The sequence below is a fragment of the Salmo salar genome, chromosome ssa01, assembly GCF_905237065.1.
Source record: "Salmo salar chromosome ssa01, Ssal_v3.1, whole genome shotgun sequence".
Classification (NCBI taxonomy): Eukaryota; Metazoa; Chordata; class Actinopteri; order Salmoniformes; family Salmonidae; genus Salmo; species Salmo salar.
Genome location: NC_059442.1, coordinates 35,628,748 through 35,700,836, shown reverse-complemented (window position 1 = coordinate 35,700,836; position 72,089 = coordinate 35,628,748).

Below are 72,089 nucleotides of genomic sequence, written 5' to 3'. Positions count from 1 at the left end.
GTTAATATAAACGTGTGTTATTGTGGGTTCTCAGTGAATTTATGTAAATCACTAAACTTCTCTGCATTTTCTGCGGAGCATGAACATTCTCAGCAACAAAAGTGATCAAATTAAAAACTTACACCTGTATGTATTCTTATGATGATGTCATAACACTGCAACAATTCTGTGAGCAGGTGGCTATGGGTGTAGCTTTTTGTTTGCCAATTAAAGCCCATTCAAGGAAGTGGAAACAGACTAGAGATGAGACAACTGTTTGTGCTCTGTAGTGCTGATGGAGGCGTATAAAGAGCCACTCAGAGCTTTAATGCTACAAGAAAAGACAGGGCCTGTTTACACAGAGTTTACTGTCGTATCGAATCACAGACTTTTGTTTGTCCTTTCATCATCAATCTCACACCAAATCAAACCCAATCACTGGAAGGCATTCCTGGGTTTCAGTTAGAGAGACTAGGATTCCTCTGATAGACTTTCCTCACTTCAGATATTATACACTTTTTGTTTTTTACAGCTCTTTAGCTCATATGCTACTCTAAGAAAGTCTGTCTAACTGTCTTCGGGCTTAGCATGTGCATGCGGGGTGTGGTGTGCATGCCCATGTGTGTGTCAGTGAGTGTGTATGTATTTGTATGTTTACTCACGTCATCATGTGTGCTGAAGCGTAAGGAGTGAGTGAGAGGGATTATTGACATTAATCTCCCCAATGTAAAGCCTTCATCCTCCTCATTGAATGTATTGATATCTGAGGAGCTTGGTGTGGATGTATCACCAGAGGATCTGTAGCGATGCTATCGGGATGGGCGCGAAGCAGAAGAACACTAAATACCCTCACATGGTAAACTGTGGAATTATCAGACCAAAGTCAACGTTCTGAGGGCACAGGGGGGAAAGGAGATCAAGGTACATGCCCAGAACATTCGATTAGTCCAGAACATGTCTGCTAGATTGAAAGAAAACCCGCAAGCAATTCATTCTGATCAGAAAGTCCCTGCCCTTACAAAAATTATTTTTTTGCTGCAAACTTTCTGCAAGTTTGTGGCAAATTTGGTGCAAATTAAATAGTGTGCCACAAAATGTTGCCAGAAGTTTGCAAACATACCAGTTTCATTCTTTCATCACCACTGACTGACTGGCTAGCCGTTAGCTGGTTAACGTTAGCTATCATATTTTTGCACAATTCATTTGATAGGTAGCTAGCTAACTAATGATTTGAATAAACATTTATATTTTTAATATAAATGTCTTTGCATGTCAATATGCTAGTGTTACGGTTCAGTAGCATGTTAGACAGCTAAGGTAGCTAGCTAGTTAGCAACAATATGAGTTGATTTGACAGAGCAACACTTCACTTTTGCAGATGGATATGCTTCTCCTACCTGTGGTGTTAGAAGAAGCTATATCGGGAGGAAGATGCATCAACACCCTGGAAATACATTATGTTTGTAGTGCCCTCACTCATAACACTTTTTTGAGTGATAACTGAGTGTATCGTCTTCAAGATTGATAAGGTAAGTAAATCCATGTATTATTCCTATAAATGTACTCCATACATTCATTCTTTGTAACAATTAGATATTGAATTGCTTTAAAACTAGTAGCTAACTCAAAATAAAATTGTATTTGTCACATGCGCCGTATACAACAGGTGTAGACCTTAGTGAAATGCTTATTTACAAGCCCCAACCAACAATGCCATTTAAAATACCTACAAAAAAAAAGAATAAGAAATAAAAGTAACAAATAATTAAAGAGCAGCAGTAAAATAACAATTGCGAGGCTACATACAGGGGGTAACGGTACAGAGTCAATGTGCGGGAGCACCGGTTAGTAGAGGTAATTGAGGTAATATGTACATGTAGGTAGAGTTATTTAAGTGACTAATCATAGATATTAACAGAGAGCAGCAGCAGTGTAAAAGGGGGGAGGGGGCAATGCAAATAGTCTGGGTAGCCATTTGATTAGATGTTCAGGAGTCTTATAGCTTGGGGGTAGAAGCTGTTTAGAAGCCTCTTGGACCTAGACTTGGCGCTTCGGTACCGCTTGCCATGCGGTAGCAGAGAAAACAGTCTATGACTAGGGTGGCTGGAGTCTTTGACACTTTTTAAGGCCTTCCTCGGACACCGCCTGGTACAGAGGTCCTGGATAGCAGGAAGCTTGGCCCCAGTGATATACTGGGCCGTATGCGCTACCCTCTGTAGTGCCTTGTGGTCGGAGGCCGAGCAATTGCCATACCAGGCAGTGATGCAACCAGTCAGGAAGCACTCGATGGTGCAGCTGTAGAATTGAGCATGCGCTCCTGAGGGGCCCCCGTGTTGAGGATCAGTATGGCGGACGTGTTGTTACCTACCCTTACCACCTAGGAGCTGCCCATCAGGAAGTCCAGGATCCAGTTGCAGAGGGAGGTGTTTAGTCCCAGGGCCCTTAGCTTAGTGATGAGCTTTCAGGGCACTATGGTGTTGAACGCTGAGCTGTAGTCAATGAACAGCATTCTCACATAGGTGTTCCTTTTGTCCAGGTGGGAAAGGGCAGTGTGGAATGCAATAGAGATTGCATCATCTGTGGATCTGTTAGGGTGGTATGCAAATTGGAGTGGGATAATGGTGCTTTCAAAGCACTTCATGGCTACAGATGGTCGGTAGTCATTTAGGCAGGTTACCTTAGTGTTTTTGGGCACAGGGACTATGGTGGTCTGCTTGAAACATGCTGGTATTACATACTCAGACAGGGAGAGGTAGAAAATGTCAGTGAAGACACTTGGTAATCCGTCTTGCCCTGTGGCCTTGTGAATGTTGGCCTGGTGTCCCCCCCTCGGGACGGTTGAGCTAACGTAGGCTAATGTGATTAGCATGAGGTTACATAAGTATTCAGACCCTTTACTCAGTACTTTGTTGAAGCACTTTTGGCAGCAATTACAGACTCGAGTCTTCTTGGGTATGATGCTACAAGCTTGACACACCTGTATTTGGCGGCTAGTTAAAATAAATTGGTGATCCTATCTGACCTAAGACAGGGAATTTTTACTTGGTTTGAATGTCAGGAATTGTGAAAAACTGAGTTTAAATGTATTTGGCTAAGGTGTATGTAAACTTCCGACTTCAACTGTATATGCCAATTATGTGACGGTCCGACCGCATTCTGTCCCTTATCAACACTTTTGTAACTTTTGGTGCCAAAAAGAATGACATAAGAAAATAAATCAAGACGACTTGCTTGATTAAGCCTCCGCCATATATATCTCACTAGGTCAGTGTATTTATGCCTCCATATATCCACTAATTCAGGGTTTCCTTAAGTGCTTGAGGGTGATAGTTTGTAGTGTGATTTCCTTTACGATCCATAGAGGTATTTAAAACCGTATTATAATCTTCCACCATAATAATAGAGCCTAGTGTTGCTTGTAGAGTTGATAATATCTGATATATATTTTCAAAGAAGCTTGGATCATTATTATTTGGACCGTATATGTTAATAAGCCATATCTGTTTATGGTCCAATAACATATTTAAAATCGTCCATCTACTTTGAGTTTCTGTTTAGACAATTTGCACATTTGGATCAAAATGACTGTTAATTAATATCATCACCCCTTTTGAATTTTTGTCCATGGGAGAAATACATTTAGCCCCCAAGTACTTTTTCCACGAAACGAAATCTAAAATTGTTGAATGAGTTTCCTGTAAACGATATATATTATATTCCTTCTCTTTTAGCCAGGTAAATACTGATCGTCTTTTCTTATTATCTGCTAAGCCATTACAATTATAACTGGCAATACTTTCTTTCACCAATTACCATAATGAGACAAGTTTCAAGTCTATGTATCATAATATACACTGCTCAAAAAAATAAAGGGAACACTTAAACAACACAATGTAACTCCAAGTCAATCACACTTCTGTGAAATCAAACTGTCCACTTAGGAAGCAACACTGATTGACAATACATTTCACATGTTGTTGTGCAAATGGAATAGACAACAGGGGGAAATTATAGGCAATTAGCAAGACACCCCCAATAAAGGAGTGGTTCGGCAGGTGGTGACCACAGACCACTTCTCAGTTCTTATGCTTCCTGGCTGATGTTTTGGTCACTTTTGAATGCTGGCGGTGCTTTCACTCTAGTGGTAGCATGAGACGGAGTCTACAACCCACACAAGTGGCTCAGATAGTGCAGCTCATCCAGGATGGCACATCAATGCGAGCTGTGGCAAGAAGGTTTGCTGTGTCTGTCAGCGTAGTGTCCAGAGCATGGAGGCGCTACCAGGAGACAGGCCAGTACATCAGGAGACGTGGAGGAGGCCGTAGGAGGGCAACAACCCAGCAGCAGGACCGCTACCTCCGCCTTTGTGCAAGGAGGAGCAGGAGAAGCACTGCCAGAGCCCTGCAAAATGACCTCCAGCAGGCCACAAATGTGCATGTGTCTGCTCAAACGGTCAGAAACAGACTCCATGAGGGTGGTATGAGGGCCCGACGTCCACAGGTGGGGGTTGTGCTTACAGCCCAACACCGTGCAGGACGTTTGGCATTTGCCAGAGAACACCAAGATTGGCAAATTTGCCACTGGCGCCCTGTGCTCTTCACAGATGAAAGCAGGTTCCCACTGAGCACATGACAGACGTGACAGAGTCTGGAGACGCCGTGGAGAACGTTCTGCTGCCTGCAACATCCTCCAGCATGACCGGTTTGGCGGTGGGTCAGTCATGGTGTGGGGTGGCATTTCTTTGGGGGGCAGCACAGCCCTCCATGTGCTCGCCAGAGGTAGCCTGACTGCCATTAGGTACCGAGATGAGATCCTCAGACCCCTTGTGAGACCATATGCTGGTGCGGTTGGCCCTGGGTTCCTCCTAATGCAAGACAATGCTAGACCTCATGTGGCTGGAGTGTGTCAGCAGTTCCTGCAAGAGGAAGGCATTGATGCTATGGACTGGCCCCCCCATTCCACAGACCTGAATCCAATTGAGCACATCTGGGACATCATGTCTCGCTCCATCCACCAACGCCACGTTGCACCACAGACTGTCCAGGAGTTGGCGGATGCTTTAGTCCAGGTCTGGGAGGAGATCCCTCAGGAGACCATCCGCCACCTCATCAGGAGCATGCCCAGGCATTGTAGGGAGATCATACAGGCACGTGGAGGCCACACACACTACTGAGCCTCATTTTGACTTGTTTTAAGGACATTACATCAAAGTTGGATCAGCCTGTAGTGTGGTTTTCCACTTTAATTTTGAGTGTGACTCCAAATCCAGACCTCCATGGGTTGATAAATTGGATTTCCATTGATTATTTTTGTGTGATTTTGTTGTCAGCACATTCAACTATGTAAAGAAAAAAGTATTTAATAACATTATTTCTTTCATTCAGATCTAGGATGTGTTGTTTATGTGTTCCCTTTATTTTTTTGAGCAGTATATATTTGTAAACGTACCATTAAAAAGAAACATAATGATTGAGTGTCTATATAGCCGTACCATGATATTTGCATTGCTACTAAGTAAAGCTCCAATTGGTCCCCACTATTCCACCCGCTAAAACCCCTCCTCATCCCGAGTTGGGTTGTCATCCCTATGCCCGGCAGACCACCCCCCGGATCCCATGGCCCCGGAGAGACCGGGACCCATCCTTCGACAAGAGCACACAAAAAATGTAGTTCCCCATGACAGGACAATAAAAAATAAATGAGATGTATAATTTATTTTAAAATGCAGTTCCACTATGATAGGACAATAAATAAATAAGATGTATAATTCATTATAAAATGTATATCTCTCATCTGCACAAAATTGAAAGCTCTCTCACAACCCCTGCTCACAGACATTGGCTCTGGGATATGCAACCATTTCCTTTCTCACTCACTTAACGCCACACTTTCCAAAACACCAAAAAAAACATACCACACCTTCTATCACAATACATCCACACATATCCACATACTGTGCTTTTATCTCCACCATGTTAAAATAGTACTTTTGTGTTCCAAATAGTTATATTTCAAGATTGCTTTTCTATCAGTTTTTTTTGTATTATTACAATCCCTACCATGGCTAGTATTGTGTTTAATTATTTGCCTCCTCTATGACAACTTTGTAATTTTTAGAATAGCCATGGGTAAGTCTTTGTGTCTCTGAACATTTGGCTATCAATATACAGTTTATCGACTACGAGATCTACGCGTTTCCCTTTCAATCTATTCCCCTTGAAGATTGGATACAGAACTTTGCACCGTTCTGTAATTTCCTTCGGGAACTGATCATTCACGCCTATTTTCATGCCAGCAAGTCTTTTACCCAAGCTTTTAACCATTATTGTATCTTTAAAGAAAGCAAATTTGGCAACAATTGGGTGTTCATACCTCTGCCCTCTCTGTCCGAAACGGTGTACACATTCAAATTGAATTTTGTTGATAGCTTCGTGTGGGATCTGAAGCGGTGTGAGGAACTCTCTAACTACACATTCAGGAACTTCTCCTTTCTCTTGGATACCTGTTAGTACCATATTCTCTCTCATGGAGCTAGTCTGTATGTCAAGTAAGGCTTCTCAGAACGATGTTCTCCTTTTTAAGTTCATTAACTTCAGTTTCAATCTTATTGACTGTCCCATTTAGCTTGTTTGTTTCTTTCTCCAATGTCGCAGCTTTTTCATCACTTATCGAGGCTTGCCTTCAACTCTTATAACCTTACTGACTAGTTCAGTTTGTCAGTGCACCACACTATCACAAAGGGGAGTTAGAACGCTGATCTATCGGTAGTCTGAACTGTGGCACAAATTTACTTTTTTCGTAAATTAATGGAGGTGTTTCCAGTCCAAGAGTCTGGCACTTGAGTCATGCATCAGGCAACAACAAAAAAATTAGCTGGCGGTGGTCCTGGAGTTGAGAGAGAACTTGAGCAAATACAATGGGCGAATTACACTTGACATGTGGACTGATGATTTTCGAAAAATTGGCACGGTGGGCTTTTGGTTTCTCTCCCCCTAAAAACAGAAAGAAATAATTCTAAATAACAAACTGGCTTTATTTACCAGTGTGAAAGGGTGATCGCCCCTCTATATAAAGTGAGTTTCTGAAGCATGGATTCCTTCTTTGCTGATGTAAAGAAGAAACAGAATGAAAGAGTCCAGCGAGGATTTGTCAACATAAAGCTGATTGACTCACTCATTCATGGCTTTGGATCAAAATAAATAACATTCTTTCTGATAGTCTTTAATAAAAACATGTTGACTATTTTGACCAATTTAATCAGGATTATTCCGAGAGCCGATCGGTTACCCGACAAAATATCAATTTATTTAGCCTATTTGCTTAAGACTACAGACAGTAGCTATTATTCCTCTTTATCTCCACGCCATAAATTAATAACAGATATATTCTTCTCTGTAAGGTTTTACATTTCTAACTCAATATCACAGCTCAGATTTGCCCTAACGAAAAATGCATCAAGCCCTACAAATATATTCATTTATTATTAACCCAGCATTATAATTGTATAAAAGCCCCTTAGATATTAATTTTGAATCCTCCAATCCTCTAAATGTAATTAGATCTACAGGGACATTTTATTGATCTACTAGTATTTTCATTTAGAAGCAGCCTCTTAATGTCATTGCTCTCTAGGAGTAGTGGGGAGGCGAAGAAGTCAGGCGCAGGAGAACAAAAGTGCACTTGCAGAGCGTGTTTATTCCAGAGTCCAAAAACACCATGAACAGGCAAGAAACAAACCAGACAAAAATAGTCCACCCCCAAAAAGGGCCGGGACATAGTCCAGAGAGAAACGCAAGCCCACAATAGACAAAGAAAAAATACACGCAACTCCAAAACAGGTAACAACAAACAATCCCGCTCGAACCCAACCTAGACAAGCGAGACTAAATACCCCACTAATGACCCAACTCAAAACAGGTGAAACAAAAGACAGACAAAACCAAACGAAAAGGGAAAAAGGGATCGGTGGCAGCTAGTAGACCGGCGACGACCGCCGAGCGCTGCCCGAACAGGGAGAGGAGCCACCTTCGGTGGAAGTCGTGACACTTAATGAGTTCCGAAAGAAGTGTCATACCAATTATTATTGGATTATTCACCATTGCAACCACTTGTAAGTATAAAATTCAAAATGATGTGCGTTTATTTTTGTTGATCGAATTCAATAATTTATTTGTACCACTGTGATGCTGTGTTTTAGTTTACAGTAGTGATGGACAGCTGGAGGCATTTTGAAAACATGTTTTCAAACACTTGTTTTTCACAAGTGTAGCAGTGTGTGAACTCTACAACAACTCTCTCAACATTTCCATGATGGGCTATTAGCAGGACAATAGACTCTTCATACCTCCATTAACAAAATGGTAGTCTAATAGCTCGGCTAGGTGTGAAAAATCCCCCTCAATTTGCAATGTATTTGATGTTTAAGTACTCTAAAGTTTACAATTTCTAACTCAACACCTCACACAACTGCAAAATGTCATCAACAGCTTTATACTTTCGTTAATAAAATAATGATAAAAGACTGCTGTACTTCTCAGCTACATTTTAGTTGCACTTCCCCCTAGCTCCACGACTACGGGTAAAACCTTGCTGAGATGATCAACTTATATGTTGCATTGTGTTATCGTCAGTTTCTCATGCCAAAACGTCTTGATGGCCTTCACCAGTTCATCTTTGCTTGTAGGCTTGGAAGAGTTACGGATGAATGTTTCAGTTGATGCCAAACAAGTTCGATCGGGTTTAAATCAGGAGACCTACACGTAGAGATGAAAAAAATATTTGTAGATATACTGTAGGTGATGTGAGTCTCACTAGTGTTGAGTAATGTGCTGTTAAAAGTGTTGTAGGCCCACTTACTCTGCTGGCGTCTTGACCCAGTTTATGCCCTCATTTGCAATGCAAACCCGGGTGGCAGTGTCTGCATTTGGAGAAAAAAATATATGACATTAGCCTAACATGGAACCCAAACCGGCTGCGCGTGGGCGCAATCGTGCGCTATCGTGCATAAATGTATTTTGTCCCCCTACACCAAACGCGATCACAACACGCAGGTTAAAATATCAAAACAAACTGAACCAATGACATTAATTTGGGGACAGATCGAAAAGCATTAAACATGTATGGCAATTTAGCTAGTTAGCTTGTACTTGATGGTTAATTTGTCCTATTTAGCTAGCTTGCTGTTGCTAGCTAATTTGTCCTGGGATATAAACATTGAGTTGTTGTTTTACCTGAAATGCACAAGGACCTCTACTCCGACAATTAATCCACACATAAAACGGCCAACCGAATCATTTCTAGTCATCTCTCCTCCTTCCAGGCTTTTTCATCTTTGAACTTATATGGTGATCGGCATCTAAACTTTCTTAGTATTACCACGACAACCGGCAAAACAGTTCATCTTTCAATCACCCACGTGGGTATAACCAATGAGGAGATGGCACGTGGGTACCTGCTTCTATAAACCAATGAGGAGATGGGAGAGGCAGGACTTTCAGCGCGATCTGCGTCAGAAATAGAAAGGAGTTCTATTTTAGCCCTTGGCATCGCAGACGCTCGTTTGCGCACGCGAGCAGTGTGGGTGCAATAATTGAATAACATGGATTTCTAAATGTATTATGTGACGCTCGCGCACGCGACGTGTCCGGTCTGGTCAGCATGTAACAGCCAACATTAGGTAAAAAGAAAAAATATGTGAATAGGCCTAAACATAACAAAATGTTGCTATAATCCTACCTTGAAAGAAACGACGTGGTCCCAAAAACCCCTCTCTGACATAGGGTCCAGCATATCTCTTGATGATGTCATTGAATGGTTTGTCAGCTTTGATCCATGACTAGGCCTGCAGGATGCAAAGTTTTTTGTCAGGTGAATCAACGGGTCAAAACTACAGAACAGTACAAAACAAGAGAACACACACGGTTAATATTCAGAATAAAAAGTCTTCTGACTGATTAGAGTGATGTTGAGCCGTGATGCCAGCATATTCCTGATGGCCTTTGCTGATTGCTCATCTTCAACCATCAGTGAGTTTATGGTGTAATAATGGAGCTATGAGTTGGGAAGCAGGTGCAGGTGAACGTTTAATAAAACAACAAAACCAGGAACGAGATAATTCCATGTGGCTACACAAGAATAATACCACCTGGTGAGCGAACATAAGAGAGTGACATAAAGGGAAGGAAATGATGAAGGTAATGAAGTCCCGTTGTGAATCATAATGATTAACAGGTGCGCGTAATGATGAGTACCAGGTGTGTGTAATAATGAATCCCAGGACCGGTGGTTAGTATTCCGGCGACATCGTACGCTGGAGGGGAGGAGCAGGAGAAGATGTGACAGTAACCCCCCTCTGACGCGCGGCTCCTGCCGCAGGCCAGGGCCAGCTCGAAACCCAAAACACACTGGAAGGGGGTCAACCCAGTGTTGGGAGTGACGTAGGGAGTTCTGGGCATACTCTGCCCAGGGAAGGAATCGTTCCCACTACCCCTGCCGGTCCTCCTCAGGAACCTCCTCAGCTCCTGGTTCATCCTCTCCACCTGCCCCTTAGACTGAGGCCGATACCCAGATGGGAGGCTGACTGTGACCCCGAGCTTTTTCTAGAAGGCCCACCATATTCGTGATGTGAATTGGGGGCCACAGTCGGCGACAATGTCCTCCAGAAGGCAAGTAATGCTGGAAGACCTGCTGGAAGAGTGCCTCAGAGACCTGGAGAGCAGTAGGGAAACCAGGAAGAGGGATTCATCAACATGGCTTGGAAAATCTATCCACTACCACCAGAATGGTGGTGAAGCCATCAGAGGGGGGAAGATCGGTTACAAAGTCAATGGATAGATGTGACCAAGATCGCTGAGGCACAGGAAACGGCAGGAGCTTCCCTGCTGGAGCATTATAGTGGGGACTTGGTTTGAGCACATACGGAACAGGAGTTGACATACCGAGTGACATCCAGCACCAAGGTGTGCCATCAGTACTTCTCAGCAATGGAGCGGATGGTGCGAGAAATACCTGGATGTCCAGTGACGACAGCTGTGTGTGCCCAGGTCAGCAGCCAATCCCTTATCCCTGTGGGAAGGTAGATGCACTCTGGAGGACAATTCCGGGGTGCGGGCTCCATCTCTAGAGCCTGGCTGATGTCCACATCTACATCCCAAACCACTGGACCTACGACTCTGGAGGATGGGATTATGAGTGCCCTCTGGACAGGAACCTCTCCCGAATCGTATATGCGGGACAGGGCATCAGCTTTGATGTTCTTAGAACCTGGGCGATAGGTTAGTGTGAAGTCGAACCTGGTGAAGTGCCCACCTGGCTTGGCGTGGATTCAGTCTCCTCACTATCCGTATGTACTCTAGGTCCCTATGGTCGGTGAGGATGACGAATGGTTCCTTGGCGCCCTCCAACCAGTGTCTCCACTCCTCTAATGCCAACTTCACCGCCAGGATCTCCCGATCGCCGACATCATAATTCCTCTGTGGAGGATAGTTTCTTGGAAAAAAAGCACAAGGATGCAATTGCAATGGGTTATCCTGTATTTGTATTTATGGATCCCCATTAGCTACTGCCAGAGCAGCAGCTACTCTTCCTGGGGTCCAGCAAAATTAAGGCAGTTTATACAATTTAAAAAACATTACAATACACTGTGTGCCCTCAGGCCCCTACTCCACCAATACCACACATTTACAGTACTAAATCCATGTGTATGTATAGTACGTATGTTACTGTGTGTGTGTTTATGCACGTGTCTGTGCCAACGTTTGTGTTGCTTCACAGTCCCCACCATAAGGTATTTTCTAATGTGTTTTTTAAATCAAATTTGACTGCTTGCATCAGTTACTTGATATGGAATAGAGTTCCATGTAGTCATGGCTCTATGTAGTACTGTGTGTCTCCCATAGTCTGTTCTGGACTTGGTGACTGTGAAGAGACCTCGTGTGGCATGTCTTGTGGGGTATGCATGGGTGTCCGAGTTGTGTGCCAGTAGTTTAGACAGACAGCTTGGTGCATTCAACATGTCAATACCGCTCATAAATAAAAGTAGTGATGAAGTCAATCTCTCCTCCACTTTCAGCCAGGAGAAATTGACATGCATATTATTAATATTTGTTCTCTGTGTACATCCAAGGGCCAGCCTTGCTGCCCTGTTCTGAGCCAATTGCAATTTTCCTAAGTCCTTTTTTGTGGCACCTGACCACACGACTGAACAGTAGTCAAGGTGTGACAAAACTAGGGCTTGTAGGACCTGCCTTGTTGAGTGTTGTTAAGAAGGCAGAGCATCGCTTTATTATAGACAGACTTCTCCCCATCTTAGCTACTACTGCATCAATATGTTTTGACCATGACAGTTTACAATCTAGGGTTACTCCAAGCAGTTTAGTCATCTCAACTTGCTCAATTTCCACATTAGTTATTACAAGTTATAGCTGAGGTTTGGGGTTTAGTGAGTGTTTAGTTACAAATACAATGGTTTTAGTTTTAGAAATATTTAGGTCTAACTTATTCCTTGCCACCCACTCTGAAACTAACTGCAGCTCTTTGTTGAGTGTTGCAGTCATTTCAGGTCGCTATAGTAGCTGACATGTATAGTGTTGAGTCAGCCGCATAAAGACACTCTGGAATTACTCAAAGTCAGTGGCATGTTGTTTGTAAAAATTTAAAACAGCAAGGGGCATAAACAGCTACCCTGGGGAATTCCTGATTCTAACTGGATTATATTTGAGGGGTATCCATTAAAGAACACCCTCTGTGTTTTGTTAGACAAGTAACTCTTTATCCACATTATAGCAGGGGGTGTAAAGCCATAACACATACGTTTTTCCAGGAGCAGACTGATCGATAATGTCAAAAGCTGCAATGAAGTCTAACAAAACTGCCCCCAAGCCCACCTCAGATGCATCTACCTCAACCAGAAAAGGTAGCGTGGGATCTGGGTGTTTTAGCAAGGGGGTGGAAGTGAAACGCCCCTTGATGAGACAAAAGGCCTCAAGGTTATCCAGACGGATGGCCATTGCAATGAGTGCGTCCAGGGTGAGGTTGTCGCCCCGACAAGCCAGTTCCATCTGGACCTCCTCACGCAGACCTCTTCTAAATAGTGTGTGAAGTGCCAGCTCATTCCATCCACTGGAAGCTGCTACTGTCCGGAAGGTGAGTGCATACTCGGCAGCTGTCTGATTCCCCTGCTGTAGCTGAAGCAGATGCGGACCTCTCTCTCTGCCCTCCACGGGATGATCGAACACGCTTTTAAACAGAGCCATGAACCCCTCATAAGAATCTAGCTCCTCCTCTCCTCTTTCCCAGACGACCATAGCCCATTCCAATGCCCGCTTGGTCAACAGAGAAATAACCGTGGCAACCTCAGACCTCTCGGTGGTGGGGGCTCCCAACTGGTGTGAAAAATAGAAGGAGCACTGAAGGAGGAAGCCACGGCTTTTGGATGGTGTACCGTCATATTTCTCCGGGAAGGATAGATGGGCATCGCTGACCTGAGCGGGCTGCTGAATGGGCCGTTGCGCTGGCTCACTGGGTAGACTGACTCTAGAGTATCCTCCACTGCTGGGCTGCAACGTCTCTCGGGGGTGTTCGAGACGCTGCAGACTGCGGAAAACCTCTTCCATGGCCATTCCCAGTTGAGCCAGCTAGTCATGGTGTTGACGTAGAAGGTACCCTTGTTCGTCGACCATCTGAGAGATATCCGATTTTCCTGCTCCTTCCATAGTTTGAGTTGGTATTCTGTAATAATGGATCTGTGAGTAGGGAAGCAGGTGCAACGTTTAATAAAACAACAAAACCAGGAACGAGACAATTCCATGTGGCTACACGCCGGTACACAAGAATAATACCAACTGGTGAGTGAACGTAAGAGAGTGACATATAAAGGGGAGGAAATGATGAAGGTAATGAAGTCCAGGTGTGAATCAGGTGTGTGTAATGATGAATCCCAGGACCGGTGGTTAGTATTCCGGCAACGTCGTACGTGGGAGTGGAGGAGCAGCAGAACATGTTACAGATGGCTTGAATAGTCTCACTGGAAATGGAATACAATTGTAAAAATGTGCAGCAAACAGTAAAGAATAGCAGTAGATTTATTTAAGCATTATGTTTTGCATTATTAAGCCTACTTTAGAGTATTGTAGCCTACAGTGTTCATTTTCCTGGGCTTTCGCATTCGGCGTAACACAGGCACCTGACGATAGTGTTTGCAAATAGCACTGTCCATGACCATAACCCCCAAGTCTAACAGTATTTTACTGACATGTTTAAGGGCTTGTAAATATGCATTTCACTGCTGTTGTATTCGGTACATCTGACAAATAAAATTTGATTTGATTTTTGATTTGAGTGTGCACATCAATTTCAACTGAATCTTTTGTCTGATGTTTGGACTGTTTGGTTCATGAAACAATATAAATAAATTACAATAATCAGATTTTATGCAATCTTATTTAGTTAAATTATACATATTTAGCCAATCGGGCTTGCTCCAATGTGTTATTTAAAACATGTATATATTCTTGTACATTCTCTGATGTGATGTATGTTCTGAAATGCAGGCTAAATGAATAAATTATTTAAAACTCAACATTGTATCTTGATTGTGTGTGTAGGAAAGGGAGGGGGTGTAATGGTAGAGAAGGAAAAAATATGCAAGCAACATTTTTATTACTATAACACTGAAAATAACCCAAGGGTTGCATAAATTACCCAGCTGCTGGGTCAGTCCCCCAACCCAATGTGCTGGGTTTATGTCACAACCCAACATATTGGGTTGTTTTAACCCAGCAATATAGTCTTATTTACCCATCAGTTGGGTCAAGTGCTCAACCCAAGGCGCTGGGTTCAAAGCACAACCAAAACCCGCTGGGTTGAATTAACCCAATGCTTTGTTTTGCCAATATTGACCCAGCTCTAGGTTGTCAAAATTAACCAAATTGGGTTATTTTGAACACAGCATTTTTCGAGTAACAATAATTCATTTTTGAAAAATAATATGAATTGCCCTATTAGGCATAACTCAATTTCTACCTTCCTAAGATGACAAAATATAAATTTTTCTCAGGATCCTAATTTTGTTTTGTTTTATTGTTTCAGTGCATGCATTCAACAAGCTTTAGACAAAGGACTTCCACAGGGCCAAAGTTTACTCAAAAAGGCAATTGTTCTGAACTGGGTTTGATTTCATTTTTGTTGTTTTAATTATACACATTTTGTTAATTATCTTATAAACTTCCATTGGTTAATCTATTGCTCAGTTATCACTTGGCTCATGTAAATAATTATGTAATTGTCCCAATAAACAAGGTCAACATTCAAATACTTTTCACATTTCTCTCATGTAAATGTTGTAGCTACATAAAAAGACAAAACAATTTATTTGGGAAATATCCAGTTTATGCTATTTTACTCATTACCATGCTGATGACTTCAAGTTGTATTGGATTTATTTGTATCTGTTAAAGACATTGAATACACGTTTTTAAGTATATTCACTACAATTTTATTAAGTTATTTTTTTCTCTCTGTGAAGTAAGTTCATTTAAATGTATGTGATTTGGTTTATGTCGATACATTTCAATGTTGTTTAACACACAGTAACCAAAAACCTTATCTAATGTGCATATTCATAATGAGTTTGCACTCAAACAGAATGTTCGGCAAAAGTTTCCCAGAATTTTTTGTCCGAAGTTCACAAGTTCCAGCAAAGTTACCGTAACAGTTTGCTACAAAACTAAAATATTACCTTGCTGCAGATTTATGGCAAATTGGCCAAATGTATGCCACAACTGTTTGCCAGAATCCTGTTTTTTTTGGTAAGGGTGGAGGAAACAAGAATCAAGTTTCAACTCCGATTCCCGGCAGTACTGTGCTACTATTTAGATATTTTTTCAGTGAGAACTTGAAACTTCCTATGGGAGGTTATAAGTTTCAAATTCTTCAGAAGATTATTCCGAAGAATGGCAGCTGAGTATAAAATGTTTCTTTCCCCATACCACTTTTAAATCTAAAAGGAACAATGTCAGTTTCACTCCTAGTTGAATAGTTATGGTTATCCCTTACTAAGTTAAAGTAGTTACATAAGTATCTGGGGACCATACTGTGGACAATCTTATGAACAAGTGACAATTTTATCTGAGCGACTCTCTCCTCCACTTGAAGCCATCTAAGGCTTTCAAAGTGGGAATAGTCAACATGCGTAAGTGCTGGATGTTTAAGAATAATCCTGACTAATTTGTTCTGAGATGTCTGCAATTAATTTTGTATTATCTTGGGGGCACTATTGTACCAGGAAGAGCATGCATAGTCAAAGTGGCACTAAACAAGAGCCCCTGCCAATGTCCCCAATGCATTCTTATCCAGATATTTGGAGGTTCTAGCCAGGAACCTAATTTTATGGTTCACTTTGGCGATAACATTTTGTGCCAAGTTCTCCCTTGTCAGATGGTTATCTAGCACACATCCAAGGTACTTATAAGAGTATTTTGCTGCGACTACTATGTCACCTACTACCACCTTAAAATCAGGGGATTTCCTCAGTTTCACTTTGGACCCGAACAAGATGGACTCTGTTTTTCCAAGGTGAAGTGACAGCTTATTGTCATATAGCCATTTACTGACATTCAGAAGTTCAGCACTGAGGGCTTTCTCAACCACATGTTTGTCTTTGTGGGAAACCTCAGGGCAGGGGATTCCAGTACCTGGTTGACTGGGGGGGTTATGGCCCGGAGAAGAGTTGCTGGGTCTCTGCTAGGGACATCCTGGACCCAGGCCTCATCTCTGAGTGCCGGCACCCCGCTCAACCAGGTATGCATCCCTAGTATTGTCACGCCCTGATCTGTTTCACCTGTGCTTGTCTCCACCCTCCTCCAGGTGTCGCACATCTTCCCCATTATCCCCTGTGTATTTATACCTGTGTTTTCTGTCTGTCTGTTGCCAGTTCGTCTTGTTTGTTCAAGCCTACCAGCGTTTTTTGTCTCAGCTCCTGTTTTACCCTGGTCTCTTTTTCTCATCCTTCTGACCCTGTACCTGCCCGCCTGACCACTGCCTGTCACTGATCCTGCCTGCCGTCCTGTACCTTTGCTCCATCTCTGGATTACCTACCTCTGCCTGACCTGACCCTGCCTGCCATCCTGTATTTTGGCTTCTGCTCTGGATTATCGACCCCTGCCTGCCTTGACCTGTCATTTGCCTGCCCCTGTGGTTACAATAACATTGTTACTTCACATAGTCTACACTTGGGTCTTACCTTGATTCCTGATAATCCTAGCACATGTACCAAGAAGGAAGTTGAAGTTGAAGAAATTGAATTTCATGGTGAAATATATACATTGTATATCCCACCAGGGGCGTATCTGTTTTTTTTTTGTTGATCAAATCCAGAGAGGAACTATTATTTTAGCAAGTGACCTAAATCATACATTCGATAAGAATGGTAGACGTAGTAATACAAAAAGCACATTTAGGAGGCTTCCAAAGAGGTTGAAATTTTATCTCTACAAATAATTTGGAGATTACTATTCCCAATTACAAAAGACTATTCCTTTTTTTCCTCAAAGTAAGAAAAGCTACTCAAGAATTGGCTATTTTTTTCCTCGAACAATTTACTCAACAATTCTGGATTCTAAAATTAATGATATAGACCAGTCTCTGGTATCAGGCTTAATTACACCTATAGAAAATACAGTTAGTGACAGAATTTGGAGAATAAACAGGGTGCATTTATTAAATACGTTAAAAAAAATGATTAATGACAATTTTAAAAGCTTCTATGAAAATGTATATAAATCAGAATTAAACAATAGTTATTAGACTACTTATTAGGCTAAATAACCCTGAAGCAATTATCAGTAGACACATTTTTTTATTAAAAACAGATCACCCAATAAGATATATTAGGTACTGTTTAAGCATTCGCACAGAGAAAAACACCAGGAATGGATGGCTTTCCCATAGAATTCTATTCAACATTTTGGGACAAAGTAGTGCCCCTATTTACACAAATGACAACACACATCACTCAATTCAGTACTTCCCAGTTCAATGTATCAAACAGTTATTTCAGTTATATTAAAACCAGGACAAACTGGAGAGTCCCCCACTGATGATAGACCCATAAGTTTAAGAAACTGTGACAAAATAATAACAAAGCTTAAAAGTAATAGAATGGCAAAAGTATTAGCATACTTGATACATATCCATGAAATAGTGTTTATAAAAAAATAGACACAAACAAATACAACATGTTTCAGTTGAATACAATACACAAAAGATGACATACAGATGTACCAATAATGGTGGTTGATGCCGAAAAGGCTTCCGCTGTCTTGAATTGCCTTTTCTATTCAAATCTTTGGAAACAACATTTTTCCGGCTAAAATAAAAAATGTAATAAAAATATTATAAATGTCCTAAAGCAAAAATATAAATGTCCTAAAGCAAAAATTATGTTAATACATTATCTGATGAAATTGCTTTAGAAAGGGGCACCACACAGGGTTGTCCCATTTCCCCCCTCCTGTTTGCACTCGCAATTGAACCGCTTGCAAATAAAATTGACATGACCCAAACGTAACAGGTATCAGTAAACATAAACTAAACTCATTTGCAGATGATCTCCTGGTATACCTGACCAATTTTGAAAACTCAATGCCCCCTTTGTTAAAAATATTTTCAGAATACTCAAAAATCTGAGGATATAAAATTAACTTGGGAAAAAACGAAATAATGGCAATAGGAAAAATTATAACTCACAATCTACAGCAATCTTTAAGTGGACCATAAAAAATATAAAATACTTAGGATGTTTAATAAGTAACAACAAACAACACATATATAAAGATAACTTTATTCCATTACTTAACAATATGAAAGCCAATTTAATTTAATTGAATAATCTTCCCATAAATCTTACAGGTAGAATAAACCTCTTCCGAATGGCATGGCTCCCAAAGTTTTGGTATTTTTTTCCGGTAATACCAATTACCCCACCAAAGACATTCTTTAAAAAAGTATACTTGGCCATAAGACTTTATATGGGCAAGTAAAATTCATAGAATAAAAATGAAAGTTTTACGTCCTAAGTCTAAGGGTGGTTTTAACCTTCCAGACATGGAATTGTATCAACTCCATACTCAGGGCTTTTACTTGTGATATATAGTTAAATGCACTAAAGAGGAACAATCAGTACATTTTAAAGATGTGCATGCTCATCCCCAGAATCTTTCCACATGTTTATTTTCAAAAGATAAGTCTAAGAACATCAATACATTCATAGTTAAGAACACTATAACAATATTGTCTTAGGACGGTAAGTTGGTGGTTGGAGACATCCCTCTAGTGGTGTGGGGGCTGTGCTTTGGCAAAGTGGGTGGGGTTATATCCTGCCTGTTTGGCCCTGTCCGGGGGTATCATCGGATGGGGCCACAGTGTCTTCTGATCCCTCCTGTCTCAGCCTCCAGTATTTATGCTGTAGTAGTTTATGTGTCGGGGGGCTAGGGTAAGTCTGTTACATCTGGAGTATTTCTCTTGTCTTATCCGGTGTCCTGTGTGTATTTAAATATGCTCTCTCTAATTCTCTCTTTCTCTCTTTCTGTCTTTCTCTCGGAGGACCTGAGCCCTAGGACCATGCCTCAGGACTACCTGGTATGATGACTCCTTGCTGTCCCCAGTCCACCTGGCCGTGCTGCTGCTCCAGTTTCAACTGTTCTGCCTGCGGCTATGGAACCCTGACCTGTTCACCGGACGTGGTTGTTGCACCCTCGACAACTACTATGATTATTATTATTTGACCATGCTGGTCATTTATGAACATTTTAACATTTTAACATTTTGACCATGTTCTGTTATAATATCCACCCTGCACAGCCAGAAGAGGACTGGCCACCCCTCATAGCCTGGTTCCTCTCTAGGTTTCTTCCTAGGTTTTTGGCCTTTCTAGGGAGTTTTTCCTAGGGAGTTTTTCCTAGCCACCGTGCTTCTTTCACATGCTTTGCTTGCTGTTTGGGGTTTTAGGCTGGGTTTCTGTACAGCACTTTGAGAATATCAGCTGATGTACGAAGGGCTATATAAAAATAAATTTGATTTGATTTGATTTGATATGGTAGAACATGAAATGTATTCTACAAGAACCAATATCACGCCTTAAAAACACAACCTTACGGAACAATCCTTGGATATCTTTTCAGTATTCATCGATAAATTGGTCCACATGGCATAGAAAAGGTAAATGACTTGGTAATAGGAAATACATTTATTTCCATGACATCTTTAAAAATAAACATTGGATTGACCAATGTAGATATTTTCAAATACATCCAACTTAAAAGTTTTATATATCACAGAATTTCACTTAGAATTTTTTGGGACAATAGAGCAATCTTGAGGGAATCCTATTTGAGTCAGAAAATGATATTTATATGATAGGTAAGCTATACAAAACCTTGCAAAGAGCCTATCCAACTGACAATCTCTTAGAAAAAAATAGAAACTATTGGAACCAAGAATTAAAAATAACTGATATTGGCACAAGATGGAGGGAATGTTGGAACATAACTGACGATATTACAGTTAACACAAATATATGCTTAATCCAGTATAAACTAATGTATAGAATTTATTATACAAGAGACAAAATTTACAAATTCTACAGCACAACGGCAGAGTCATGCCTGAAGTGTAAAATTACTAATAACTAATAATAATTCTTGCCTTCTGGGAATGTAATAAAATCCAAAAGTAATGGGCGGAGTTGGAAAGATGGCTGTCAGAAGTATTACAATGTAAATGTACTTTTAATTTGTCTGTCTGCATGTTTCAAGACATGGCATTTGAGGGTGCAGTGAAATAGTCGATGGGTTGGACAATACTGTTCTCAGCAATCATCTTAAAATTGATTGATAAAAGCAGGCTTAAAGCTATATCAGGCCATACTCATAATCCAAATGTCAAGATTCTGGGTCAGACGAGTCAAGGCGAGACTTTCATGTTCGCTGATGATATATCAGGAACAATAAGAACCCTGGCTGCATGGCAAAGAGTCAGATAGCAATTCAACATATTTAGACGATTAGATCATCTGAAAACAGCAAGGCATGTTTATTTATTGTGTAAGTATTAGTTTGTATCTACAGCTGCACCATCGAGAGCATACTGACTGGTTGCATCACCAGCTGGTATGGCAACTGCTCAGCCTCCGACCGCAAGGCACTACAGGGGGTAGTGCGTACGGCCCAGTACATCACAGGGCTAAGCTTCCTGCCATCCAGGACCTCTATACCAGGCGGTGTAAGAGGAAGGCCAAAAAAATTGCCAAGGACACCAGCCACCCGAGTCATAGACTGTTTTCTCTGCTACCGCACGGTAACGGTGCGCCAAGTCTAGGTCAAAAAGGCTTCTTAACAGCTTCTACCCCCAAGCCATAAGACTCTTGAACAGTTAATCAAATGGCATAACCCCTCCCCCTCATATTTACGCTGCTGCTACTCTGTTTCTTTTCCATGCACAGTCATTTTACCTCTACCTACATATATAGTTGACGTTGAAAGTTTACATACACCTTAGCCAAATACATTTAAACTTGGTTTTTCACAATTCCTGATGTTTAATCCTAGTAAAAATTCCCTGTCTTAGGTCAGTTAGCATCACCAATTTATTTTAAGAATGTGAAATGTCAGAATAATAGTAGAGAGAATTATATCTTTCTGCTTTTATTTCTTTCATCACATTCCCAGTGGGTCAGAAGTTTACATACACTCAATTAGTATTTGGTAGCATTGCCTTTAAATTGTTTAACTTGGGTCAAACGGTTCGGGTAGCCTTCCACAAGCTTCCCACAATAAATTGGGTGAATTTTGGCCCATTCCTCCTGACAGATCTGGTGTAACTGAATCAGGTTTGTAGTCTTCCTTGCTCGCACACGCTTTTTCAGTTCTGCCCACAAATGTTCTATAGGATTGAGGTCAGGGCTTTGTGATGGCCACTCCAATACCTTGACTCTGTTGTCCTTAAGCCATTTTGCCACAACTTTGGAAGTATGCTTGGGGTCATTGTCCATTTGGAAGACCCATTTGCGACCAAGCTTTAACTTCCTGACTGATGTCTTGAGATGTTGCTTCAATATATCCACATAATTTTCCAACCTCATGATGCCATCTATTTTGTGAAGTGCACCAGTCTCTCCTGCAGCATAGCACCCCCGCAACATGATGCTGCCACCCCTGTGCTTCATGGTTGGGATGGTGTTCTTCGGCTTGCGAGCGTCCACCTTTTTCCTCCAAACATAACAATCGTCATTATGGCCAAATAGTTATATTTTTGTTTCATCAGACCAGAGGACATTTCTCCAAAAAGTACGATCTTTGTCCCCATGTGCAATTGCAAACCGTAATCTGGCTTTTTTATGGCGGTTTTGGAGCAGTGTCTTCTTCCTTGCTAAGCGGCCTTTGAGGTTATGTCGATTATAGTACTCGTTTTACTGTGGATATAGATACTTTTTTACCTGTTTCCTCCAGCATCTTCACAAGGTCCTTTGCTGTTGTTCTGGGATTGATTTGCACTTTTCGCACCAAAGTACGTTCATCTCTAGGAGACAGAACGCGTCTCCTTCCTGAGCGGTATGACGGCTGTGTGGTCCCATGGTGTTTATACTTGCGTACTATTGTTTGTACAGATTAACGTGGTACCTTCAGGCATATGGAAATTGCTCCCATGGATGAACCAGACTTTTTTTCTGAGGTCTTGCCTGATTTCTTTTGATTTTCCCATAATGTCAAGCAAAGAGGCACTGAGATTGAAGGTAGGCCTTGAAATACATCCACAGGTACACCTCCAATCGTCTCAAATGATGTCAATTAGCCTATCAGAAGCTTCTAAAGCCATGACATCATTTTCTGGAATTTTCCAAGCTGTTTAAAGGCACAGTCAACTTAGTGTATTTAAACTTTTGACTCACTGGAATTGTGATACAGTGAATTATAAGTGAAATAATCTGTCTGTAAACAATTGTTGGAAAAATGACGTGTCATGCACAAAGTAGATGATCTAACCGACTTCCCAAAACTATAGTTTGTTAACAAGAAATTTGTGCAGTGGTTGAAAAGCGAGTTTTAATGACTCCAACCTCAGTGTATGTAAACTTCCGTCTTCAACTGTACATATTACCTCATTTACCTCGACTAACCAGCCCGCACATTGACTCTATACCGGAACCCCCTGTATATAGCCTCGCTATTGTTATTTGATTGTTGCATTTAATTATTTGTTATATTTCTTATTTTTTTCTTAAAACTGCATTGTTGGTTAAGGGCTTGTAAGTAAGCATTTCACTGTACCTGTTGTATTCGGCACATGTGACAAATAAAATGTGATTTGATTTGATTAACCGCTCGTCAAAGTATTTATCATTGCTGGGGTTTACCATGAAATGGGGTACAAAGACAGAAGATATGAAACAGAAGATATACATTTTAAGAGAATGTTTAACATTCCCTATTATGCCCCTTAAAATTATGCCCCTTAAAAAACAGTATTATAAACAGTGGGGTCAGTAATGATTGACACCCTTGATAAAGATGAGCAATAATGACTGCATAAAATAATTTAAATATTGAGCTATATAAAATGCAAAAAAAGAAATAGAAGGGAAATTATATTATTTTATACATATCAAGACTCCAGATATGACCCAGATGCAGGCACAGGAGGCAGATGGGTCGGTTCTCAGAATATTTACTATAACAGGGCCAGGCAAAAGGGCAGGTCGAGGGCAGACAGAGGTTCATAATCCAAGGCAGAGTCAAAAGGGGACAGAACAGCAGGCAGGGTCAGGGCAGGCAGAAAGGTCGGAACCGGGCAGACTAAAAAACTAGAATTTGAGAACTGATAACATACGGAAAACACACTGGGATGACATGACGAGACAAGACGGACTGGTAGCAGACAAACAGAAAACGCAGGTATAAATGCACAGGGGATAATGGGGGAAAATAGGTGACACTTAGGGTGGAGACAGGCACAAGCCAGTTGAAACAGATCAGGGTGTGACAATACAAATAAAATTGCTCAGAGAAAGAGATTTTGTTTAACTTCTCAAAAATGTAAGGGTTAAAATTATTGAGACCCCTAAAGATTCTTAGAAATAAAGTAATAAAAAATGCAGTATTTGGTCCCATATTCTTATCACACAATGACTACATCAAGTTTGTGACTCTAAAAACTTGTTGGATGCATTTGCAGTTAGTCTTGGTTGTGTTTCAGATTATTTTATGCCCAATAGAAATGAATGGTAAATAATGTATTGCATTGTTTTGGAGTAATTTGTATTGTAAATAACAATATAATATGTTTCTAAACACTTTTACATTAAAGTGAATGCTACCATAAGTACGGATAATCCTGAACTAATTGTGAATAATGATGAGGGAGAAAGTCACAGAGGGTCAAAGATCATACCCACAAGTCATGCTAACCTTTCACCTTTACCAATAACGAGAGGTTAGCATGTCTTGGGGGTATGATCTTTGACCTTCTGTAACTTTCTCACTCATCATTGTTCACGAATCATTCAGGATTATTGTCCATAATCATCGTAGCATCCACATTAGACATATTACATTGTTACAGTGAGAGAAAAAAGTATTTCATCCCCTGCTGATTTTGTACATTTGCCCACTGACAAAGAAATGATCAGTCTATAATTTTAATGGTAAGTTTATTTGAACAGTGAGAGACAGAATAACAACAAAAATGTCCAGAAAAACGCATGTCAAAAATGTTATAAATTGATTTGCATTTTAATGAGGGAAATAAGTATTTGACCCCCTCTCAATCAGAAAGATTTCTGGCTCCCAGGTGTCTTTTATACAAGTAACAAGCTGAGATTAGGAGCACACTCTTAAAGGGAGTGCTCCTAACCACAGCTTGTTACCTGTATAAAAGACACCGGTCCACAGAAGCAATCAATCAATCAGATTCCAAACTCTCCACCATGGCATAGACCAAAGAGCTCTCCAAGGATGTCAGGGACAAGATTGTAGACCTACATAAGGCTGGAATGGGCTACAAGACCATCGCCAAGCAGCTTGGTGAGAAGGTGACAACAGTTGGTGCGATTATTCGCAAATGGAAGAAACACAAAAGAACTGTCAATCTCCCTCGGCCTGGGGCTCCATGCAAGATCTCACCTCGTGGAGTTGCAATGATCATGAGAACTGTGAGGAATCAGCCCAGAACTACACGGGAGGATCTTGTCAATGATCTGAAGGCAGCTGGGACCATAGTCACCAAGAAAGCAATTGGTAACACACTACGCTGTGAAGGACTGAAATCGTGCAGCACCCGCAAGGTCCCCCTGCTCAAGAAAGCACATATACATGCCCGTCTGAAGTTTGCCAATGAACATCTGAATGATTCAGAGGACAACTGGGTGAAAGTGTTGTGGTCAGATGAGACCAAAATGAAGCTCTTTGGCATCAACTCAACTCGCCGTGTTTGGAGGAGGAGGAATGCTGCCTATGACCCCAAGAACACCATCCCCACCGTCAAACATGGAGGTGGAAACATTATGCTTTGGGGGTGTTTTTCTGCTAAGGGGACAGGACAACTTCACCGCATCAAAGGGACGATGGACGGAGCCATGTACCGTCAAATCCTGGGTGAGAACCTCCTTCCCTCAGTCAGGGCACTGAAAATGGGTCGTGGATGGGTATTCCAGCATGACAATGACCCAAAACACACGGCCAAGGCAACAAAGGAGTGGCTCAAGAAGAAGCCCATTAAGGTCCTGGAGTGGCCTAGCCAGTCTCCAGACCTTAATCCCATAGAAAATCTGTGGAGGGAGCTGAAGGTTCGAGTTGCCAAACGTCAGTCTCAAAACCTTAATGACTTGGAGAAGATCTGCAAAGAGGAGTGGGACAAAATCCCTCCTGAGATGTGTGCAAACCTGGTGGCCAACTACAAGAAACGTCTGACCTCTGTGATTGCCAACAAGGGTTTTGCCACCAAGTACTAAGTAATGTTTTGCAGAGGGGTCAAATACTTATTTCCCTACTTATTTTGACATGCGTTTTTCTGGATTTTTTGTTGTTGTTATTCTGTCTCTCACTGTTCAAATAAACCTACCATCAAAATGATAGACTGATAATTTCTTTGTCAGTGGGCAAACGTACAAAATCAGCAGGGGATCAAATACTTTTTTCCCTCACTGTATTTACAATAAAAGTGAATCCAAAATTACACAATACGGTATTTACCATTCATTGAATAAGAAATAATGACATACTCCTTAATATGTGCTCCTTCTAATATTTCAGATTAAACTCTGCAACTACTCAGCACAGCAGCATCTCTAGAACATGGGGAGAGTAAAAACACTTTCATGTGCTGCAGCAGGAAGTCATTTCCTGCAGCACACAATAGAACTCTCTAGGCCTCAAAATAAATCACTTGAAGTGAACTCCACAAAAACTTTTTATATATATATATATATATAGGTCTGTTTTCTTCCCTCCGGATTTGCCGCATTATTAAGTAAGCACTTATCCCTGCATTCACGTCCAGATAAGAATAGGCGTTGCACAGCCATTCACTCTGTTTACAGCTCTGCACAGGCGGAGGATCCAGGGGGAAGAAAGCCGCTCTAGACAGTAGACACCATGCCAAAGGGAGCTCTGCCGATTTGGCTGTGCTGCTGCGTTTCCAACCACATGGAGGTTTGAAGTGGACATCATTTTAATCATTAATGAGCATATGTCCTTATTGACTAAGTGTTTTGAAGAATTTGAAGAATATTTTTGTGCGAAAGACCAGGGGGATTCTTATTACATCCAATGAGCACACTGTTATTATTGGGATATCTGATGGGTTGTTTGTTAATGTCTCAACTCATCAGCAGTGGTCAGAGGGCAAATTTAGAGCAGGTCACACCAAGATAACCTATGACAGCGCAATAGATTGAACAATAGCCCAAACAGAGATGCTGGTTAGCGATTTTGCTTTCATATTGTTTACTATACCCGCGTTGCAATCTGCTTGGAGATTTACACAGCTTTTCAACCTCAAGCTGTACCCACCTCATTCCCATTCTCTGGGCAACTCATTGTGTGCAGGCAGCTTTGCAGCTTTGTATTGTGTGGTTTATTGTTCGCTGACAGTAATTGGGTTTTGGTCAGTCTATCTGGAGGTTGTCGTCATCACAGTATACTGAGGAAATTACTGGTAAATCAATCCAGAATGTCACTCAGCACCTGCATGCGTGAAGGGAGGCAGATGACATGGTCCCTGCTTTTATCCCATGGTTCACAGTGATTGAAAGAATCAACATTGTGTGTGTCCTGAACTGCCCTGGCTTAATCTTAAAAGGATCAAATCCCTTTGGCTAACCCCTGGATTACTCTTGGATTCAGACTTTGTTGTTCTTGTCACAGTGATGATGAAACTGCTGTAGTACATTGGTGTTCGTGAACTGAAGTCTCTTTATTTCTTGTTTGTAAGTCCCTTTTATTCTTCCAGTTTAATCAATATACTGTATTACTGTGACAGTGTTTGAAGATGGCTGTCCTTACCTCATTGCTCCCTGCCTTTTCACATTTCCCTGCTTTTCACTTCTCTCTTCACTACCTCATACCTCTCAAGGGGAATTAAGCTTGAACAACAATACTATTGTGCGTTGATGCTATCGATGGATGTTAAATCAATGGAACTGATTCTTGTTGGTGTTTGTTGTGTTGTGATTATTTGAAGTTGCCACCTAGTACCCAGTGTTGTTGCTGTACCTGAACAACAAATAACACTTTTTACCAGTCCATTTGATATGACAGATTTTTCAAGAGATGTGCTCAAACATCTCTACTTTCTTTGTCCATCAGAACATACAGTAATATCATATTTACACATATGTTTGCATGAATGTGACATTTGTTGGTAAATACGTAACTGTGGAGCCCATGTGTGAACAAATATGCATACATCTACATTACAAAAGTATAAGATTGGTTTGATTGTTTTGGAATTATTAATTTAATGTTGGCTTGATTTCAAAAATAATTCTAAAGAATGTGTTTAAAAAAAATGCCAGCTTGACGTGAGAAGGTTATTTTCTGCACTTTTCTGCATATGATTCTTCTTTTCAACTCCAAATCCACCACTGGTGTTCATGGCCAAAGAGCTCTATTTTCATGTCATCCAACAAATGTAAACACCTGGAGTTTGGTAAACGGGATTGGCACTTGGATTGGAGCCAGTTCCATGGTCAGATGACATACTGGAGGGTTGTAAACAAAAAAAAGAGTATGGAGAAACCTCCCATAGCATTAATCGAAGCCAGTTCAGAAGGGAACCCCGAGAGTGGTGGCGTCAGCTGATCGCATCAGCAGATATTGCAGCAATTGGATTCACACTCTACTTACATGCGGTATATTTAAGGTGACCAGTTCTACACATGCTTCCCTGATGCCAGATGTCACGCCCACGCTTGCGCTTTTGTCTCTTCCTGCCATTGCGTTGCTGTGGTAACTACCTGTTACTCGCGATCCTTGCTATTTTCGGATATCCAATCTCCACCCCTGCCTCCACCTGTCTGTGTTCTGTGTTCTTATTTTATCATCTTTACATGACGCTTCGCTCTGGCAGTGAGCTACCCTGAAGGAGCAGAGCCTAAGGCCAAGACTATGCATTGTAATATCTTCTAAATAGGTAAACGTACACGTGGTGTTTCCTTTCTGAACTGTATTTCCACTATTTTAAGTGCTTGGTGCTATAACCCAAACAATTCACGCTGATGGAAGTTAAACCAAAATGGAAGCAGAGTGCCCATTTATCAGAGCAGTTATCTTTTCATTTCAGATCTATTCTGAAAGAGAAGAGAGGCGGGATAAATTCAAAATATGTTCAGGGATGTAGCTAGCTAGTATCCCATTGGAAGTATTTCATTGGGGACCCAGTGAAGACACTAATAGCTGGCTGCTGTGTTGCAATTCTTTCCTTAATGCCTCTCAGTCAAAGTGAAGGTCCAAGCTGCAGGGAAAGCCATTATTCATGCAGCTAAATATCCAGTGAAAAATATAGTCCCTCTGTTACTATTTACATATCACTGACTTGACTATACCGTCTGTATATGAGGCCCTGGTGGAGCCATTCATACATATCACTTACTTGACTATACTGTCTGTATATGAGGCCATGGTGGAGCGATACATACATATCACTTACTTGACTATACTGTCTGTAAATGAGGCCATGGTGGAGCCATACATACAGTTGAAGATTGAAGTTTACATACTCTTAGGTTGGAGTCATTAAAACTCATTTTTCAACCATTCCAAATTTCTTGTTAACAAACTATAGTTTTGGCAAGTCGGTTAGGACATTTACTTTGTGCATGACACAAGTAATTTTTCCAACAATTGTTGACAGACAGATTATTTCACTTATAATTCACTGTATCACAATTCCAGTAGGACCGAAGTTTACATACACCAAGTTGACTGTACCTTTAAACAGCTTGGAAAATTACAGAAAATGATGTCATGGCTTTAGAAGCTTCTGATAGGCTAATTGACGTCATTTCAGTCAATTGGAGGTGTACCTGTGGATGTATTTCAAGGACTACCTTCAAACACAGTGCCCCTTTGCTTGACATCATGGGAAAATCAAAAGAAATCAGACAAGACCTCCACAAGTCTGGTTCATCCTTGGGAGCAATTTCCATATGCCTGAAGGTACCACGTTCATCTGTACAAACAATAGTACGCAAGAATAAACAGCCGTCATACCGCCAAGGAAGGAGACGCGTTCTGTCTCCTAGAGATTAACATACTATGGTGCGAAAAGTGCAAATCAATCCAAGAACAACAGCAAAGGACCTTGTGAAGATGCAGGAGCAAACAGGTACAAAAGTATCTATATCCACCATAAACAAGTCCTATATCGACATAACCTCAAAGGCCGCTCAGCAAGGAAGAAGCCACTGCTCCAAAACCGTCTTTAAAAAGCCAGACTGCGGTTTGCAACTGCACATGGGGAAAAATATCGTACCTTTTGGAGAAATGTCCTCTGGTCTGATGAAACAGAAATAGAACTGTTTGGCCATAATGACCATCGTTATGTTTGGAGGAAAAAGGTGGACGCTTGCAAGCCGAAGAACACCATCCCAACCGTGAAGCACGGGGGTTGCAGCAACATGTTGTGGGGGTTCTTTGCTGCAGGAGGGACTGGTGCACTTCACAAAATAGATGGCATCATGAGGTTGGAAAATTATGTGGATATATTAAAGCAACATCTCAAGACATCAGCAAGGAAGTTAAAGCTTGGTCGCAAATGGGTCTTCCAAATGGACAATGACCTCAAGCATACTTCCAAAGTTGTGGCAAAATGGCTTAAGTACAACAAAGTCAAGGTATTGGCGTGGCCATCACAAAGCCTTGACCTCAATCCTTGTGGAAGGCTACCCGAAATATTTGACCCAAGTTAAAACCTGTTAGGGCTAGGGGGCAGCATTTGCACGTCTGGATAAAAAAAATGTACCCGATTTAATCTGGTTACTAATCCTACCCAGTAACTAGAATATGCATATACTTATTATATATGGATAGAAAACACTCTAAAGTTTCTAAAACTGTTTGAATGGTGTCTGTGAGTATAACAGAACTCATTTGGCAGGCAAAACCCTGAGACATTTTCTGACAGGAAGTGGATACCTGATGTGTTGTATTGACTTTAAACCTATCCCATTGAAAAACACAGGGGCTGAGGAATATTTTGGCACTTCCTATTGCTTCCACTAGATGTCACCAGCCTTTACAAAGTGTTTTGAGTCTTCTGGAGGGAGATCTGACCGAACAAGAGCCATGGAACGATGATGTCCCATTAGACACCTGGCGCGCGAGTTCATGTTGGGTACCCTCGTTCCAATACGTTATAAAAGAGTATGCATTCGTCCACCTTGAATATTATTCATGTTCTGGTTTAAAAAGGCCCTAATGATTTATGCTATACAACGTTTGACATGTTTGAACGAACGTAAATATATTTTTTCCCCTCGTTCATGACGAGAAGTCCGGCTGGCTTAGATCATGTGCTAACAAGACGGAGATTTTTGGACATAAATGATGAGCTTTTTTGAACAAAACTACATTCGTTATGGACCTGTGATACCTGGAAGTGACATCTGATGAAGAGAATCAAAGGTAATGGATTATTTACATAGTATTTTCGATTTTAGATCTCCCCAACATGACGTCTAGTCTGTATCGCAACGCGTATTTTTCTGGGCGCAGTGCTCAGATTATTGCAAAGTGTGATTTCCCAGTAAGGTTATTTTTAAATCTGGCAAGTTGATTGCGTTCAAGAGATGTAAATCTATAATTCTTTAAATGACAATATAATATTTTACCAATGTTTTCTAATTTTAATTATTTAATTTGTGACGCTGACTTGACTGCCGGTTATTGGAGGGAAACGATTTCCTCAACATCAATGCCATAGTAAAACGCTGTTTTTGGATATAAATATGAACTTGATAGAACTAAAAATGCATGCATTGTCTAACATAATGTCCTAGGAGTGTCATCTGATGGAGATTGTAAAAGGTTAGTGCATCATTTTAGCTGGTTTTATGGTTTTGGTGACCCTGTCTTTGACTTGACAAAACATTACACACAACTCTTGTAAATGTACTGTCCTAACATACTCTAAATTTATGCTTTCGCCGTAAAACCTTTTTGAAATCGTAAAACGTGGTTAGATTAAGGAGATGTTTATCTTTCAAATGGTGTAAAATAGTTGTATTTTTGAAAAATTTGAATTTTGACATTTATTTGGATTCAAATTTGCCGCTCTTGAAATGCACCTGCTGTTGATGGAGTGCACCACGGGTGGCACGCTAGCGTCCCACCTAGCCCATAGAGGTTAAACAATTTAAAAGCAATGCTACCAAATAATAATTGAGTGTATGTACAGTGGTGGAAAAAGGTATTTGATCCCCTGCTGATTTTGTACATTTGCCCACTTACAAAGAAATGATCAAATCAATTTATAACATTTTTGACATGCGTTTTTCTGGATATTTTTGTTGTTATTCTGTCTCTCACTGTTCAAATAAACCTACCATTAAAATTATAGACTGATAATTTCTTTGTCAGTGGGCAAACGTACAAAATCAGCAGAGGATCAAATACTTTTTTCCCACACTGTAAACTTCTGACCCACTGGGAATGTGATGAAAGAAATAAAACGTCCACGTCTTTGGCGCCCGGGCAACAGTGGGTTAACTGCCTTGCTCAGGGGCAGAACAACAGATTTTTACCTTGTCAGTTCGGGGATTCGATCCAGCAACGCTCTAACCACTGTTTATCCTACAGCTATTGGAAGCAGTAATCATGAGCCTATAAACCAGAGTTACACTGGTAGCACTTAGGCGTTGTGCAATAGTAGGAAGACCCCTTTATGCAGCTCACCCTGCATTATCAGCTCCAATGTAAATAACATGAGTAAGTCTACCTCTGATAAGCTTCCCAGTAAAGCATTAAAAACAATCAAGCAACCCAGAAGTGCTAAAAATAGCCCATATTAACAAATGTAGCCTAAGAAACAAGGTCCATGAAGTCAATAACTTGCTTTTAACAGATGACATTCATATTCTGACTATCTCTGAAACTCACTTAGATAATACCTTTGATGATACAGTGGTAGCAATATATGGTTATAACATCTACCCAAAAGACAGAAATGCCAACGGAGGCGGTGTTGCGATCTACATTCAGCACGACATTCCTGTAAAGCTTAGAGACGATCTAATGTTAAATACTGTTGAAGTAATATGGCTACAGGTATCTTTTAAAAATATTTTCCTCAACCTCAACTTCTAAATACTCTCCTGCAACCCGCCTCACCCAATGTGGAGTGGATCTGTTTTTTGTAAAGTATTTCTTTTACTTCGGATCTGGAATCCCTCAACAGTCAGCAAACCACTGCTAGCGGTCATCAGCTAACCTTTAGCTCGGAAATCTCTCGCCAGTTCGTACAACGTGACTCAAACCAGAGCATAACGGACCTATTTTTTTCTCTCCATATCCCCGGATTCCTACCGCAAACTATGAACATTTTCATCTGGAACTTCGCAGATAGCTAACCGCAATCCCGGGTGACTACTCCTGGCTAGCTTTTCCATCCTGGAGTAAGCACCAATTAGCCTGAAGCTAGCCCAGCTAGGGCTACTGGGCTACCACCGAAGCCCACTCCTGGGCTACAATATCCGGACCCCTTCTACTGCCGGTACGGGGCACAGAAACCCGCCGATCCTCTACGACTGGAATACTGACATAATCTGCCAGAGGATTCCAACAGGCCCCTCAGGCGCGACGTCTGCTGAAGGCCCATTCTGCTAACCGCGGCCTGCTAGCTACCTAGAGCTACTTGGCACCCTACTAATCCACGACTGGTCTATCAACGTCACCGCATGAAAAGGCAAAAACAGACTTACCTCCATCGCGACGTCCCCCAAAGGCCCCACTGCTAACTTGCTAGCCCCTGTCTGCTAACTGCTAGCTTGCTAGCCCTGGTCTTCTAACTGCTAGCTTGTTAGCCCCGGCCTACTAACTGGTAGCTTGTTAGCACCGGCCTGCTAACTGTCTGAATCGCTGTGTCCCCAGCCAGCCCAACCACTCACTGGACCCATATGTACACTTGGCTACGCATGCCTCTCTCTAATATCAATATGCCTCGTCCATTACTGTCCCGGTTAGTGATTACTGTCTTATTTCACTGTAGAGCCTCTAGCCCTGCTCAATATGCCTTAACCAACCATGTTGTTCCACCTCCTATATATTCGATGACATCACCGGTTTAAATATCTCTAGAGACGATATCTCTCTCATCATTACTCAATTCCTAGGTTTACCTCCAATGTACTCACATCCTACCTTACCTTTGTCTGTACACTATGCCTTGAGTCTATGCTATCGTGCCCAGAAACCTGCTCCTTTAACTCTCTGTTCTGAACGTGCTAGACGGTCAGTTCGTATAGCCTTTAGCCGTACCCTTATCCAACTTCTCCTCTGTTCCTCTGGTGATGTAGAAGTTAATCCAGGTCCTGCAGTGCCTAGCTCCACTCCCACACCCCAGGTGCTCTCATTTGTTGACTTCTGTAACCGTAAAAGCCTTGGTTTCATGCATGTCAACATTAGAAGCCTACTCCCTAAGTTTGTTTTACTCACTGCTTTAGCACACTCTGCCAACCCGGATGTCTTAGCCGTGTCTGAATCCTGGCTTAGGAAAACCACCAAAAACCCTAAAATCTCCATCCCTAACTATAACATTTTCCACCAAGATAGAACTGCCAAAGGGGGTGGTGTTGCAATCTGATGCAAAGATAGCCTGCAGAGCTCTGTATTACTATCCAGGTCTGTACACAAACAATTCGAGCTTCTACTTCTAAAAATTCACCTTTGCAGAAACAAGTCTCTCAATGTTGCTGCTTGCTATAGACCACCCTCTGGCCCCAGCTGTGCCCTCGACACCATATGTGAATTGATTGCCCCCCATCTATCTTCTGAGCTCTTGCTACTAGGTGACCTAAACTGGTACATGCTTAACACCCCGGCCATCCTACAATCTAAGCTTGATGCCCTCAATCTCACACAAATGATCAATGAACCTACCAGGTACAACCCCAAATCCGTAAACACGGGCACCCTCATAGATATCATCCTAACTAACTCACCCTCCAAATACACCTCTGCTGTTTTCAATCAAGATCTCAGCGATCACTGCCTCATTGCTTGCATCCGTAATGGGTCTGCGACCAAACGACCACCCCTCATCACTGTCAACCGCTCCCTAAAACACTTCTGCGAGCAGGCCTTTCTAATCGACCTGGCTGGGGTATCCTGGAATGACATTGACCTCATCCCGTCAGTAGAGGATGCCTAGTTATTCTTTAAAAGTGCCTTCCTCACCACCTTAAATAAGCATGCCCCATTCAAAAAATGTTGAACTAGGAATAGATATAGTCCTTGGTTCACTCCAGACCTGTCTGCCCTTGACCAGCACAAAAACATCCTGTGGCGTTCTGCATTAGCATCAAATAGCCCCCGTGATATGCAACTTTTCAGGGAAGTTAGGAACAATTAAACACAGGCAGTTAGGAAAGCTAAGGCTAGCTTTTTCAAACAGAAATTTGCATCCTGTAGTACAAACTCAAAAAAGTTCTGGGACACTGTAAAGTCCATGGAGAATAAGAGTACCTCCTCCCAGCTGCCCGCTGCTCTGAGCCTCGGAAACACTGTTACCACCGATAAGTCCACTATAATTGAGAATTTCAATAAGCATTTCTCTACGGCTGGCCATGCTTTCCACCTGGCTATCCTTACCCCGGCACCCTCCACAGCAACCAGCCCAAGCCCCCACCATTTCTCCTTCACCCAAATCCAGATAGCTGATGTTCTGAAAGAGCTGCAAAATCTGGACCCCTACAAATCAGCCGGGCAAGACAATCTGGACCCTCTCTTTCTAAATTGATCTGCCGAAATTGTTGCAACCGCTATTACTAGCCTGTTGCACCTCTCTTTTGTATCGTCTGAGATTCCCTAAGATTGGAAAGCTTCCGCGGTCATCCCCCTCTTCAAAGGGGGTGACACTCTAGACCCAAACTGCTACAGACCTATATATATCCTACCCTGTCTTTCTAAGGTCTTCGAAAGCCAAGTTAACAAACAGATTACCGACCATTTCGAATCCCACCGTACCTTCTCCGCTGTGCAATCTGGTTTCAGAGCTGGTCATAGGTGCACCTCAGCCAAACTCAATGTCTCAACGACATCATAACCACCATCGATAAGAGACATTACTGTGCAGCCGTATTCATCGACCTGGCCAAGGCTTTCGACTCTGTCAATCACCACATTCTTATTGGCAGACTCGACAACCTTGGTTTTCCAAATGATTGCCTCGCCTGGTTTACCAACTACGTCTCTGATAGAGTTCAGTGTGTCAAATCGGAGGGCCTGTTGTCCGGACCTCTGGCCTTCTCTATGGGGGTGCCACAGGGTTCAATCCTCGGACCGACTCTCTTCTCTGAAAACATCAATGATGTCGCTCTTGCTGCTGGTGATTCTCTGATCGGCCTCTACGCAGACGACACCATTCTGTATACCTCTGACCCTTCTTTGGACACTGTGTTAAATAACCTCCAGACGAGCTTCAATTCCATACAACTCTCCTTCCGTGGCCTCCAACTGCTTTTAAATGCAAGTAAAACTAAATGCATGCTATTCAATCGATCACTGCCCGCACCCGCATGCCCGTCCAGCATCACTACTCTGGACGGCTCTGACTTAGAATACGTGGACAACTACAAATACCTAGGTGTCTGGTTAGACTGTAAACTCTCCTTCCAGACTCACAATAAGCATCTCCAATCCAAAATTAAATCTATAATCGGCTTCCTATATCTCAACAAAGCATCCTTCACTCATGCTGCCAAACATACCCTTGTAAAACTGACCATCCTACCGATCCTCGACTTCGGCGATGTCATCTATAAAATAGCCTCCAACACTCTTCTCAACAAATTGGATGCAGTCTATCACAGTGCAATCCGTTTTGTCACCAAAGCCCCATACACTACCCACCACTGCGACCTGTACGCTCTTGTTGGTTGGCCCTCGCTTCATACTCGTCGCCAAACCCACTGGCTACAGGTTATCTACAAGTCTCTGCTAGGTAAAGCCCCACCTTATCTCAGCTCACTGGTCACCATAGCAGCACCCACTCGTAGCACGCGCTCAAGCAAGTATATCTCACTGGTCACCCCCAAAGCCAATTCCTCCTTTGGTCGCCTATCCTTCCAGTTCTCTGCTGCCAATGACTGGAACGAACTGCAAAAATCACTGAAGCTGGAGACTCATATCTCCCTCACTAGCTTTAACCTCTTGGGGCTAGGTGGGACGCTAGCGTGCCACCCGTGGTGCACTCCATCAACAGCAGGTGCATTTCAAGAGCGGCAAATTTGAATCCAAATAAATGTCAAAATTCAAATTTTTCAAAAATACAACTATTTTACACCATTTGAAAGATAAACATCTCCTTAATCTAACCACGTTTTACGATTTCAAAAAGGTTTTACGGCGAAAGCATAAATTTAGAGTATGTTAGGACAGTACATTTACAAGAGTTGTGTGTAATGTTTTGTCAAGTCAAAGACAGGGTCACCAAAACCATAAAACCAGCTAAAATGATGCACTAACCTTTTACAATCTCCATCAGATGACACTCCTAGGACATTATGTTAGACAATGCATGCATTTTTAGTTCTATCAAGTTCATATTTATATCCAAAAACAGCGTTTTACTATGGCATTGATGTTGAGGAAATCGTTTCCCTCCAATAACCGGCAGTCAAGTCAGCGTAACAAATTAAATAATTAAAATTAGAAAACATTGGTAAAATATTATATTGTCATTTAAAGAATTATAGATTTACATCTCTTGAACGCAATCAACTTGCCAGATTTAAAAATAACCTTACTGGGAAATCACACTTTGCAATAATCTGAGCACTGCGCCCAGAAAAATACGCGTTGCGATACAGACTAGACGTCATGTTGGGGAGATCTAAAATCGAAAATACTATGTAAATAATCCATTACCTTTGATTCTCTTCATCAGATGTCACTTCCAGGTATCACAGGTCCATAACGAATGTAGTTTTGTTCAAAAAAGCTCATCATTTATGTCCAAAAATCTCCGTCTCGTTAGCACATGATGTAAGCCAGCCGGACTTCTCGTCATGAACGAGGGGAAAAAATATATTTCCGTTCGTTCAAACATGTCAAACGTTGTATAGCATAAATCATTAGGGCCTTTTTAACCAGAACATGAATAATATTCAAGGTGGACGAATGCATACTCTTTTATAACGTATTGGAACGAGGGTACCCAACATGAACTCGCGCGCCAGGTGTCTAATGGGACATCATCGTTCCATGGCTCTTGTTCGGTCAGATCTCCCTCCAGAAGACTCAAAACACTTTGTAAAGGCTGGTGACATCTAGTGGAAGCAATAGGAAGTGCCAAAATATTCCTAAACCCCTGTGTTTTTCAATGGGATAGGTTTAAAGTCAATACAACACATCAGGTATCCACTTCCTGTCAGAAAATGTCTCAGGGTTTTGCCTGCCAAATGAGTTCTGTTATACTCACAGACACCATTCAAACAGTTTTGGAAACTTTAGAGTGTTTTCTATCCATATATAATAAGTATATGCATATTCTAGTTACTGGGTAGGATTAGTAACCAGATTAAATCGGGTACATTTTTTTTATCCAGACGTGCAAATGCTGCCCCCTAGACCCAACAGGTTAAGCACCAGCTGTCAGAGCAGCTCACAGATCACTGCACATAGCCCATCTGTAACAGCCCATCTACCTACCTCAGCCCATACTGTATTTATTTATTTATTTTGCTCCTTTGCACCCCAGTATCTCTACTTGCACATTCATCTTCTGCACATCTACCATTCCAGTGTTTAATTGCTATATTGTAATTACTTCACCACTCCCTTATCTTACCTCATTTGCACGCACTGTATATAGACTTTTTATTTTCTTTTTTTCAACTGTATTATTGACTGTGTTTTTTTTTTTCTTCCATGTGTAACTCTGTGTTATTGTATGTGTCGAATTGCTATGCTTTATCTTGGCCAGGTCGCCGTGGCAAATGAGAACTTGTTCTCAACTAGCCTACCTGGTGAAATAAAATAATAAAAAAATAAAAAGGTTAATCTGCCTCACCTAAAGCCCATTCTATTGGGAAGCTGCTATAGACCACCAAGTGCTAACAGTCAGTATCTGCATAATATGTGTGAAATGCTTGATAATGTATGTGATATCAACAGAGAAGTATATTTCTGGGTGATTTAAATATTGACTATCATCAAGCTGCCCACTCAGGAAAAAACGTCAAACTGTAACCAGTGCCTGCAACCTGGGTCAGGTTGTCAGTCAACCTACCAGAGTAGTTACAAACAGCACAGGAATTAAATCATCAACATGTATTGATCACATCTTAACGAATGCTGTGGATATTTGCTTTAAAGCAGTATCCAAATCCATAGGATGTAGTGATCACAATTTAATCGCCATATCTAGGAAAGCCAAAGTTCCAAAGGCTGGGCCTAATATAGTGTATAAGAGGTCATACAATACATTTTGTAGTGCTTCATATCTTGATGATGTAAAGAATATTTGCTGGTCTGTGGTGTGTAATGAGGAGCAACCAAACGCTGCACTTTATGAAACTACTTATTCCAGATAGCAAAAGCTCAGGTTGCTCAGGCCGGCGGAGATACAATCTTCGGCAAAATCATTCGCAAGGAGATTCCTGCACCCATTAAGAACATTACTGTAAAAACAGTTAAATCTCCTTGGATTGATGAGGAACTGAAAAATTGTATGGTTGAGAGGGATGAGGCAAAAGGTATGGCAATTAAGTCTGGCAGCCCAACTGATTGGCAAACGTACTGCAAATTCAGTAATGATGTGACTAAACTAAAGAAACTACACTATGAAACAAAGATAAATTATATAAAGAATGATAGCAAAAAGCTTTGGGGCACCTTAAATTACATTTTGGGGAAAAAGCCAACTCGGCTCCTTCATTTATTGAATCAGATGGCTCATTCATCACAAAGCCCACTGATATTGCAAACTACTTTAATGACTTTTTCATTGGCAAGATAAGCAAACTTAGGGATGACATGCCAGCAACAAACGCTGACACTACACATCCAAGTATATCGGACCAAATTATGAAAGACAAGAATTGTACTTTTGAATTCTAGAAAGTCAGTGTGGAAGAGGTGAAAAAATGATTGTTGTCTATCAACAATGACAAGCCACTGGGGTCTGACAATCTGGATGGATTTTTTTGCCACATCTTCAATTTAAGCATACTAGAGAGCGTGTGCCCTCAGGCCTGGAGGGAAGCTAAAGTCATTCCGCTACCCAAGAATAGTATAGCCCCCTTTACTGGCTCAAATAGCTGACCAATCAGCCTGTTACCAACCCTTAGTAAACTTCTGGAAAAAATGGTGTTTGACCAGATACAATGCTATTTCACAGTAAACAAATTGACAACAGAACTTACACACAGCACAGCACTTACACAGATGACTGATGATTGGCTGAGAGAAATTGTTGATCAAATGATTGTGGGGGCTGTCTTGTTAGACTTCAGTGCAGCTTTTGACATTATCGATCATAGTCTGCTGCTGGAAGAAAAATGGTGTTATGGCTTTACACCTCCTGCTATAATGTGGATAAAGAGTTACTTGTCTAATAGAATGCAGAGGTTGTTCATTAATGGAAGCCTCTCAAATATAATCCAGTTAGAATCAGGAATTCCCCAGGGTAGGTGTTTAGGCCCCTTGCTTTTAAAAATGTTACTAACGACATGCCACTGACTTTGAGTAAAGCCAGAGTGTCTGTGTATGCGGATGACTCAACACTATACACGTCACCTAATACAGCAACTGAAATGACTGCAACACTCAACAAAGAGCTGCAGTTAGTTTCAGAGTGGGTGGCAAGGAATAAGTTAGCCCTAAATATTTCTTAACCTCTCTAGGGTAGGTGGCACCAAATCGTCCCACCTACGTAACAGCCAGTGTAATCCCGTGGCGCGTTATTCAAAAACCTCAAAAATGCTAAAACTTCAATTTTTCAAACATATGACTATTTTACACCATTTTAAAGACAAGACTCTCGTTAATCTAACCACACTGTCCGATTTCAAAAAGGCTTTACAACGAAAGCAAAACATTAGATTATGTCAGCAGAGTACCCAGCCAGAAATAATCAGACACCCATTTTTCAAGCTAGCATATAATGTCACATAAACCCAAACCACAGCTAAATGCAGCACTAACCTTTGATGATCATCAGATGACAACCCTAGGACATTATGTTATACAATACATGCATGTTTTGTTCAATCAAGTTCATATTTATATAAAAAACCAGCTTTTTACATTAGCATGTGACTAGCATGTGACTAGCATTCCCACCGAACACTGCCGGTGAATTTACTAAATTACTCACGATAAACGTTCACAAAAAGCATAACAATTATTTTAAGAATTATAGATACAGAACTCCTCTATGCACTCGATATGTCCGATTTTAAAATAGCTTTTCGGTGAAAGCACATTTTGCAGTATTCTCAGTAGATAGCCCGGCATCACAGGGCTAGCTATTTAGACACCCAGCAAGTTTAGCACTCACCAAAGTCAGATTTACTATAAGAAAAATGTTATTACCTTTGCTGTCTTCGTCAGAATGCACTCCCAGGACTTCTACTTCAATAACAAATGTTGGTTTGGTTCAAAATAATCCATAGTTATATCCAAACAGCGGCGTTTTGTTCGTGCGTTCAAGACACTATCCGAAAGGGTAAATAAGGGTGACAAAAAAATTCTAAATATTCCATTACCATACTTCGAAGCATGTCAACCGCTGTTTAACCTGTTAGGGCTAGGGGGCAGCATTTGCACGTCTGGATAAAAAAAATGTACCCGATTTAATCTGGTTACTAATCCTACCCAGTAACTAGAATATGCATATACTTATTATATATGGATAGAAAACACCCTAAAGTTTCTAAAACTGTTTGAATGGTGTCTGTGAGTATAACAGAACTCAAAGCCAATAATTATATGCATATTCTAGTTACTGGGCAGGAGTAGTAACCAGATTAAATCGGGTACGTTTTTTATCCGGCCATGTCAATACTGCCCCCTAGCCCTAACAGGTTAAACTAAAACCATTGTATTTGGAATAAAACAATCACTAAACCCTAAACCTCAGCTAAATCTTGTAATAAATAAAGTGGAAATTGAGCAAGTTGAGATGACTAAACTGCTTGGAGTAACCCTAGATTGTAAACTGTCATGGTCAAAACATTTTAATGCAGTAGTAGCTAAGATGCTGAGAAGTCTGTCTTTAATAAAGCGATGCTCGGCCTTCTTAACAACACTGTCAACAAGGCAGGTCCTACAGGCCCTAGTTTTGTCACACCTTGACTACTGTTTAGTCGTGTGGTCAGGTGCCACAAAAAGGACTTAGGAAAATTGCAATTGGCTCAGAACAGGGCAGCATGGCTGGCCCTTGGATGTACACAGAGAGCTAATATTAATAATATGCATATCAATCTCTCCTGGCTGAAAGTGGAGGAGAGATTGACTTCATCACTACTTTTATTTATGAGAGGTATTGACATGTTGAATGCACCAAGCTGTCTGTCTAAACTACTGGCACAGAACTCGGACACCCATGCATACCCCACAAGACATGCCACACGAGGTCTCTTCACAGTCCACAAGTCCAGAACAGACTATAGGAGGCACACAGTACTACATAGAGCCATGACTACATGGAACTCTATTCCATATCAAGTAACTGACGCAAGCAGTAAAATTAGATTTAAAAACATTAAAAAACACTTTATGGAACAGCGGGGACTGTGAAGCAACACAAACATTGGCACAGACACATGCATACACACACACACGATAACATACGCACTATACATACACATGGATTTAGTACTGTAGATAGTTGAAGTCTGAAGTTTACATACACCTTAGCCAAATACATTTAAACTCACAATACCTGACATTTAATCCTAGTAAAAATTCCCTGTCTTAGGTCAGTTAGGATCACCACTTTATTTTAAGAATGTGAAATGTTAGAAAAATAGTAGAGCGAATGATTCATTTCAGCTTTTATTTCTTTCATCACATTCCCAGTGGGCCAGAAGTTTACATACACTCAATTAGTACTTGGTAGCATTGCCTTTAAATTATTGAACTTGGGTCAAACATTTCGGGTACCCTTCCACAAGCTTCCCACAATAAGTTGGGTGAATTTTGGCCCATTCCTCCTGACAGAGCTGGTGTAACTGAGTCAGGTTTGTAGGCCTCCTTGTTCACACAAGCATTTTCAGTTCTGCCCACAAATTTTCTATGGAATTGAGGTCATAGCTTTGTGATGGCCACTAGTATGCCAACCCTGTGCTTCATGGTTGGGATGGTGTTCTTCGGCTTGCAAGCATCCCTCTTTTTCCTCCAAACATAACAATCGTCATTATGGCCATATAGTTCTATTTTTGTTTCATCAGACAAGAGGACATTTCTCCAAAAAGTGCGATCTTTGTCGCCATGTGCAGTTGCAAACTGTAGCCTGGCTTTTTTATGGCAGTTTTGGAGCAGTGGCTTCTTCCTTGCTGAGCGGCCTTTGAAGTTATGTCGATATAGTACTCGTTTTACTGTGGATATAGACACTTTTGTACATGTTTCCTCCGCATCTTCACAAGGTCCTTTGCTGTTGTTCTGGGATCGATTTGCACTTTTCGCACCAAAGTACGCTCATCTCTAGGAGACAGAACGCATCTCCTTCCTGAGCAGTATGATGGCTGAGTGGTCCCATGGTGTTTATACTTGCATACTATTGTTTGTACAGATGAACGTGGTGCATTCAGGCATTTGGAAATTGCTCCCAAGGATGAACCAGACTTGTGGAGGTCTACAATTGTTTTTCTGAGGTCTTGGCTGATTTATTTTGATTTTCCCATGATGTCAAGCAAAGAGGCACTGAGTTTGAAGGTTGGCCTTGAAATACATCCACAGGTACACCTCCAATTGACTCAAAGTATGTCCATTTTTCTATCAGAAGCTTCTAAAGCCATGACATTTTCTGGAATTTTCCAAGCTGTTTAATGGCACAGTCAACTTAGTGTATGTACACTTCTGACTCACTGGAATTGTGATACAGTGAATTATAAGTGAAATAATCTGTCTGTAAACAATTGTTGGAAAAAATGACTTGTGTCATGCACAAAGTAGATGTCCTAACCGACTTCCCAAAACTATAGTTTGTTAACAAGAAATTTGTGGAGTGGTTGAAAAACGAGTTTTAATGACGCCAACCTAAGAGTATATAAACTTCCGACTTCAACTGTATGTGGTAGTTGTGGAGTAGGGGCCTGAGGACATACAGTGTGTTGTGATATCTGTCAATGTATTGTAATATTTTTTAAATTGTATAAACTGCCTTAAATTTGCTGGACCCCAGGAAGAGTAGGTGCTGCTTTGGCAGCAGCTATTGGGGATCCATAATAAATACAAATACCACGAGGCTACCTGCCCACCCCATCTTCCTAATATTGAGTTGAACACATCAGAACAGGGTGAGTGTGACATCATTATTGTGAGTTAAAACAAAGGCAAATAAACATGATGGTCAACATAAATTCCAATGTAACCATTTTGACTGAACCTGGATGTATGTTTCAAGGATTAAGTAGCTTGATGACAAGAAATGTGTTTCAGATAGTCCTTGGATGTCATTAAAGTTGTGTTTGTGTGTTCATTGCTACATGGATGATTGCATTAACATTTTAGTCATTTAGCAGATACTCTTACAGGAGCAATTAGGGTTAAGTGCCTTGCTCAAGGGCACATTGACAGATGTTTCCCCTAGTTGGCTCAGAGATTCAAACCAGCAACCTTTTGGTTACCGGCCTAACACTCTTAACCGCTAGGCTGCCTGCTGCAACTATATCTATCTCTCAAAGTACCTGGAATCTCTCAGGTATGTGTTGCTCTTGCAATTCAATTCCAGAGAGAGGGAATTCACTTTTTGGGTTAAGCCATTGTATCAAATCAGTGGATAAAAACTATTATCACTCTTTTGAACATGGTTAGGGTACAATAACTTATTCTACCCTGCTATTGTTTGTTACGTCCGATTTCCTGTTGTTATTGAGATCTGTGACTACTAAAGGGGCGGAGATAGATAGTTGGTAGAGCAGGCTATTGTATGAGCTCCAACCTGTCATTAACTGTTGGAATTATGCGTCTTCTCTTTACTGTTGAAATGGATGTCCTCAAGCTTCTAAATAGAGCTTTTGCATGTAAAAGTATGTTTAAAAGCCTTCATTTACATTTTTAACAGCTCTTATGAAAAGCATCCATATATCCGGGAGTAATTCATTCCTGGCATGAAGAAGTCAGTAACGCTGCCAAAAGGTAACTGCCAAAATAAAGGAAACACCAACATAAAGTGTCATAATAGGGTGTTGGGCCACCACGAGCCGCCAGAACAGCAATGCACCTTGGTATAGATTCTACACCATTCTTCCATGAGAAATTCCAGCTGTCTCAGGCGCCGCTCCAGAATCTCCCATAAGTGTTCAATTGAGTTGAGATCTGGTGACTGAGACACACACACACACACACACACACACACACACACACTTTAAACCCTCCTATGCTCCTTTAAGACCCCTCTTTTAAAGTCAAGTCACTGAGATCTCTTCCTCTAGCCATGGAAGGCAAAATAATGAGGAACTGGGCATTTTTAAACATGACCTTAAGCATGATGGGATGCTAATTGCTTAATTAACACAGGGACCACACCTGTGTGGAAGCACCTGCTTTCAATATACTTTCTAATTTTGGCAATTACCTGTACTTCTGGGTTCCAATACTGGGGAAATTAAATGAGAAGAAGGTGCAATAGTGCCACCTGGGCGTGTTTTGCAGTACTGCTTCATGCAGATCTGTGACTACTTCATGCTGTACTGCAAAATGATTTATGATTTATGCAATACCCTTACTATTTATGCAATATCCGCTGAGGAATCAATATTTACTGAGAGAGAGAGAGCACTACAGGCCTATCTGGACACTGTCTCGGTTCGATGACCTTGTCTGTGATAAGATAGTTAGTCTGACCCCAATACCACTGTAGCATGCTGTACATGCCTACTCTAATATTCCTACACAATGTATCCCTTTGACTTCAAGTGTACTCTCCATGAGCAAATCTCAACTTACAACCCCTTACTAGTTTACTATCAGGGTTTGGATAGACAGACACAGTTCAGTTATGTGTTATTAATATATGATAGACCTACACAGCCTGAACTGCACACAGAACAACCACAACCCAGTTCAGTTCAGTGTTGTTCATCTATAGTAGACAACATGAACTGCACACTGAACCACAAGCCTCTAGGGTCAAGTCCTATTTCTCTAAGAGGCAGCAACATCATTGCTTTCTGTCAACATGTCAGCAGCATGGCGTGCTTGGCGTAGAGTATGTGACAACGATGCTAGATAGAGGTGATGTCATATGCCTGATGCCAGCAGCCGCCAGCAGAGATTGCATACATGTTTAGTATGTGTACAGTTGAAGTCGGAAGTTTACATACACCTTAGCCAAATACATTTAAAAACAGTTTTTCACAATTCCTGACATTTAATCCATGTAAAAATCCCCTGTCTTAGGTCAGTTAGGATCACCAATTTATTTTAGGAATGTGAAATGTTAGAAAAATAGTAGACCGAATGATTCATTTCAGCTTTTATTTCTTTCGTCACATTCCCAGTGGGCCAGAAGTTTGCATACACTCAATTAGTACTTGGTAGCATTGCCTTTAAATTGTTGAACTTGGGTCAAACATTTCGGGTACCCTTCCACAAGCTTCCCACAATAAGTTGGGTGAATTTTGGCCCATTCCTCCGGACAAAGCTGGTGTAACTGAATCAGGTTTGTAGGCTTCCTTGCTCGCACACACTTTTTCAGTTCTGCCCACAAATATTCTATGGAATTGATGTCAGGGCTTTGTGATGGCCACTCCAAAACCTTGACTTTGTTGTACTTAAGCCATTTTGCCACAGCTTGGGAAGTATGCTTGGGGTCATTGTCCACTTGGAAGAACCATTTGTGACCAAGCTTTAACTTCCTTTAACTGATGTCTTGAGATGTTTCTTCAATATATCCACATAATTTTCCTACCTCATGATGCCATCTATTTTGTGAAGTGCACCAGTCCCTCCTGCAGCAAAGAACCCACACAACATGATGCTGCAACTCCCGTGCTTCACGGTTGGGATGGTGTTCTTCGGCTTGCAAGCATCCCCCTTTTTCCTCCAAACATAGCAATGGTCATTATGGCCAAACAGTTCTATTTCTGTTTCATCAGACCAGAGGACATTTCTCCAAAAAGTACGATCTTTGTCCCCATGTGCAGTTGCAAACCGTAGTTTGGCTTTTTTTATGGCGGTTTTGGAGCAGTGGCTTCTTCCTTGCTGAGCGGCCTTTCAGGTTACGTCGATATAGTACTCGTTTTACTGTGGATATAGATACTTTTGTATCTGTTTCCTCCAGCATCTTCACAAGGTCCTTTGCTGTTGTTCTTGGATTGATTAGCATTTTTCGCACCAAAGTATGTTCATCTCTAGGAGACAGAACGCGTCTCCTTCCTGAACGGTATGATGGCTACGTGGTCCCATGGTGTTTATACTTGCGTACTATTGTTTGTACAGATGAACGTGGTACCTACAGGCATTTAGAAAATGCTCCCAAGGATGAACCAGACTTGTGGAGGTCAACAATTGTTTTCTGAGGTCTTTGCTGATTTCTTTTGATTTTCCCATGATGTCAAGCAAAGAGGCACTGAGTTTGAAGGTAGGCCTTGAAATACATCCACAGGTACACCTCCAATTGACTCAAATGATGTCAATTTTTCTATCAGAAGCTTCTAAAGTCATAACATAATTTTCTGGAATTTTCCAAGCTGTTTAAAGGCACAGTCAACTCAGTGTATGTAAACTTCTGACCCACTGGAATTGTGATAAACTGAATTATAAATGAAATAATCTGTCTGTAAACAATTGTTGGAAAAATTACTTGTGTCATGCACATAGTAGATGTCCTAACTTACTTGCCAAAACTATAGTTTGTTAACAAGAAATTTGTGGAGTGGTCGAAAAAATGACTACAACCTAAGTGTATGTAAACTTCTGACTTCTGAACCCACAACATTTGGCATTACTAGCACCACCATCTTGCCAACAAAGCCACACAGAACCGTTGTGTTGGAGGTTTACATGGTGCTGAAGAATGGAGATGTAATACGTTTCAAGCAGCCGCTAGCCTTTCTAACCACTCCCTTCATCAGCCTGATGCGCTCCTGCTTCACTCCCAGACAGGGTTAAATTAACAGCAGCCTGTCATTATAGATTGACATCGGTGTTGGACAGCTCATATTGTTGATGTCAGCTCATTCTGGGAAAGGGGATACAAGTCAGGGGAGAAGGATGGGGGTCAAGTGGGAAAGGGTGGTATTACTGTCTCAGAGAATTATGCTATTTTCTGACGGTAGACTTTAAGACGTAGCATCTGACATTGCAGATGTGATACCAGGAGGCCATTGTAGCATACTGCAGGACAATCAGCCTTACACTTCTGGCAGTTGACATTACGTTATTATAACCCTGTTATGAAGCCTGAAATGCTTCATATCCCCCCATTTATTGTGGATCTTCAGTATAGCTATCATAACTATAGCTTTGACAGTAAAACACACAGTGCCTGCTTACAGAGATCAACAACAATATTTTCTACATTTAGAATCACAGTAAAGAGTTTTAAATCCACACGATTGCGAGTGAAACATTTTGCGCAGCAAAGAAAATGTTATACAGGCAATATGTCATCCCTTCCTCTGGCAGTGTGTGTGTGCATGCATGTAAAATAAAATGTAAGGGTAAAGAACAGCTCATTAGTTTAGGTTTTATCAACTGTCAGAGTCCTTTTAGCAAGACACGCATCCCAGAAACAGGACTGACATTCTTTCATTTAAGTGAGGTCCTGCGCCACTGCTTGAATGTCATTCAGCTCATGGTTCTGATTCAGTCCAGCATTTGGTCGGTCAGTGGGAGATACCAGTGTAAAATAGAGCTCTGGGATTCAAACTTTACATTTTGAATCATTCCATTTCTCGCCTTTGCCCGATATGTTGCTGAAATGACATGTTTAAAACCACATTTTTCACAAATGGACACAGTCATTTATTGATGTCCGGTTGTGCACAGAGGAGAACTATTTGTGTAATGTAAGACACCCAACTGTTCCCTCTGAGCCACTCTCTCATAAGCAAAATAGTAAATACAGCTGGGTGTAATGACCTGCCAAGATAATGCAGTTAATTTGTGCTCTATATTATAAATGATATGTCTATATTATAAACAGGATGCATATAAACCAACCATCATGCCCTTGTATGACCCTAAATATATGATATAGCCTATTCTTACTGATAGTATAAATGTTATTTGTTTGATCAAACATACATTTTGTGAATGTTTTTTTAGGTTATGCGTGTCTGTGATCCTTTTTCCTATACCCCAGCCATTTAACTGGGCTCTAGAGAACTAGCAGACAAAAGGAGAGAAAGAGAGAGAGGAGAACCCAGGATCACACATCTGTTCTAATGCTCCGTCCCCAGAGAGAGATGTCCCCATTCAGAGTTCAGCCCCAGAGGGATTGAAGGATGATGGGCCTTGTTGAAATCCTTATCTGTCTCACAGCGGCTAGCTATACTACGTTGGTATTCCATGGCCTTTATTCTGAGATTTACCCAGACAGAGATGTATAACGCGCCTTCCCCTGAGACATGCATTCACTCTGTTTAGTTGGTTGGTTGATAAATTGGATGTCTGTTTGATTGCTCAGTTGCCATACTATAAGAGTGATTTCTAGTCTGATATACAGTAAGGCAGGTGCTCCATCCATGTGTCTAGTCCATTTGAAAACACTGCATCACCTGAGACATGTATTCGATCTGAATGATGGTTGATAAATTGTTGTCTGTTTAATCGTTAATTTGCTACCCATAAGAGTAATCACCAGGATAATACAGGGACAGTAAGCGCTGTAGGTTCATTTGGAGTAATTTAATCACCCGATATGTGTTTCCAAGGTTGGTTGATAAATTGTTGTCTGTTTTATTGTTCATTTGCTACCCATAGAGTAAGAGTGATTGCCAGTATGATACAGGTGCTCAGTGTGTCTACCAGGATAAGATACATGTCCATTTGGAGAACAGTTTATTTTGCATTGGCATATAATGAAGAGGCTATTCTGACTGTTCATCCATGCATTATCCTCCTCACACACAAATAAATAACTTCCTACCTTGACAGGAATACATTTGATGTGTCTAAGAATGAATTAAAAAGTAAAATGTCCAATTTGGTTGTTATAAAGGTGTGGGAAACTGAGGCTGCATCCCAAATGGCATCGTATTCCCTATATACTGTAGTGCCCTACTTTTGACCAGGACCATTTGGGACACATCCTTAGACTGTTAAAGGGAATGACACATTCCTCCTCTCCCTCATTACAGCGACATCAGAGGCACGAAACCTGAATGTGGCTCACGCTGCTATCTTAATTACCCATTCCAATTAATGTGTCCTTTACTCTAAGGACATCTGGGCCAGAGTAACACTAAAATGAGGGCTGTAAAGTAAAAAGCTGCTCCTCTTCTATTCTTACCTAGCTAGGCTGTGGTGGGAAAGTACATTTGAGTGAAGTGTGACCATGACAATTTATTAAGCATCATTATGATGAGTGATGCACACTGAATACCTTGACTAGATTGGTTTGAAATTAGCGGCTCGTATTAATAACCTCAATCGGACCCTTTTGGGAGGCTTTTTTGCCAGAAATTACATACCCAAATCTAATTGCATGTAGCTCAGTACCTGAAGCAAGGATATGCATATTCTTGATACCATTTGAAAGGTAACACTTTGAAGTTTGTGGAAATGTGAAATTAATGTAGGAGAATATAACACATTAGATCTGGTAAAAGATAATACATACAAAAACAATATGTTTTCTATATATTTCTTTTCATCATCTTTGAAATGCAAGGGAAAGGCCATACATTGAAATAGGATTGGTGTAATTTAGATGTTGTCCACAAGATGGCAGGAGTGTGTGTGCAAAGTTTCAGACTGATTCAGTGAAGAATTACTTAACTTCACAATATTTTGTATCGAGACTGCCAGGAGTTTGTCCAAATGTGCCGAATTGGTCAATTTATACATTTTCAAGTACATAACCATAGAGAACATACAAAAAAAATGCTATAGTATTATTTATTTTTTTTGTTTACACACTCCCAGGAATGTCATACATAATGGATGGGCAGAGACAGCAGTGGGGTCAAACTATAGAACCCAGTCCCTACATTTGAATATAAAAATATATTTTATTAAACAAAACTATGCTACATTTTATCTCTGGAACCCTCAGGGACAGGATTACTGAATGTAAGTACATTTTTGAGTTTCAGTGATAAAAGTGTTTTGTTGTTGTGCACTATCCTCAAACAATACCATGGTATTTGTTTTGCTCTAATAGCTACTGTAAATTGGACACAGCAGTTAGATTAACAATAATTTAAGCTTTCTGACCATATAAGACATGTCTATGTTCCGGAATTGGCTGTTGTTTACAACATCATTCTAGTCACATTATCGCATATTGAGCATTAACTGTCCCGGTTTAGGGACACCAAATACCTTAACTAGATTGGTTTGAAATTAGCAGCTCGTATTAAGAAGGTAAATGCTAGATACAGGAAGATGTACTGTCATGTCCTGAGGAATGACATGATGATTTTGACCTTGTCCATAGGAACATGTCAAATTGTATTGTCTTGCTTTTGCCAGGTGTTTGTCACTGGTTTGTTAGCTGTCACTATAAAAGCTCACTCATTAATTAAAGATAGGTTAATCTTATCAGTCAGTTAATGTCTTCATGTAATGCAATGATAGAGTTTAATCTATTACACTGATAATATGAGCATTGGTATTATGTAATTAAAGGTGTAAATTATTGTTAAATGACCCATCTGCTCCACTCTTAGTGAGAGAGAACTCCTTGTGCTCACAATTCTGCTCCATCTTTGATATGGACCAAGGAGCAGAGTATGGCTCCATCCCAAATGACAACATATTCCCTATATAGTGCACTACTTGTAGTACAACAAATGTAGTGCACTAAATAGAGAATAGGGTGCCATTTGGGACGATACCTATGATTGTTCTCTCTATTGCCTCTTTTAGACTAAAAATACACTGCCTTTCTTTACAACAGATATATTTTAAACTAATGTCATATTTTTGTTTAATTTGTTCATGTAGCACAAAGTTTATTTTCAGTATGTTAGAACAAGTAATTTACTATACAAAAAAACAAGGCCTTTTTCCTTTAATGGTACACTCTCAGGTTCATCTGTGATGTCTCTCATTAACTATGAGAAAGTCATAGGAGCAGCTTAATATCGTCTCAAACCAAGGTGGTCAATATGAAGGTAATGAGCATGGCTCTAGTGTATGCACTACACAGAGGCCTGACAGCTGTAACAGATTAACAACTTCTCAAGATGAGTGCAATGCACTGAGTTCTCCATCCCCATCCTCAGTAGGACGCTATCACTGTGACAATGAATGGATAGAGGAGAGCATGGCAGTATGTGCAGAGAGACATTTGAGAAAGATTATACGACAATGAATGGTTGCAGAGTTCATGGTATTATACCAACCAATCTGAAATTTATGCAAAGCGTGGCATTTGAAGTGATGAAATATGTGCTTGTAAGCATGTGTGTGTGTTTTCACGCGCATGCGTGGGCTTGTGCCCATGCCTGCATACAGTATGTACTGTATGTTCAGAATGTGTGTGTGTGGCTAGGTTGGTGGCTATAGCAATATTTAGACAGAGAAAAATCACTCCACTCAATCCCAGGCTGAACAGGAAGGAAATAACGAATGGCACAGAATCTCAAAGAAAGTTTCTAATCAGAACTCTACCACAGACAATTATTGTATTCTAGATGAATGTTTCACAACAGAGTGATTCTTAAGACATATTTCACAACCCAATGGGTGTTTTCGCAGACAAGTAAAACCGTATTGACATAGTGTTTTATTTAGATGTTTCAACTAAGAGAATGTGTTTTAAAGCCATGCTCAGGTAGAGTCAAGACTCTTCTTCCTAGAAATGTTCCACCACAGATCAGAGTGTTTTTAGAGCCAAGCTGCAATACAAAGACAATTTCCAGAGTCACACAGATTGCGTGGAGGTATAGGCTGTGAAGGGTCTCTCCTCCTTAAAGAGATTGGAGACTGGAAAAATCTGTTTGTAGTCAATGACTGGGAGTGGGAGTTACAAGGTTATGTAAAGGAAAGGCTGTCATATACGGGAAGATGTACAGTGCATTTGGGAAGTTTTCAGACGCCTTCACTTTTTCCATATTTTGTTATGTTACAGTCTTTTTTCCCCCATCAATCAACACACAATACCCCATAATGACAAAGCAAAAACAGGCCCTCAGACATTTTTGAAAATGTATGAAAATGTAAAAAAATATATTACATTTACATAAGTATTCAGACCCTTAACTCAGCACTTTGTTGAAGGACCTTTGGCAGCAATTACAGCCTTGAGTTGTCTTGGGTATGACGCTACAAGCTTGGCACAACTTTATTTGGGGAGTTTCTCACATTCTTCGCTGCAGATCCTCTCAAGCTCTATCAGGTTGGATGGGGAGCGTCGGAGCACAGCTATTTTCAGGTCTCTCTAGAGATGTTAAATCATGTTCAAGTCCGGGCTCTGGCTGGACTACTCAAGGACATTCAGAGACTTGTCCCGAAGCCACTCCTGCATTGTCTTGGCTGTGTGCTTAGGGTCATTGTCCTGTTGGAAGGTGAACCTTCGCCCCAGTCTGAAGTCCAGAGCGCTCTGGAGCAGGTTTTCATCAAGGATCTCTGTGTACTTTTCTCCGTTCATCTTTCCCTCGATCTTGACTAGTCTCCCAGTCCCTGCCGCTGAAAACATCCCAACAGCATGATGCTGCCACAAATATGCTTCACCGTAGGGATGGTGCCATGTTTCCTCCAGACGTGATGCTTGGCATTCAGGCCAAAGAGTTCAATCTTGGTTTCATCAGACCAGAGAATCTTGTTTCTCATGGTCTGAGAGTCCTTCAGGTGCCTTTAGGCAAACTCCAAGTGGGCTGTCATGTGCCTTTTACTGAGGAGTGGCTTCCGTCTGGCCATTCTACCATAAATATCGGGATCTTGGTCACCTCCCTGACCAAGGCCCTTCTGCCCGATTGCTAAGTTTGGCAGCCAGCCCTAGGAAGAGTCTTCTTCCATTTAAGAATGATGGAGGCCACTGTGTTCTTGGGGACCTTCAATGCTGCAGACTTTTTTTGTACCCTTCCCCAGATCTGTGCCTCAACACAATCCTGTCTCGGGGCTCTACGGACAATTCCTTCAACCTCATGGCTTGGGTTTTGCTTTGACATGCACTGTCAACTGTGGGACCTTATATAGACAGATGTGTGCCTTTCCAAATGTCCAATCAATTGAATTTACCACAGGTGGACTCCAATCAAGTTGTAGAAACATCTCAAGGATGATCAATGAAAACAGGATGCACCGGAGCTCAATTTCGAATCTCATAGCAAAGGGTCTGTAAATGGTTTTTTTATTACACATTTGCTAAAATGTCGAAAAACCTGTTTTCGCTTTGCCCTTATGGGGTATTGTGTTTAGATTGATGAGGGAAAAAATGATTGAATCAATTTTAGAATAAGGCTGTAACATAACAAAATGTGGAAAATGTGAAGGTGTCTGAATACTTTCCAAATGCACTGTATGTGGTATGTAGCATGATCTGTGTGTTTGATGTATGTTAGAATGATCAGAAGTTGTGTATGTGACACACTCTGGAAAGACAGACAGACAGACAGACAGACAGACAGACAGGTTGGAATTCCCATCATCCATCTGTCTGAAGCATCCCTCTCTCAGTGGTGTAAAAAGTACCCAATTGTCATTCTTGAGTAAAAGAAAAGATACCTTACTCAAGTAAAAGTGAAAGTTCATTAGTTCATTAACACAATTCTTTACTCAGTGACAGTTCTGATAGTTACATGTAAATGTTGAAATAAAGGAAACACCAACATAAAGTGTCTTAATAGGGAGTTGGGCCACCACAAGCAAAAACAGCTTCAATGTGCCTTGGCATAGATTGTGCAAGTGTCTGGAACTCTATTGGAGGGATGAACACCATTATTCAACAAGAAAGTACATAATTTGGTGTTTTATTGATGGTGGTGGAAAACACTTTCTCAGGCACCGCTCCAGAATCTCCCATAAATGTTGAGTTGGGTTGATATGTGGTGACTGATATGGCCATGGCATATGGTTTACGTAGTTTTCATGCTCATCAAACCATTCAATGAACACTCGTGCCCTGTGGATGGAGGCATCGTCATCCTATGTGGGCATATCCATGACAGCCAAAATAATGGCCTGCCCAGCATTTTTATACATGACCCTAAACATGATTGGATGTAAATTGCTTAATTAACTCAAGAACCACACCTGTGTGGAAGCAACTTCTTTAAATATACTTTGTATCCCTCATTTATTCAAGTGTTTCCATTATTTGGGCAGTTACCGTACCTATAGATAGCCTCTATCCCTATCAACACTCTCAAAATATTAATATAGGATGTGTAGTGTAGACTAGAGGTATGCAATTATGTATCTTCTAGTAAATTGTCACGTCCTGGCCAGTAAAAGGGGTTATTTGTCATTGTCGTTGGTCAGGGCATGGCAGGGGGTGTTTGTTTTGTGTGGTTGGGTATTGTGGGTTCATGTTCTAGTTTTCTTATTTCTATGTTTATCTAGCTTTTCTAGTTCTATGTGAGTTGTGAATGACCTCCAATTAGAGGCAGCTGGGTTGTTGTCTCTAATTGGAGGCCATATTTAGTTGTGCTTGTTTTCACTGGGTTTTGTGGGTGGTTGTTTCTAGTATAGTCTATGCACCTTACTGGACTTTTTTCGTCGGTTGTTTTGTATTGATTAAGTGTTTTCTTTAATAAATAAGAGGATGAGCACTTTACCCACTGCGTTTTGGTCCCCCTTCAACGATGAGTGTTACATAAATGCACGTACCAGCTTTTAGTCTGTTTAATTTTAATCAGTGTGGCAGATTTGATTTCCTTCACATACAGTACCAGTCAAAAGTGTGGACACACTTACTCATTCCAGGGTTTTTCTTTATTTTTACTTTTTTCTACATTGTAAAATAATAGTGAAGACATCAAAACTATGAAATAACACATATGGAATCATGTAGTAATCAAAAAAGTGTTAAACAAATCAAAATATATTTTAGATTTTAGATTCTTGCCTTGCTGACAGCTTTGCACACTCTTGGCATTCTCTCAACCAGCTTCACCTGGAATGCTTTTCCAACAGTCTTGAAGGAGTTCCCACATATGATGAGCACTTGTTGGCTGCTTTTCCTTCAATCTGCGGTCCAACTCATCCCAAACCATCTCATCTTGAACACACTTTTCATCCCCACTGCCTGGCCAAATCATGGATCTGCTACAAATGAGATATACTATGTTATGATACGCTGCTTTGACAATCCCCTCTATAAGTCACTCTTGGCAGCTCGTGGCTGTTTGCAGTGAGAGTGAATGGAGTTTATCGCTCAACTTATCAGCAGGCGTCCACTCTCCACTTTGCAGCCGGCAGGGGATTGCTGTGGTGTGTGAGTGTGTCAGTTTGACTCTCTCTCTCATGCACGCATAAAAAAATGGGGTTGTGTCAAAAGCGTTCCAATGTGTACAAAATCAGATAAGCCTTTCTCTGGGACACCCCATGACAAACAAAGTAGGTTAAGCCTAAGTATCCATGCAAATAAATATTGTATCATAATAATACATCATATGCAGATGCTTATCTTAGTCTTTAGATTCAGTCTTTATCTTATCTACAACAGCCAATTATGGAAATAGATGAGAGGCCAGTGTGAAAGCATTCTTAGGGACCATCATTATTATTTCCTTGGAATGCCCCATTTTGAACAGACATGGTTCAACTGCCGCAGTGGTGACTCCTGTTAGTCATCCACAGAGAGAGAGAGTCATGGGAGAATGGTGGAGGTGGAGCTGGAGCAGGAAAACTACTGTATGTCAGAGGATATGAGGACAGATTAGCCATTTTAAAGTAAAGCACATTGAAAAAGGTTCCACCTGAACTATTTAAACTGCTTGGTAGAACTGGATCAGTGACAGTAAATCTGTCACAGCAGTTTCACAAGATGCAGACCAGGTCTGAGTTTTCATATAAGAGATGCAGAATGATACATGCAGAGTTAAAGCTGCAAATGACAGCATGTTGCAGTGGTGCATACTGCCTGTAAACAATCTATAATTAGTTTGTGACATAGTAGTGCAGTAATTAACGAGGTTCAGGTGTCCTGTCCTCTGCAAACCCAGTTACATCCTAATCTAAACAAATCCAGTGTGTCCTACTTGCTTGGGGATAACTTTGTTGGCTCCTGCTCTCCTGCCTGTGCTAATGTTGTTATGAACAAATCTGAATTATCCATTCATCTACATTTTTTATGGCCCAACACTAGCCTAGCAGGACACGCTAACGCAAACAAGCCTCCCCTCGGTTTCAGCTGGTTTATTGGAACAGGATGCGATATGGTATTTAAACCCCGACACACACACACACACACACACATGCACAAAGGCACGGATGCACGCCCCCACACGTGCACACACACACACACACACACACACACACACACACTCTCGTAAACACAATCATAAACAGACAGAGGGGATCTGCACTGCAGCTGTGGAAATGAATTATGTATTTTTGGGGTGTAAGGAATTGAAACTCAAAGAGACACATGAATTCCACACACAACTTAATGACTGTGAACAGGAGGGAAGCGGGGAGAACACATTATCTTACTCAGTGTGACTTTCCTTACCCTTCCCTTCCTAAACACACAGATTTACATAATGTACATACATTTACACACACGCACATACATAGTCAAAAACCTCCAGGGTCCCATCTCTCCAGCAGTGATACTCATTAACTGCTGTGTTGAGTGCTAACTGACAAGCTCTCCATCTCTCCATCTTTCTCTCTCCAACTCTTTCTCTCGTCACCTCTCCTTTCCATCCCTGCCACCCCACATTTCTCCACCCCTCCTAACCCCCCCGCCATCTTTCCCTGCTTCTCTCCATCAATCTCTCTGTGATCTGTGGACTGTAGAAACAGAAGAGGACTGGCCGCTCCGCTTGATACAGTCTCTCTCTCTCTTTCTCTCTCCTCTCCCTCAATCTCCGTCTCCATCTCTCCTACCATCTCTTCTTGTGATGTGTAGGCTGCAGAGAGGAGGAATGGCCGCTCCACTTGCTACAGGCCTCTCTCTGTACCCTCCTCATTAATGAGAATCACTCCTCTCCTTCCCACAATCCCCAGGAGTGTATCTATAAGAGCACAATTTCTCCTGCAGCTTGTTACTGGACAGCAAGGATGTTAAAGCTACATTGTGGGATTTACGGAACTGTTCAGTGGTCTTTTCATTTCTTGAAATTTAGCCATTGATTCTAGAAGAATATAACTTAGAAATGCCTCATGAGCTTAGCACTGTCTGTCTTTATTGTCTTTTTTATAATATTTACAGTGCATTCGGAAAGTATTCAGATCCCTTAACTTTTTCAACATTTTGTTACGTTACAGCTTAATTCTAAAATGTATTAAATCGTTTTTCCACCTCATCAATCTACATACAATACCCCATAATGACAAAGCAAATATAGGTTTTTGAATTTTTTGCAAATGTATAAAAGAAAAATGAAATAGCACATTTACATAATTAGTCAGACACTTTACTCAATACTTCGTTGAAGCACCTTTGGCAGTGATTACAGCCTCGAGTCTTCTTGGGTATGACGCTACAAGCTTGGCACACCTGTATTTGGGGAGTTCCTCCCATTCTTCTCTGGAGATCCTCTCCAGCTCTGTCAGGTTGGATGGGGAGCGTTGCTGCACAGTTATTTTCAGGTCTCTCCAGATGTCGATTGGGTTCAAGTCCGGGCTGTGGCTGGGCCTCTCAATTCAGAGAATTATCTCGAAGCCACTTCTGCATTGTCTTGGCTGTGTGCTTAGGGTTGTTGTCCTGTTGGAAGGTGAACCTTCGCCCCAGTCCTGAGTGCTCTGGAGCAGGTTTTCATCAAGGATCTCTCTTTGTAATACGCTCCAATCATCTTTCCCTTTGTCCTGACTAGTCACCCAGTCCCTGCCGTTGAAAAACATCACCACAGCACGATGCTGCCATCACCGTGCTTCACTGTATTTGTGTTTATTATGGATCCAAGGCAGCAGCTACTCTTCCTTCGGTCCAGCAAAATGAAGGCAGTTTTTACAATTTTAAAAACATCACGATACATTCACAGTCCATGTGCCCTCAGGCACCTACTCCACCACTACCACATATATATGCTATCGTGTGTGCATGCATGTGCATCTGTGCCTATGTTTGTGTTGCTTCACAGTCCCCGCTGTTCCATGAGGTGTTTTATTTATCTGTTTTTTAAATCTAATTTTACTGCTTGCGTGAGTTACTTGATGTGGAATAGAGTTCCATGTAGTCATGGCTCTATTTAGTACTGTGCGCCTTACATAGTCTGTTCTGGACTTGGGGACTGTGAAGAGACCTCTTGTGGCATGTCTTGTGGGGTATGCATGGCTGTCCAAGCTGTGCACCAGTAGTTCAAACAGACAGCTCGGTGCACACAAGCAGTGATGAAGTCAATCTCTCCTCCACTTTGAGCCAGGAGAGCTTGACATGCATATTATTAATATTAGCTCTCTGTATATATCCAAGGGCCAGCCATGCTGCCCTGTTCTGAACCAATTACAAGTCCTTTTATACGGCACCTGACCACACAACTGAACAGTAGTCCAGGTGCAACAAAACTAGGGCCTGTAGGACCTGCCTTATTGACAGAGCTGTCAAGAATGTAGAGCAGTGCCTTATTATGGACATACTTCTCCCCATCTTAGCTAATGTTGTATCAATATGTTTTGACCATGCCCGTTTACAATCCAGGGTAACTCCAAGCAGTTTAGTCACCTCAACTTGCTCAATTTCCACATTATTTCTTACAAGATTTAGTTGAGGATAAGGGTTTAGAGAATGATTTGTCCCAAATACAATGCTTTTAGTTTTAGAAATATTTAGGATTAACTTACTCCTTGCCACACTCTGAAACTAAGTCTTTGTTAAGTGTTGCAGTCATTTCAGTCGATGTAGTAGCTGAGATGTATAGTGTTGAGTCTTCCGCATACGTAGACACTCTGGCTTTCCTCAGTCAGTGGAAATTCATTAGTAAAGATTGAAAAAAGTAAAGGGCCTAGACAGCTGCCTTGGGGAAATCCTGATTCTACCTGGAATATGTTGGAGACGCTTACATTAAAGAACAACCTCTGTGTTCTGTTAGCCAGGTAATTCTTTATCCACAATATAGCAGGGGGTGTAAAGCCATAACACATACGTTTTTCCAGCAGCAGACTATGATCGATAATGTCATAGTCCGCACTGAAGTCTAACGAAACAGCCCCCACAATCTTTTTATCATCAATTTCTCTCAGCCAATCATCAGTAATTTGTGTAAGTGCTGTGCTTGTTGAATGTCCTCTATAAGCATGCTGAAAGATTGTTGTCAATTCATTTACTGTAAAATAGCATTGTATCTGGTCAAACACAATTTTTCCCAAAAGTTTACTAAGGGTTGGTAACAGGCTGATTGGTCGGCTATTTGAGCCAGTAAAGGGGGATTTACTATTCTTAGGTAGCGAAATGACTTTTGCTTCCCTCCAAGCCTGAGGGCACACTGTCACACCCTGATCTGTTTCACCTGTCCTTGTGCTTGTCTCCACCCCCTCCAAGTGTCACCCATTATCCCCTGGGTATTTATACCTGTGTTTTCTGTCTGACTGTGCCAGTTCATCTCATTTTGCCAAGTCAACCAGCGTGTTACTCCGTGCTCCTGCTTTTTCCTTTTCTCAGTTTTTTTCTAGTCCTCCCGGGTTTGACCCTTGCCTGCCTGCCTGACCATACTGCCTGCCCTGACCTCGAGCCTGCCTGCCACTTTGTACCTCCTGGACTCTGACCTTCCTATGATCTCTTGCCTGTCCACAACCATTCTCTTGTCTGCCCCTTGGATACTAATAAATATCAGAGATTCTAACCATCTGCCTCCCTTGTCTGCATCTGGGTCTCGCCCTGTGCTCTTATACACACACTTTCTAGTAGGCTTAAATTGAAGATGTGGCAAATAGTGGCAATATCATCCGCTATAATCCTCAGTAATTTTCCATCCAAGTTGTCACACCCTGGTGGCTTGTCAATGTTGATAGACAACAATAATTTGTTCACCTCTTCACACTGACTTTACGGAATTCAAAATTACAATGCTTGTCTTCCATAATTTGGTCAGTTATACTTGGATGTGTAGTGTTAGCACTTGTTGCTGGCATGTTATGCCTAAATTTGCTAATCTTGCCAATGAAAAAATCATTAAAGTAGTTGGCAAAATGAGTTGGTTTTGTGATGAATGAGCCATCTGTTTTAATGAATGATGGAGCTGAGTTTGCCTTCCCAGAATTTCATTTAAGGTGCTCCAAAGCTTTTAACTATCATTCTTTATTTAATTTATCTTGGTTTCATAGCGTAGTTTCTTCTTTTTATTCAGGACCTTATATAGACAGGTGTGTGCCTTTCCAAATCATGTCCAATCAATTGAATTCACCACAGGTGGACTCCAATCAAGTTGTAGAAACATATCAAGGATGATCAATGGAAACAGGGTGCACCTGAGCTCAATTTCTAGTCTCATAGCAAAGTGTCTGAATACTTATGTAACGGTATTTTTGTTTTTTATTTTTAATACATTTGCAAACATTTCTAAAAATCTGTTTTCGCTTTGTCATTGTGGGGTATTGTGTGTAGATTGATGAGGAAAAACATTAATCCATTTTAGAAAAAGGCTGTAACATAACAAAATGTGGAAAAAGTCAAGGGGTATGAATACCTTCAGAATGCGTTGTATATATATTTGTCCTTTCTTTTTTTCACTCCATGTACAAACATATACATATGAAAAACAACTTACAGACACAAACAATGACTACATCTCATCTGCCAATAACCGCATGCTCACACCCCCATCCTTAGTGCCTGCGTTATTATTTGCCACCTGGCCTTAAATTGTATACATTTGTTTTTCTTGGATGCCCTTTATATTTCAATAATAAATCATTTGATTTTTCAATTGTGGTAAGGATTGCAGATTGACTGATTGCCAAGTTTTTTGTATACGTTTTTTCAAGATGAGTGATGAGAAGAGAATCGTCCAGCCTATTAAGTATCTCACTACACCCATATATGCCATATCTTGAAATAGGCAGACAGACTGACTAAAAGTAATTATAAACTTGGGTGGATCGAGCCCTGAATGCTGATTGGCTGAAAGCCATGGTACATCAGACTGTATACCACAGTTATGACAACATTTCTTTTTACTGCTCTAATTACATTGGTAACCAGTTTATAATAGCAATAAGGCACCTTGGGAGTTTGTGGTATGTTGGCACTATACCACGGCTAAGAACTGTATTCAGGCACTCCACGTTGTGTCGTGCTTAAGAACATCCCTTAGCCGTGATATATTGGCCATTTACCACAACCCCTCGGGCCTTATTGCTTAAGTATACATTGTAATACTCCTGACCGCCAATTTTCTAGCTCTGCCCACAACTTCCGGATTTTACTGTATAACATTCCCAGAAAGCATGGATTATTGAGTCGTTGTTAGTTTTACACTTAAGACATGACTGCCATTGTGCTGTAGAATTTGTGAATTTTGTCTCTTGTATAATAAATTCTATAAATTAGTTTATACTGGATTAAGTGTAACTGTAACTGTAATTGTTAGTTATGTTTAAACTTTCCCTCCATTTTGTGCTAACATGAGTTATTTTAAAGTCTTGGTTCCAATAGTTTATATTTTTATGTAAGAGATTGTCAGTTGGATATGCTCTCTGCAAGGTTTTGTATATCTTCCCTATCATATGAACATCTTTTTCTGATTCAAATAAAATTCCCTCAAGGTTGTACTGATGTCCAAAAGTTTCAAATTGAAATTTCGGGACATGTAACTTTTAAGTTGCATGTTTTTGAAGATATCTACATTGATCAGTCCAAAATTACTTTTTAATTCTGTCATGGGAATACATTTATTGCCTGTAACCAAGTCATTTACAGTTTCTATGCCTTTAGTTTTCCATGTGGACCAATTTATCGGTGAAAAAGCTATCCAAGGATTTTTACAAAAGGTTGTGTTTTTAGAGAGTGATACTTCTTCTTGTAGAATACGTTTAATTTTCTCCCATATTGTTACAGTGTTCTTAACAATGAAGTTCTTAGCTTTATCCTTTGACAAAACGACACGTAAAAATATTCTGGGGATGAGCATGCGCATGTTCAATATGTACCCATTGTTCCTCTTTAGTGCATTTAACTATACTGAACAAAAATATGAGTGCAACATGTAAAGTGGTGGTCCCATGTTTCATGAGCTGAAATAAAATATCCCACCAAAAAAATCCTATAAACAAAAAGCTTATTTATCTCAAAAAATGTCTCCTTTGCCAAGATAATCCATTGAAGCTGACAGGTTTGGCATATCAAGAATATGATTAAACAGCATGATCATTACACAGGTGCACCTTGTGCTGGTGACAATAAAAGGCCACTCTACAATTGACCGTTTTGTCACACGACACAATGCAATTGGCATGCTGACTGCAGGACTGTCCACCAGAGATGTTGCCAGAGAATTTAATGATAATTTATCTACCATAAGCCGTTGTTTTAGAAAATTTGGCAGTACATCCAACCAACTTCACAACCGCAGACCTCATTTAAGCAAACCAGCCCAGGACCTCCACATCCGGATTCTTCACCTGCGGGATTGTCTGAGACTTTTGAAACTGTGGATTTGCACAACCGAAAAATTTCTGCACAAACTGTCAGAAAAAGTTCCAGGGAAGCTCATCTGCGTGCTCGTCGTCCACACCACCGTCTTGAACTGACTGCAGTTTGGTGTCATAACCGACTTCAGTGGGCAAACACTCACCGTTGTTGGCCACTGGCACACTGGAGAAGTGAGCTCTTCATGGATGAATCCCAGTTTTAGCTGTACCGGGCAGATGGCAGACAGCGGGTATGGCATCGTGTGGGCAAGCGGTCAACATTGTGAACAGAGTGCCCCAATGTGGTGGTGAGGTTATTGTATGAGCAGGCATAAGCTATGGAAAACGAACACAAATATATTTCATTGATGGCAATTTGAATGCACAGAGATACCGTGAGGAGGTCCTGAGGCCCATTGTCATGCCATTCATCTCCCACCATAACCTCATGTTTCAGCATGATAATGCATGGCCCCATGTCCCAAGGATCTTAACACAATTCCTGGATGCTGAAAATGTCCCAGTTCTTCCATGGCCTGCATACTCATAGACATGTCACCCATTGAGCATGTGTGGGATGCTCCGGATCGACGTGTACGACAGTGTCCCAGTTCCTGCCAACTTCGCACAGCCATTGAAGAGGAGTGGGACCACATTCCACAGGCCACAATCAACAGCCTGATCAGCTCTATGCAAAGGAGACGCGTGGAAAATGGTGGTCACACCAGATACTGACTGGTTTTCTGATCCACACCCCTACTTATTTTTTAAGGTATCTGTGACCAAGAGAGGCATACCTGAAATCCAGTAAAATCTTCTAAATTGTTGCATTTTGTGATTATATTTTAGTTCAGTGTATACATCAGAAGTAAAAGCTTTAGGTAGCGAATTGATACAATTCCAAGCCTGTTGGGGCTCGGGGGCAGTATTGAGACATTTTGAAAAAAATATGTGCCCATTTTTAACTGCCTCCTACACCAACTCAGAAGCTAGGATATGCATATTATTAACACATTCGGATAGAAAACACTCTGAATTTTCTAAAACAGTTTGAATGGTGTCTGTAAGTATAACAAAACTCATATTGCAGGCAAAAACCTGTGAAAAATAGATCCCAAAAAAATGTGAATTTTGTGACTGTACTATTTAGTGTCATTGTTTCATAGATACCATAGTGAGAAAGGATTCATTTCGCAACACCTACGGCTTCCACTAGATGTCAACGATCTTTATAAAGTTGTTTGAAGCGTCTATGTTAAACAGAGAGCAAATTAGAATCCAAGGAAGTTGACATGTCATCACTTCATTTTTTTGCGCCTGCGCATAAATCTGAGAAACGTGAGTTTGTCATCATTTTTTATCTAGACATAGGATAGGTTGTGTGAAAATATTACTGATGTTTAACGTTAAAAATGGACCAAAAGATTAATGCTAAACAACATTTGACATGTTTGAACGAACATAAATAGATTATTTACTAGGTTTTTTTTGCTTTTCGGCGTGATTTTACACTCCCCCCACCACGTTTTGTGGGAGCATAATGAACGCTAAGTACTTGGTGTTATTTGGACATAAATTATGAACTTTGTCAAAAGAAACCACATTTGTTCCGGACCTGGGATGCCTTCCGGACCTGGGATGCCTGCCTTCTGATGGAGATAATCAAAGGTAAGGGGATATTTACAATGTTATTATCGATTTTAGATGATGCTAACTGTATAGCATAGCCTGTTGTTCTTAGCATAGCACCCCGTTTATTGCAAAATGTGATTTCCCAGTAAAGTTATTTTGAGATCTGGCCATTCGGTAGCAATTACGAGATGATAATATATTATTCTTTGAATGACAATATTATAATTTACCAATGTTTTCGAATAGTAATTTTGTTATGTTCACCGGAAGCATTTCAGAGAAGAAAAAAATCTGAATTTCACGCTACTGTAAAATGCTGTTTTTGGATATAAATATGAACTTGATGGAACAAAAAATGCATGTATTGTATAACATAATGTCCTAGGAGTGTCATCTGATGGAGATTGACAAAAGTTAGTGCATAATTCTAGCTGGTTTCTGCTTTTGGTGACGCCTGACCTTGAATTGAAAATGGATGTTTGTACTTTTGTGGCTATGTACTGTCCTAACATAATCTAACTTTATGCTTTTGCCGTAAAGCCTCTTTGAAAATCGAACAATGTGGTTAGATTAAGGAGATGTTTATCATTTAAATTGTGTAAAATAGTTGATTGTTTGAGAAATTGAAATTATTAGATTTTTGATGTTTTGAATTTCCAGCCTTGTTAGCAATCCCGACTCGGGGTTCATTGCTAACCTGTAGCCCCAACAGGTTAAAACCACCCTCAGACTTAGAAAGATGTAAAATGTTCCTATCTATTCTATGAATTGTATTTGCCCATATGTGACTCGTTTCAGGAAACTAGGTGTATGTCGCACATCACTAGTTTACAGGAGAGGCATTTAAATGTAAATGTTTATTTTGTATTACTTTTTGAGTGGAAATGCCTTCTGGAACATGTGAACTTTTATGTGCCTTAATAACAAACTTATATTCCATCCATAAATACAAAGAAAATTGGTAAATTATGAGAGTAGTTGGTTTAGCCACGGAAAAAGTCTGGAACCTTCCCACTAGCTATGATTGGCTGAGATAATGGATGGGCTGGATATGCCGGGAGATGAGTTTGGATTGGTCTGCCATGTAGAATACTTCTGTCTATAACGTGAGCTGTTCAGTATGTGTTGACAGTCCTTTCTACTACCATGTTTTTGAAAGATATAACGTTAGCCATCGAGACCTACAAACGTTTTTCTACTTTTCTCAACAATATTGATGCCCTGAATTTAGTAGGCACTATCGACAGATCGGTTGGAAAAAGTGATGGGCTACTCTGCACACGCCACAGTTAGTGTGAACCGGAGTGACTTGACAAAACGCTGGCCAAACTAGATGTAGCTACAAACAAAACGGAGTTAAATGGTTCCAGTCTGCCATGAAGCGTTCATCCATGTAAGAGTCTAGCTTCATTTTCAGATATAATTTTCTAATTTTGTCAGAATAATTTTTATTGCAAGTTAAAGCATACTGTTAGTTAGCTAATGAACGTTAGCTTGCTGGCTCGCTAGCTAACATTATGTGTATGATCTGTGTAGTATTATTATACAGTACTAATCAGAAATCTTTTTGCATTGCTAGTTATAGCCTAATGTAAGCTAACTAACATTGAGCCTAGTTTGTTAGCATTAGCTACCTGCAGATTCATACTACAGCTATGACAGTGTTTGTATTGGTAGTAGTATGAGTTGGCATTATGTCGGTTCATTGTTTAGCTAGCTAGCTATCTAAAAAAATATATTTGGTGGGGTAATTGGTATTACCAGAAATAAATACAAGGGCAGCCATGCCCTTGTAAAGCGATTTATTCTACCTGTAAGATTTATGGGAAATGTATTCCACTTAGTTTACTTTCATATTGTTGAGAAATGGAATAGAATAAACTTATCTTTATATATGTTGTTTGTTGTCACTTATTAAGCATCCTAAAAGTTTCGTAAGTTTTGTTGTCCACTTAAAGGATTGCTGTAGATCGGAGTTATTATTTTTCCTTTGTCCTACTGCCATTATTTGTTTTTCCCATGTTAATTATATATCCTTGAATTGGTCAGGTATATCAGGAGATCATCTGCAAATAAGTTTAGTTTATATTCATGTTTACCAATACTAATACATGTTATGTTTGGGTCCTGTCTAATTCTTTCAGCAAGTGGTTCAATTGCCAATGCAAACAGAAGGGGGAGAAGGAACATCCCTGTCTTGTGCCCCTTTCTAAAGCAATATCATCAGATAATGTTTTATTTATGTATATTTGAATATAATTGTATTTGAAAGCCATCCATTCCTGATGCTTTTCTCCGTGCGAATGTTTTAACAGTAGCTAATATTTCTTCTTGTGTGATCTCTGTTTTAAGGGATTCTTTTTTGTCTGTTGATAATTGCTTCAGAGTTGTTAAGGCTAAAGGGTCCGTCCAACTGTTGTTTAATTCTGATTTATACAAATGTTCATAGAAACTTTAAAATGGTCATTAATTGCATTGTTGTTTCTAATTACCACTTTTGGATCTGCATCTTTTAAAATTATAACTGGTTTAGCATGTCTTCATTTTGTGAGAGTTGTGAGATATTTATTTGCTAATAAGTAGTATGCTTTGTTTGAGTTTAACCTGTAGTTGTTGGCTCTCTACAAAAGTAAAAGATCGAATTCCTGCTTATGTTCAGAAATTGTATTTTCTCCTTTACTTTGTAAATATTTGTATGGGCTTTTTCTGAGATAGTGATTTATTTTTCTTTAATTTGAATTTCTAATCAGATTTAACTTTTGCCGAGTATGAGATTATCCTTCCACTAATGTACGCCTTAAAAACATCCCAAATTATATTGCGGGTCAGCTTTTCGCTGTCCTCTATGTATGTACACATGTGTAATGGTTAAGGTTAGAATTTTGTCATTTAAGTATTTCATAAATGTTGGGTCCAGAAAATAAGCTCTTTCATTATCCAAATTCTGTCACTAAGTGTATTTTCTATTGGTGTAATTAAGCATGATGCCTGAGAATTATCCGATATCACTATATCATACATTTTTGAATCCAGTAAATTGTTGAGTGCATTTTTTAAGAAAACAAATGTGGAATAGCTTTTCTTACTTTGAGAAAAAAAAGGAATAGTCTTTTGTAGTTGGGAATTGTAATCTCCAGGTGTCTTGTAAATTATTTGTAGAGATTACATTTTTCAGCCTTTGGAGGCTCCCTAAATGTGCCTTTTGTATTACTACTTTTGTCAATCTTATCGAATGTATGATGTAGGGCACCTGCTAAAATAATAGTTCCTGTCTGGATTTGATCTAATATAGCTTGAATTCTATGCAAAAACACCACATTTGTGGGGTCCTTCCTTATAACTTAGTTGGTAGAGCATGGCACTTGCAATGCCAGGGTTGTGGGTTTGATTCCTATGGGGGGGGGGCTTTACTTTGCTCATCGCACTCTAGTGACTCCTTGTGGCGGGCTAGGTGCCTGCAGGCTGACTCCAGTCTTCAGTTGAGCTCTGTTTCATCTGACAAATTGATGCAACTGATATCCGGGTTAAGCGGGCGGGTGTTAAGAAGCACGGTTTGGGCAGGTCATGTTTCAGAGGAAGCATGACTCGACCTTCACCTCTCACGAGCCTGTTGGGAAGTTGCAGCGATGAGACAATATCGTAATTGGATCGCAATTGGATATCACGAAAACAGGGCTAAAATATCCCAGCACTTCTTGGTCCATGTGCTGGGATATAAGGTAAAATTGTGAATTCTATTTTATCAGGTTGCCTACAACACTGCTGTTACTACAGTAGGTGAGAGCATAGGCCTCTCCAACCCAGCTCCTCTTTAAATGTTCAATTTCAAAACCAAAAAAAATGTAACTCTTGCAAGAAAACCACATCTGCTTACAATCTGTTTCATGCCGATCCGATGGCATTGCTCCAGATCCTCTGGTTATACATCCACACCAAGCTCCTACAATATCACCTTGATCACGTAGCTGGAAAAGTCTCCTTTTTCCTCGTCTTCCGGTAGGGACATTATTCTCATATTATTTTGTCTCGTTCTGTTTTCTAGCTGGTCCAGTTCATCTTCTAAAGTTTGCAGCTTTGTTTTCAGAAGGCCAATTTTGATGTCTTGTTCGTCCACGGGCTACCCCTGTATGCATATCTGACATAACTCTACTTTCCTTTGTAACAGATTGTAACATTTAGTTTGCTTTGGTGAGCATTGAGAGCATTTTAGCTATGTTTTCCTAGATATCCATCAGCTGTTCGTTGCTCTCATTTGCATCTCCAAGTTGTTCTTTGTCTTTTCCTCTAAGGGAAGCCATGACTTGTTGGGTTTGAGTAGCAGTGTCGCTTTACCCACAGATTGGTTCGCTGTTGTATATAACTGACCTCTCACTTTATCCCGGTTGCTTGGGGAGATATTGATCTATCGATTATAAAGGCTTAATTTAAACTATGTTGTCTGGCTTCTACATATAATCACAGTTTGGACTGCAACCAGTGGAGCTACGCCCCATGTGTCCTATCGGTATGCGCATGTGCCGCCTATCTAATCAGTTTACAGGGCAACTACCCTTAAAATTCAAAATATTGAATCCTGCAAGTTACGGTTCTGAACTATACAACTACCTTTTTCGTCAAACTTCAGTTAATTTAAGTTGTCTGTCTTTATCATAACCCAAAATATAAGTTATTACTCCATTGTTTACAAACAGAAAGAATGTCAACAAACAATGTATACAATGTATAGCTTCGATATGTGATCAAAACTGACTCTTAGATGACATGGACTGTCCCTACAGCGCTGCCTATGTATTTGAGAGAGGTTACATTTTCCTAGCCCCATCCCTCAGATGTATACCAAAAAAGTGTCAACTGCAGAGCCATTGGAGAGGATACACTTGACTGAGGATCAGTGACAGGGATTGGATCAATTGAAGACGGGCTAAACTGGATAATCTAATCAACTAGCAGCTCCCTCTCGATAATGCACACATGTGCTGTGTTCTAATACTCATACAAACCGCACTAACCATACTATTTGTGACGTGAATTGAGTATATAGTGTGCTTACTGGTCATAGTATGGATATACTGTAGTTAGTATGTCAAAGTTCCCGGATGTCGTACTAAATTCGGCAAAATATGAAGTATACACGCAGAGGACACTATTTCCGTACTTTAGTGCTCATAATGCAATTCTTCAGGAAATGGGCGTGGCTTCACATCATTTTCAGATTTGAAGAAAATGGCAGAAAATATGCAGCCGAAGTACAATGAGAGTGGATAGAAATTCATTGCTTTAACTAATTATGACAAATGTTAAGAAAATGTTGAGCAATGTAATAAAGTAATGACTTATCTTACACGTTATGTTGGCTGACAATTTGTTGGCTACGCTGTCCTTACAAACCACATAGCATGTCATTACAGTATGTACCGGTATGTTAGCTAGCTACTTATACATCAAACTTGCCATTATATTAACTAAAGGCTATCTAACTAACTACCCAACATGTATTGACTTGATTATTCCCATCATTCTTAGCTTAGCTAAATGGTATAGTCCTTGTGCGTTCTCAGTGGACATTCGTGTGCTTTCGTAAATTTGCTCTGGCTATCTACTCAGATTTCTGAGCAGTCTCGTCTGACTGTACCAGAGCGCAGAAAGCACTCAACACCCGTTGAATATGGCCGGTGACCGTAAAAGTTGGCAAAAAAGCGTAATGAAATTGTTTCCAGCAGCACAGGTAAGGTCATCAACACTCTGGATAACATGAAAACTGCCTAACCAGCTCTGCTAGGATGAGTAAAATGGTCAGAGTGGTCTCATTTGTGTCTGGAAGTAGCGAGCAAGCTAGCCAACATTGGCTTGGATGCTTGACTGCTGTTGTAAGGTCAGAACACTCAAATCAACCCCACTCCTCTGCTTGATCGTCCAGTGTGGGCCCGAGCGTCCAGTGTTCGCTCTGAATTTACAAACGGACAATCTGACAATGCTATGAATTTACGTGCGCACTCTGGCACTCCAGATTGAATTTAAGAACACACCCGAAGTTGTGAAATGTCTAACTAGTAATTTGTTATGCTAACTAGCTAGCAAGAGGTTGCATAGCAACAGCATCAACTTCCCGTAGACAGGCGAAGAGCTAGTACGCTCAACTGAAAGGATACCGTTTGTTTACAGTATACTAAAATTAAATAATAGTATGTAGTATATACTCATTAAGTATGTAGTATACAGTATGTTAGTATGGGTATTCGAACAAAGCTATGTTGTTGTGCTCCATCTTATATTGCATCTCCAACGTGGACATGCATTTCGTCTTCCCGTGAGAATAATAGTAGTTGCAATAGTGTATATTTATTACTACAGCTGTGCCTACACTGTAATTGCCACTGCAAAATACTGTATAATCAACAGTGACATACTGTATGTATAACCTGAATACAGTAGATTACATTGCATTGTGGTGGGAAATTCAACGGCCAGAAAACACGTGATGTATTTTGGACATTACCGTAAAAAATGCTACATAAAACACAGTAGCAGTTGACTTACTGTATTTGTGAATATTCTAAATAGAATGTCACACAAAAAGCACAGGGGCAACAAAATCAAAGCGCATCCTTTTTGCTAATTATTATTAAATGTCAGATTTTGTTCTTGGTTAATTGGTACCAGTTTTGTTATTTTATGTGCATTGCTTTGTTGGTGGCCGTA